At 36.1% G+C, this 66,705-nt stretch overlaps 4 protein-coding genes across 5 annotated transcripts; all 4 read left to right on the top strand.

The window, feature by feature from the left end:
• The first annotated feature begins 8,484 nt into the window (after nucleotides 1-8,484).
• LOC134847637 (uncharacterized) lies at nucleotides 8,485-17,244 on the top strand. The gene is made up of 4 exons (XM_063864791.1): nucleotides 8,485-11,937; nucleotides 12,341-13,216; nucleotides 15,849-16,526; nucleotides 16,869-17,244. The coding sequence occupies exons 1-4, from the start codon at nucleotides 11,577-11,579 to the stop codon at nucleotides 17,096-17,098; spliced, it is 2,145 nt and encodes a 714-aa protein (XP_063720861.1). The 5' UTR covers nucleotides 8,485-11,576; the 3' UTR covers nucleotides 17,099-17,244.
• Nucleotides 17,245-22,153: 4,909 nt separating this feature from the next.
• LOC134847657 (tRNA N6-adenosine threonylcarbamoyltransferase-like) lies at nucleotides 22,154-24,257 on the top strand. Of its 2 annotated transcripts, none has more exons than XM_063864814.1 (4): nucleotides 22,154-22,401; nucleotides 22,479-22,846; nucleotides 23,210-23,433; nucleotides 23,754-24,253. In XM_063864814.1, the coding sequence occupies exons 1-4, from the start codon at nucleotides 22,158-22,160 to the stop codon at nucleotides 24,211-24,213; spliced, it is 1,296 nt and encodes a 431-aa protein (XP_063720884.1). In that variant the 5' UTR covers nucleotides 22,154-22,157; the 3' UTR covers nucleotides 24,214-24,253. The 2 variants fall into 2 exon arrangements, with proteins under 2 accessions (XP_063720884.1, XP_063720894.1); XM_063864824.1 differs by having other exon boundaries at nucleotides 22,214-22,325; nucleotides 23,754-24,257.
• A 53-nt stretch (nucleotides 24,258-24,310) lies between these two features.
• Nucleotides 24,311-32,292, top strand: LOC134847647 (splicing factor 3A subunit 1-like). The gene is made up of 6 exons (XM_063864803.1): nucleotides 24,311-25,146; nucleotides 25,694-25,922; nucleotides 26,179-26,333; nucleotides 26,538-27,126; nucleotides 27,287-27,561; nucleotides 31,720-32,292. Exons 1-6 carry the CDS (start codon nucleotides 24,346-24,348, stop codon nucleotides 32,191-32,193), a joined length of 2,523 nt encoding a protein of 840 aa, XP_063720873.1. The 5' UTR covers nucleotides 24,311-24,345; the 3' UTR covers nucleotides 32,194-32,292.
• Nucleotides 32,293-32,786: 494 nt separating this feature from the next.
• On the top strand, nucleotides 32,787-53,084 carry LOC134847669 (uncharacterized). Its single transcript, XM_063864835.1, has 6 exons — nucleotides 32,787-32,852; nucleotides 33,600-34,449; nucleotides 44,226-44,534; nucleotides 45,412-45,657; nucleotides 52,405-52,584; nucleotides 52,835-53,084. Exons 2-6 carry the CDS (start codon nucleotides 34,368-34,370, stop codon nucleotides 52,975-52,977), a joined length of 960 nt encoding a protein of 319 aa, XP_063720905.1. The 5' UTR covers nucleotides 32,787-32,852; nucleotides 33,600-34,367; the 3' UTR covers nucleotides 52,978-53,084.
• The last annotated feature ends 13,621 nt before the right edge of the window (nucleotides 53,085-66,705 follow it).

The raw sequence follows: 66,705 nt of genomic DNA on the forward strand, positions 1-66,705 counted from the left end.
GTGCCATTCCGCCGGATGACACAGTATAACCTTCCCGCGACGGAAAGAAAAGTGACTAAAGGCCTTACGAACAGAAAAGTGTTGCGACGGAGGGTCAGAATGTTCTGGAATTTTTATTTTTAAAATTTCGATTTGAAGGAGAACATTTCTGAGAAATAGAAAAAAGACGGCCATTTTGAATAAAATAGAGAAAAATCAGAACGACGCCATATTTTGTGACAAACGGTTGTATCCGAGACGAGAAAATTACGGAGCCTCTTATCGTGGCAATAACACACGATAAGGACCTTAGTGACAGATATTTGTGGAGACGGAGGCTTCAGTGGGGGGAATAGAAATACCACGGAACCCTCCCGGGACACGAAATATAGGAGATAAGAGTGTTATCTCAAGAAAATCACGGGAGCGGAGGCTTGGTCCCCCAGAGACTGTTATATGTGAAGGGACTGTGTAAACTAGCCATAACAGTTGCTGTAATGTCCTAGATCTGAATTAAACACCGATATTGTTTGATATTTCAGGACATGAGTAGATAGAAAAAGGAAAGGGTCAATCCATCTCCAATGGATTTAATATAAAACTGTCACACAAAAACATATAAAAATAGGTTGTTCGAGCCGTGTTTTTAATGACAATCACGTAGTCTGAGGATCCGAGACTCAGCTATGTGGTTGTGTTCGCATGCAAACGAAAGCTGATCAAAAGTCGTTTGACTGATGGCCTAAAAATAGTAACTTTTTACTTTGCCCTAGACAGACCAGAAAATCAACTGGCAAGGTCGAGACGGTGAAAAACGAGTGGAATTAAGGTAACTGACGCCTGCCAGTCGTCAATAGGTACTTTTTCTACGCTCCGTCGCTGTGTGATATTTGGGCGAATGTTACATGGGAAATTACTTTCTCTTGATCAGAGCTTCAGCAGACTGGAACAACCTGCCACGAGAAGTAGAACTCGAAAACAATCAACTCATTCAAAACATGGACAGTTAGTGACAAAAAAGGTTTAATGTTTATGAGACGGGCAAAATTAAAAAGCAGACTCAAAGATATGATCAAAAGAGGTAGCACTATTGCCTTAAGATCAGAAACTTAATAACTAAATCCAATTAAGCGAAACAAGTATAGGAACTGGGTTGCGAAAATCACGCTCTAATAAAGTTTAAAACATCGACTTCAAAGAATACTAGAGTGTAACGCACCTCGATGCTAAAAGTTTGAAATTAAAAAAACATACATCCTAACTTCATAGCATGCAGCTAAATTGGTAAAATGTCTAAGACCACTGGGGGGTTCCAGATATTCGTATTTTACACTCAGAAAAAACCATACAACTGCGGTTAGCCGACAACTGGAATTTGAAAGTTTCTATTTTGAAAATATTCACTGGCAAAATGACTGAATTTATAAGTGAGACACTTTATTCAATATTAATAGATGTATTCTGCGTAATTTTTTCAAAAATTAGCAGACGTTCTTCTACCCTAATAAAATTTTTGAATATCAAAAGATTCAACAATTTGAGCAAAATCAGCGTGGAGCCCACATTTGAAACTGCTTGTATAAATTTGATTTTAACCCACCAAAGCATCGACAATTTCAGATTTATGAAAAATTTTTAATGGTATTCAAATGTTTTGATAATATCCGAAAAATCTGGATTTCGTCAAAACCGAGACCTTGAAATGCACTGAGCATTGATGTCATGATTCCATAAACAAGCTCCCTGCAAAACCTTGACAGCACCCCACCATAATGTTGAGCCATTCTATTTTTGGCAAATTTCCTTACACCCAACAGCGACCTCCTAATGCAAGGATACAGTGGAAATCTGTTTGGCAGTGGATTGATACCCGCCAGCCATGCGTCCTGGTGCTACCTCAAGTAAGTGTAGGTCTCCGGCCAGGCCGGGATCCTCACTGCGTCTGTGGTTCCTCTGATGATGGGTCGCAGCTTCCAAAGCTTGGGGTCGAACTGTACATTGGCAAGGTCCTCGCCTCCCATCCGACATTCGAAGCTGTTGTTCAGGTCCATTAACACTCAGCCAGGTTCGGATGTTTTCCCGAACAGTCGGTCGTCACTCGCCAGTCTTCTCAGCTCCCTTTGTTCTATCCAACTTAGCACAGATCAGTCCACCACTGACACAAGGTTCACATACAACTGAATTTCTGTACGCCTCCACTCGTATGTCGGGAACTGTAGGTCCAACGCACCTCGATGCTAAAAGTTTGAAATTAAAAAAACATACATCCTAACTTCATAGCATGCAGCTAAATTGGTAAAATGTCTAAGACTACTGGGGGGTTCCAGATATTCGTATCTTACACTCAGAAAAAACCATACAACTGCGGTTAGCCGCCAACTGGAATTTGAAAGTTTCTATTTTGAAAATATTCACTGGCAAAATCACTGAATTTATAAGTGAGACACTTGATTCAATATCAATAGATATATTCTGCGTAATTATTTCAAAAATTTGCAGACGTTCTTCTACCCTAATAAAATTTTTGAATATCAAAAGATTCAACGATTTGAGCAAAATCAGCGTGGAGCCCAAATTTGAAACTGCTTGTATAAATTTGATTTTAACCCACCAAAGCATCGACAATTTCAGATTTATGAAAACTTTTTAATGGTTTTCAAATGTTTTGATAATATCCAAAAAATCTTGATTTCGTCAAAACCGAGACCTTGAAATGCACTGAGCAGTGATGTCATGATTCCATAAACAAGCTCCCTGCAAAACCTTGACAGCACCCCACCATAATGTTGAGCCATTCTATTTTTGGCAATTTTCCTTACAAGTTTTTGAAAAACAACGCTCTGCTTCGCCTCTTTGTTTCAATTTAGTATAAGCTCAAAGGTCAAAATTTTACTTGCCCTTGTGCTTTGTAAGTTTTTTGCAACTGGAATATTGGCGTTTTTTCAACGTAAATAACTTTGCTCACAGAATGGTCAATTTAGTGATTTATTATTCACAGGCTCCTATTTCTGTACCACCTACATCTTATATGTAAAATTGTATAAGGGTTGCTAATTGTATTTTAAGTGATAAACTCAATTCTTGTGATTTTTTTGCGAAAACATTTCGAATTGTTTTCAGTTTTTTAGATGTCGGCCTTATTTCTGTCGGCTTATTCACCTTTCTTTTATTTTCAGAAAAGTTTTATCATGAAATTGACTCAAAATTGACATGTTGTGGTTAATAAGATTTCTTTTAAAAAACAGGTAGGCTTTCAGTGTCTTATCTGAAAAAAAGAATGTTCTCGGTTAGTTGTTTACAGAACAAAATTTGTTCAAAAGAAAACTCGCTTATTTTAAAACGGCCTGCTGTGTTCATAGATTTTTTCAATGAAGATAAATACGCTCTCAGTTTTTTGAAGGACCTCTGTTTTTTTTGTAAGGAAATTATTGTCCGAGCGGTGAAAGTTTTTGTCAGATTACTGTTTGTCTGCTTGTTTTTTGTTGTCTGCTCAGTTGCCGCAACAGGAAAATCGGAGCATTTTTTACTTGAATTAATAGAATCATTTAAATCAGTTCACCTCTGGTTCATATAAAATAAAATAAAAATATATTTTTTCTTGCTTTCATTTTTTTTCAGTTTGTGATATTTGCTTGTTATCATAATCAACCGTTTTGTATTGCAAGTGGTGCGAAGCTAAGCTTCGTCTCTGTTTTTTTTTTAAATTTTGTCCGATTATGTTAAAAACTTTAGAAGCTTTATTTATATACGATGGGGTTTTTTCTTGAGATTTGAGTTTCGTTGTTCATTAGGAATCAAATTATCAAGCGCAAAGATACATTTTTGTTCAGAAGCTTCTTATAAAAAGTTAATTTGGAGTTCTAAGTCATTTATTTTGTCCTTTTGTTCAATTAGAAATTGTACGAATCATTAAATAACGAGAAATATATATTTAGTTTACTTCTTCATAAACATCATAGTTGCGGATGAAGCACTAGTCGTACCTTAGAGTTGAACGTATTTGCAATAGCATTATCGATTTTTGTATTTTAAGATATCTCGAAAAATGAGTGCGAGCTCAGAACCACAATCTCTGCTGCCACTTGAATTGATTGATAAATGTATTCGATCGAAGCTATGGATTATCATGAAAAATGACAAGGAGCTGGTTGGGACGCTGTTGGGTTTCGATGAATTTGTGAACATGGTTCTTGAAGATGTAACCGAATTTGAGAATACATCCGAAGGACGGCGCTTCACGAAGCTAGACAAAATTCTTTTGAATGGAAATAACATAGCCATGCTTGTACCTGGAGGAGAGGGACCTGGATATTATTAAAAACTTTTTATTCCTTAGCTATCGCAGTTTAAGTTTGTGTTTGCCTGTTGTTTTTGATTCGAGAATGCTTTGGCAACATTGATGAAGCTATCAAATGTTTCAAGAAACAAATAGGATTTAGTAGAGTTGAAGGGAAGATTGGAAAGAAATATTGGTAGCTGTGCAAGTAGCACACATTGTTACGTAAGATGTCACATTTCCTTAAAACAGGAAAACTCATACTCTCAATTAACACTTTTCAAATCAGGTACAATATTTTTCCTGAAAACCACGTAGCAGAATTGTAATGATGCTGAATGTTGCTCAATTGAGTGTTCGTAGAAAATCTGCGGGAGCTCTTCTAACACCAGTAGGGGAGTCTTCCACAAGTCCACTAGGGTTGCTGTTATTGGATTGGCCGGGCAGTTGAATGGATATTGACAGTCTTCAATGCTGGTGTTGCGCTCAGTAACTTCAAAAAAAGTTCAATTAAAATGGGCCCTTCCGTCATGCGACGGTACTTGCACAGTTTGGATAGGGCCGTACCAACACTATATAAATACATCGGCAAAGTTCTATGAACAAATCAAGTCGATTTTAATGTATCCAGAGAATTGTCAATTAAAATCTACCCTCCTCGATTATAGCACAGATAGAATTGTCTGTTGGATGTGTTTTTTGCACCCCCTGAGGCAGAGGATTGCACTCCTCAGAAGTGCAAAACTTATTTTTGTTCTTGTAAACTTTATTGTGTCCAAGTATGATTCGTTTTTCGCTTAGTTTCTCTGCTAGTTTCTGGACGGTTTTGTAGAGCCTGGTGCTGCTCCTCCGGTACACGCAATAATTAGTGGAACAAAGCTGCTGTGTTCCACAGCCAGAATTCTTTGTTGGTATTTTAATGTTTGACACTCTCATGATATTTATAGTCGTCACATTAAGTTTTAGGGCAGGATTTAGCATGTGGGTTGAAAATCCTGGTTCAAACCCTGGGGCACTCCACAGTGTGCCATCTGGGCGTTGAGGATCGCATCTCTGAACAATGATCGAGCCATTCTACATCGGAGGTAGACTGCAAGCCGACCAGTCACGGCGGGGTTGAGCATAGACCGAAGCACGTGACCAAAAAGCTTGTCGATTTCACACGGTCAAAAGCTTGGCTGAGGCTCACTGCTGCGAGCAGTCCTCCTGCGAGCACAGTCCTGCCGGGAGTTCTCTTCCGGTCGATACTTATTGCGATATCAATGATGCTGAATCTATTTTCAATATTTTAAATGGTTTTTGATTACTTTCGCAGTTAGCAAAGGTATTGAAAACGTTTGCTAACTGTTCGCATTATTTATTTTGTTAAAATAGTTCATCGTTTTTTAAATTAGCAAATCGATTTCCTGCAACCAGTTTTGCTGCTGCAAGTTCAAATGAGTCAAACCCATCGTTAAACTAGAGATGTCTTTAAGCATGAACACATATTGAGTGCGGTGATTTTTTGGCTCAGGAGGGGTAAGTTTGTTGACAAAGAATTTTTCAGTTATTTTTGAAATAAGAATTATTTGTCTGTATTGTGAGAAGTCATTTTAGACATTTTTTTGAGTACTGATGTTATTTCACTGACTTTCCACGCCTTAGAAATATTTAATTTATACAGGTGTGATTATAGTTTCAGGTTTTTCGCCAAATAAGACAATTTGGTTGTTAATTATGATTTTGCCAATATTGTCTGGTAGAAAAAAAATTGAACTCTAACAGAATATTATTGCGAAAGAAATTTTGTAAAGTTTTCAGAGGGTGTTTTAACTGGGTACAAGACTTTTTTCCGTAAACAACTTTTCTACTTGCTGTAGAATAAATTCGAGGAGCATTTGGCGCAGTGGTAACATTCTGCTATAGACGACAAAGTATAGAGCTCGAATCCGATTGGAATCTGTTTTTTTTTACAAACAGAATATTTGACTACTTTAGACTCGACTGTCGGCTTAGATCTTTGTCGGCTTAGATCTCGCAGAAAGGAACTTTTTGGCGCTTTGACTTCCTTCTTGCATTGTAGTAGCTCCATAGAAAGTTTTAATGACTTAAGTGTTTTTTCCAAGAAATTTTTTTGGCTTCTAATTTGTTTAATATTTTCTGGCAAAAGAGATGTTTAAAGATTTTTTCAATTTTGATTTGACTTTTCATTTGTTTTAATCATAGTCAGTCAGTTTTCTATCACAAATGGTGTTAAGCTCATCTTCGCCTCTTGTGTTAAAAGTTCTTGCAATAATATATGTGCTCTGAGTCTTCTCGGCTTGTTGCACTTTCGTAATTCTTGAGACTTGTTTTACACATGTGAGCGTGGGTAATGTGTTATGTTACGATAACCTTTTTTCTTCGAATAAATTAATGTATGTTTTGAAAAACACTTTTAGTGCATAGAATTGGCAATTTAATAACATGTGATAATTCAGTCTGTTTCGATGTTAAATATCGTGTGTCGCGAATCAAAATCACTGAATCGATAATTTCAATGTTTTTTCGTATGTCTTATTTGCTGTAAGGATCATGACTGACTTCCTTGAGTGTTTAGGTGCAGTTGCGAGAAAGTAACCCTTTTCTCCAGTAAAATTTTGCTTACAAATCTGTAAACAACTTGCTTACATGCACGTGCAAATGCTGATATTAAATGTCATATGACAGCATTGATGACTTTTTTCATACTACATATACATTTGTACTACATATACCTTTGTTCATTTAATTTTGTTTGAATGAAAATTTACTGAAAAAATTCAGATTGGATGGCTTCGGTCGGTACAATTTCCGTTTTTTTTAAATTGCCATCTGTGAGAAGTTGAACTCACTTTATGATTCAATAAAAATTATTCCAGGCTCTTTTTCTTTTGGTATGGAGATCCCAGTCCCACGGGCTCGTTTTTGCCCTTGGGTTGGGTGGAATTCGAGTCCCTCTCGGCCTGGTTTTTTGTTCAGTGTATATGAAATTGATTTTTTTTTGGGAGAAATAAAATTATCAGGTTTTCTTTTTGGTTTTTGACAGCTTATTTCCCAAAGCATGGAGTTTTTATCATCCAAACAAATGTTGCTATTATTGACAGTTGTTCTGTTCTTTCGTCAGTTAACCAACTCGGATTCTGATTAAGTTCTGTTATTAATATTTTTTAATGATTTTAGCTGATGTTTCGTCAGCATATTTAAGTTGTTTTGTGTTTGTTTGAAAGGCATAGTTAACTGTGAATTTGAAAAAATGAGGATAGTTGTGGTGTATACGTTTTACGTTTTATAAACTTAATCACTCAACAATTTTTTGTGACGACAATTTCTTGTCTCTTTTTTTTTATTTTCGGCTCTGCGCGTTTTCCAAAGTATTGTCGGCTGCTCGGTAAATGTGAACGGTTTTTTCAACGCCGGTAGTTGTGCTTCTCGTTCTTTTTTGTTTCTGTAAGTGGATACTTCAATTTTTCGACTTATTTGCGTCTTATTTTCTATTCGCTAGCTTGCCATGATACTCTTGCGTTGTATCGCAAGTAGTGCAAAGCATTGCTTGGTCTATATGTAGTCGGAATTTTTTCCTGTTGAACTTTCTGCAAGTGTCTTGCAGAATAATATTCATTTCTTTACTGTTTTACGTGTGTTATTTTTGTGCCTGTCCGCTTTTTAGTTTAACTTTATAGTGCTAATAACTTTCGGCTCACGTTATTCCGCAAGTTTTTTTTAGTAAAAAATCTTTCGAAGCTTATTTGCTCAATTTAGTTTTTTCTTGCATCCTTAAGCTCGTTGGGCCTTTCGTCGCTTGTGTTTGCAAAGTGTAGGTTCGCCTCGGTGTTAACTTTTGCGACAGCAAGCGTCTGATTGGGCATCAAGCCTCTTAAAAGTTGATTTTAGATGTTTTTTTTTTTCAATCGAGTTTTCGCTAGCGTAGTGTTACACGGCCACCCCGCATTTATCCTACCTAGCTGGTCAAATTGTAAACATCATCTGCGAGCAGTTTTCGTAAAGTTTCGTTGTTTTGAAAGTAGTGAATATGCTGGACTAAGTTTAAACGACTTTTCTCCGAATTTCAAAGCGCTCGAATTATCATTGTTATTCGAATTGAGGTCTGCTGAGTAGCCCCAATGTGTTTCCTGGTCTGGGATATATTCGTTTCAGTACTCTAACTCTTTGAATTTGATTCAATTTTATTATTTTAGAGCATTATTTGGTGTTTTATTGCATTTTGTTTTTTCTTTTAGTTATTTTTTTTGTTGTTTTTAGCTGTTTGCGAACTGCACCTTCTCTTTTGATTTCAAACCCTGAAACTTCATTTTTTATGCTGAAGGTTAGAAGATTTTATGCTCTTAAAATTTCTGAAGCAAATGATAAATGGTTGCATTGGTGATGTTTACCCCTGCGATAAGCAAGACGATTGCAACCGGGTGCCAGACTTTTTGCCCGTAACTAGCTTGGTTCAAAGAATAGGCTAAATTGAGATTGTAATTTTTACTAATGTACCCTTTACATTTGCCATGTAAATGTAATATATCAATTTCTTATAGCAGGTATCTTATAATTGAGAATGAATATTTTTTATTCAAGTTTAAGTCACACCAAGTTCAAGCTACTAATTCTGAGAGTTGGGCGCAGAGGTATAGATTACGCTAAGGGTGTTGAGCTCATTAGGCCGAGTCCTGTTAGAACTTCAGTTTCATGCGTAGTCTGTTAGAACGCTATTTTTGTGTTGCATCGCAATTGTTGCGAAGCTTCGCTTTGCCTCTGTAAAAATTTTGTTTCTTATTTTAAGCATCTCATATTTTTAAATGCGTCTTCCACTATCTCCCTATGTTTAAGCTATACCATATGTTTCATGTTAATAATTTTCGAACAACTTTTGCTTGTCTAACAAAACGGACAAATTTTGCATGTCTAAGTTTTATCGTATACGTATATTGCAATGCTTAAAAATCATTTCAGAGCAGTTTGAGGAGCAGAGTGGCCACATGGTCATTATTTATGACCAGTCATTGTTTGTTAGTATTTGGTCATTTTTTTCTTTGACGGGTCATTATTTTTTAATGACTTCCTTTCTTTTTCCCTGTAATACTTTTTTGTGATAAAAATATTGCAAAGGGTTGCGTATTTTTTGAAGTCATACATTTTTCCATTCGCTCATTTATCAAGTCATCCACACATCCGTCACGCCATCCATCCATCAAACCATCCATTTATCCAGCCATCTATCTAGTCATCAATCTATCCAAGCATGCATGCAGGCATCCGTTCTTCCATCCAGCCTTCGATTCACCTATCTATCTAGCCATCCATTATCCATCCATCCACCTAGCCACTGATCTTTAAAACCATTAATCCATTCAATCATCCATCCATTCGTCAAATCATCCATCTAGCCATCTGTTCTTTCATCTAGCCATCCATTATCCATCAATCCACTTAGCCTTCTGTTCAGCCATCCATCACGTCATCTATCTAAACCGTCAGTCATGCATCCATACCGTCAGTCGTACATCCTTTCATCCACCTTTCCGTCCATCCAATAAGGCATCCGTCATCCATCCAACGAGCAAGCCATCTAGCCTTGTATCTATTTATTTACCCATCGCCCATCCAATCAGCTATTTATCTATCCAGTCATCCATCTGTTCAGGTATCCATATATCTAACCAGCCAACCTTAGACGTATGCTTCCAGTCGGCAATTCATTTATCAGCCATCAATCCAATCTTCTATCGGTACTTTTATTCATCCGTACGTCGATCTCTCCATTGTGCCATCCAACCTGCCATTTGGCCATCCATTCAGTCATCTGAATTTGCTGCTGCCGCCATCCCTCCCTGCAGCAAAACTTCGGTCCATCCATCTACCGATCCATTCAGCCGACTATGAATCCATCCATCCACCCATGCGACAATTCATCGTTCCTTCCAGCCAGCGATACTAACATTCATCCATCTAGCTATCGATTCATCCTTTAATCCAGCCATCCATCCAGTGTCAATCCAGCCATCTATCGAAACAACCATTCATACTTCCATCGCTCCTTCCATTCAGCCATCCAACCAGTGATCCATCCATTCAGACATCTGAGTTTGCTGATGCTACGATTATCTGAATTTGTTCCTGAACTTTTTTCCTTTCAAGACATACTCTGCCACTTTTCAGCAGCAGCTTTAGCTGCAGTGAGTCCGCTAGTCATTTTGTGATTTCAACCGAGTAGGTTGCTGACAAATAACAAGACTTAGCGTTGTGACTCTTTCATTTGTTCTTTTCTTGTCATTGTAAGCATGCAAAAGGTTTTTAAAGATTTTTGTGATGCTCATTTTCTGCAGGTTCATCGAAATAATTGAAAATACCAACCCCTTGAGCTCAAAGTTGATACAATGCACAATCTGTGACCATTTATCATAATGTTATTAGGGCTTGCAATTTTTAACTATGTTGGACTACTTTATGAGCCTTTTTATGCGCATATAATGCTCAGCGCGTCAGTAGCGGCTTATTTAAAGGCGGCGAAATAGTCAAACTTCCATTTGGCGCAAATAAATGTTATTCCAAATTCAGTTGAGACAAGCTTATTGGCTCAACTATTTTTTTCCTTCAAGACAAATTATATTTTTCAGATTTAATTATTTCGATCATCCGGGTGGGAAGCAGCGACGTTTTAGTTTGTTTTCAGCACAATTTTGACTACCTCAAAGAAAGCTTGTAGAGGTGTCAAATGTGGTATCATAATAAAGCCGCATTGTTCGCGAATCGGTTTCGTAAGAAATTTTCGCAAAGTTTTCACAGCATCAAGAAAAACTGGTTTGCACGTTTCTGTTCTTCAGACAAAAGGTTGAAGAAATGTTCAACAATTCCCAATCATTTTTTTTTTCAGTTTCCTTGTTTTACATTTTCCAACTGTCTGTTGGCTATTCCTCAGCAAATTATCAACCCATTTTTGCAGCGATACTTTTATTTGATTGCACTTATCTTAAAAACTTCGAATGATAAAAAGTTTTTCTGATGAAAATATATTGTTTGATAGTTTTGAAAACTCTGTGCGAACGATTTGAACTTTGAACTTCAAGTTTGTCTATGTTAAGTTCTGATTCGCAAGCAAACGTGGGACTGAGATTGAATTCCTTTAAAGAACTATCTAAGAAGTTGCAATTATTCCGATACCTTGAAAGAGGCCAGACTCGCCCCCTCCGCTAGAAAAATCTTCTGGAAGCTACTGACGTTTCTGGCATAAAACAAACCGAAAATTCTTTGAAAGCATTTCAGTACGTATGTATTTGGTAGAGTAGATCATCATTCTTTTTAGTGGAGTTGATTTGAGATGAGAATACAAGAGTTCAAGCAGACGGCTTTTCTCTTCCATGGAAGAGAGCGAATGTGTTTCTGGCGCCTGAAGATTTTATCTGTTTTGGAGGTATTCCCTAATGCCAATACCGATGAAGTGGCCGATTGTCTCTCCCCTATTCTGCGTGATCAATCACTCGAGGACAAGGAAGTGTTGGCGACTTTTCTGTCGGTGTACGATGTCCTAGAAAAGACAAAACCCCTGCTGATGGAGAGTATTATGAAATGCGTTTTCAGAAGCAAGAGCTTACTTTGTTTTGCCCTTTTTTGGATTGCTTGGGCGAAGTTGTCAGTGAAATTGGATAAAAAGACGGATGCACTTAAAATATGCCAAAAAGGTCAGCTATTCAGTATCAACAGAATTTGATCGATTGTGTGGCTTATTTTCTTTTTTTTGCAATAGTTTGCTAAAATTCTTTGATGCTCACATTTTCTATTTGCAAGAGTATTCAAATCAGTAAAATTTTCCGCGGACTTTTTCCGTGAAGAACTCCAAGAGAATTTGTGAGTCACATGCAAGTTGTTTATTAGTCATAACAATTTCAAATAATTTAGCGCTAAGGTAGGGTATATGCGCGGGCAGAAGAATGTGAATTGAAAAGTGTTAGGAAAAGCTAACATTAGATTAAATAGATTTAAGTACCCTATTAATATTAGTGGCTTTAGATTCCAAAGATTTCTTCAGCCAATTATCTACATGATGATGAGTAGTTACTTAGTGTTTAAGTTATAACCATTTAGGACTGAAGACAGAAAACCTGGACAACCCTGGAAAAATCGAGAAGGCCTTGAAAAATATAAATGCAAACGAACAAATAGTACTTGATGTGTTTAATGAATCTCGCAGTGGATCCGCCAGTCTTTTGTCCGTCATTCGGAGCCTTGAGCAACAAGACAAAATTGAGAAGGCATCTCTTAAGGAAGTTTCGCAACAACTTGGAGAATTACTTCATAGTAGCTCAGAATTGCGAAATGAGGTTGAAAACTTCAAACGGCAGACTTCGTTGTGCTTTAGAGAGTTGAAAGAAGAGATGGAAAAAAGTAAACGTGACATGTTACGAGCATCAGCACTCAACCACACCGAAGTTCTGTCGTCAATAGAAGATAAATTGAACAGTTTTCATTATCAATTGAACCTTAAAGACAACAGAAAGGGAGGCGAAGATTCGAACTTTGAAGAAACAAAAGTGCAAGAAGACAGTTTTATATCATTCATCTCGCAAAGTAGCTCTAAGCCGAAAGAAGAGGTGAGTCATAACACGAACAAGCAAGGTCGATCGAGTTTGATTTCATTTTCTCCCGACTTGGAGCAGAATCAGAAAAGTGGATCTAATAATAAAACTTCCAGTGATGATTTTTTGCAATGCTGTAGTATGTCTTTTGTTCAATTGCCCCAATCGAATAGAGCTGAGGTTGATTTGGATTTTTCGAAAACCAAGGCATTGAATGGGAGCGAGGAAGCCTTATTGACTCCCAGAAGCGAGCGATTAGGGGAACCACTGGAGTCAGCGCTAGTGCACGAAAAAATCGCTGGTGACAGGAAACAAGAAAACGCACATTGTAGCAAACCGGAAAGTGGATGTTCAGGACGTGTGTCGACGATTCAGAGATCTACAGGTAAAGCATTTTTCATGATTATTGAGATATATTTATCAATTTTGAGGCCTAGGTTGTTTTATCTGTTTTATTGTAACCCTTGCGATTGGCTACTCGCTTGTCTGCTTGCTTTACTACTTGTCTTTTTTCACTTCATTCGGCATTCTTGTCTTCGAAAAGTTCAGTGGGGGGTTTTTGACCCATTTTTTTCACCTTTGCGACAAGCAAGGGTATTGCAATCGGGTGCTAGACTTTTCCCCCGTAAACAACTTTAGTCACAGTATGATCTCCAATGTGAAGATATCCTTTTTCAGCACGTTGTACGTGTAATACCTGGAGTTGTTCTCCTGAGAGTTAACGCGTTACTGGATCTACTGGTAAAAATAATTCAGTAGTTGAATTTTTTTTCTTAATAAATTTTGGCCTAATTTTTGTCGGCTTATTTGCTGGGTGTTCTTTTTTGAAAATTCTATTCAATTGATTATTAAATTCAATTCGTAGAAAGTAACACAATGAAAGGGTGTTTTCATACTCGTTTTTTAACACGCTTTTGTTTACACGCGAAAGCTTTCAGTTTGAAACGAAAAAGCTTTCAAGCAATTATTATTTGATTTTTTTTTCATTAATTGCCCCTGCGATAAGAACGGGTTTTGCAATCGTGTGCTAGACTTTTTTTCACAGAATGGTTTTCCGCACTGAGGTTGTTCTGCTTGAAATCTGTCGGCTTATTTTCCGAATGTTTTCCTATTAGTTATTTGATTTTATAACGATTTATATCTAATAGCAAAATCTAAATCACCCTCTTAATTCTTTCGTAGTACAATTAGAGTTAAAATCAAACATAATAAACTGTCAATTTTGAAAAAAATTTTGTTGATTTTTTCAAAATCAATTTAAGACTTTTTGTTCATTTATTATTATAATATTCAATTCAATCTATTATCCAGTGCATCTGGCATAGAGGTAACACATATGCTTGAAGAAAAATGCTTGTGGTTCGAATTTTTAACTAGAAATTTAGTGCTTGTTCATGCAATCGTCTATCTCTATACTTTAACGCTTAGTTCCCATTGTACAGACACTTCTTGAAGATTCGGCTGTTTTCAGATCCATTGAAGACCACTAGTGGACGTATTAATCTATATATTTTTTGCAAAATTCTTGCTGGATTTTGAAAACTTTTTAATATAAATTTTACAGTTTATTGTTTTTGAAAACTTTTCAGAAAATTTGCTTTGTCGGTCAATGAGCACGGAATTATCAAGCATGCGGATAATATTCTATCTATTAGCATTTATCATATTCTAGCAATCATCATTTTTTTTTCACATCAACAATCATCAACAACTTTTTTTTAATATAGCGGCTTTCGTCTCACTTTCTGTCTGCCATTTCGTTGTGCAATGTTTGTGTGGTATTCCAAAATTTGTCCCTCACGGTTTTCTTTCGACTTAAACCCTGTCGGTATAGGTTCCGAATTGGGTCTTGTATTCACTACATATAAAGCACTCGCGGCACTTTATAAGCAGTATATTTCAGTTGATTTTCAGCTTATTGGCTATCTGTTGTAATTTTGCGGGCTTTTCTAGCCAAATATTGTTTCCTCTAAATTTCTTGTTTTATTTTAAAGATCGACAAGATTCTGGCTCTATAGTTCCGAATGCTCAATATCAACCTCAGAAGGTCCTTCTGAAAAAATGTAGATATATTTATTCATAAACAAAAACCATCTTTTTTCATTTTTGAAGTTTTTTTTCTAAATCTTTTTTCAGTTTTTTTCTCCGCTCGAAGTCTTCTTTATTACTTCTCCAGCCCCATGCTGTATTAATCTTACTTTTTGTATCGCAAGTGGTGCGATGCTCAGCTTCGGCTCTGTGTTTTCAGTTTTCGATTGAAATCATGGTTTCTGATTATAACTTAAAGTTCTGCCAAACATCCGGAGCATGTTTTGTACTGTTACACTTGCTTGAGACTCAAAGGCCGGTGGCTGGAATCCGACCGAAACCAGTTTTTTTGCAAACTTGATTTTTTTTGTGATTTTTCGGGCTATCGTCCGTCTGCCTATTTTTGTCGGCGTGATTCCCTTAGCCCAATTTTTTGAAGTTTCATCTTTTTTCTAAGTTACTGTTACACCCATGCTTGAAACGACAGAGTCCAATTGTTCGATTCCAGTCGAGACCTGTTTTTATTTTTTGCAAATTAAAACTCGTGTAATTTGTATTTGTGTCTGCTTATTTTTGCTGACTTAGTTCGCGTTTTTTGAAAATTCGACTTCTTTCTAGCATTCGGAAAGCTCTTTGTAAAGTTTTTAATAGTGCAGGTCATTTTCTGGATATACTAAGCTTTTTAGCAATTTTTTTTGATCAAAACAATTTTTTTTTATTTCAAACAGTCATCATTTTTGAATCGTAAGTGGCGCTAAGCTCAGCTTGGCCTCTGTGTCAATAATGTTGTTGAGTCTCATTTGAAGCTCATCAAAACCTCGGAGCTCAATCTATTAAAATTGTTAAAGGAAAGATTGATTTTGAGTGCGGCAAAAAAGAAATTTCTCTAGCAGTATCGATCTTTCGATCAGCTTAAACAGCGTTCTACTCAGCTTAAGCTAACTTTTTCATCATCGAGTTTGAAAAATGTGTTATTGTTTTCCCTGAAGGGCGGCAACTATCTCTGAACGCAAGCTTTAATGCTTTCGACGAGCTAGATAAAGAAATGAAAGATCCTACATATAGTGTTATTCGACCCCGAAACTCGTTAGCCGCTCCGGAAATTGACAGAAAAGAAGTGAATAGGTTAATGGAAGAAATGCTCGATTGGCGTTGTCTTACAACTGTCTCACGATCGACAAGGGCAAGATCAGTTGGGTCATCTGGAAATCAAGATTATCAATCGGAAACCGAAAATGATAATGGAGCCAAAACAGAAAACAGAGATACCAAAAGCTGTGCGCCAATGGCTCCAATAGTTATCTCTGCTCAACTCGATAGTTTGCTGTTAGACTCCCCCAAAACTTCGCAATTTATGAAGAAGAAATTGAGTAATGGCAACCAGAGACGAGTTTCGCTGATCGAGTACACGCAGGTTGAGGACAACGACGAGTTTATAGCAAGTGATACATTTGAAGGATATACTCAATTCGAAAACACTCAGAATACAAATTCGCTCGCAACAACAGACTTGGACGAAAATGCAATGATTTTGAAAGACAACGAAAACGAAGATAGTTTACTTGAGAACAAGTTTGCGCGCAAGATTGTTCGTGACAGTTTTGGCTGCAGAGCTAGTGTCAATAGTAGAACAAGTAGTGACTCAAGGATGCCGCTAGACATCATAGGTTAGCGATATTCTTTGTCTTAGCGATATTCTTGGTTTTAACGCGATAACTACTCGCAACTAGGTTTAAGGTACTCATATAAGGTATTTGTTTCTAGAAACTAATTCAGTATAAATTGTAATTACTTGCTGTTAGAAGATTCTCAAAACTAGTGAACTGAAAACTTTATTGCCTGAATTTTGCTAGTAATCTATAGGAGTTTTTAGCAACTAGGCAGGTCGCGAGAGGGGACAGGTCGGTGATATAGTGGGAGAAGCATTTTGACATTTGATAACTTACTTGGAATAAAAAAAACTCTAAATAAATTGAATAAAAAAATTGGCTTTATACTTGCACTTTTAGGCAACGAAGAGAACATTAAGCCTCAATCGAGTGCTGGTGGAAAAAATTGCAGCACTCCCTCCAATCAGCGCACACAGAATCCGAGGAAATCAATGCTCCGAGGACTGTCTGTGCTCTCTCCAATCGAAGATGAAGGATCTTCTTTTGAGTCGTCGTCCCACAAGTCATCTATGAGTAGTTGTAATATGTCCGATCAGAGTGCAAATTGTACTGACTATTCGGCCAAGTGAAATGTTTTAACAAAATAGGCGAGTCTCACAGTTTTTGGGCCAAATATATTAAATAGTGATGGGACAAGACAGAAACAGGAGAGCGGTTACTTAAGACACGCAATACTAAATTATCTCATTTTAATCTTTTGGTTCCAATCCGACCACAGAAGCACAGAAGGTGAAGCGAATATTGAATTCGGATGATTTTTTATGCAAAAGCATCTACTACGTAGAAAAATTATAGGCAATGATTGGTTTATCTTTTTGATACCCAATGATTCGTGATTTGAATTAAAAATTGAAGAAAAATTCAACAAAATGAGAAAACACGGTTTGAAAATATCGCTTTTCATTCATTAAAACTGTGGTTGGAATATTTTTTGCTAGGTGGATAGTGACAGGACATTCTTCTTCGTATGTAATTGTGCGCTAGCTGACCCTGATTTGTCCTTAAAAACTCGTTTGATTTTGATTTCGCTTTGATTTTGGATTTAATTGTGATTATTGTGTGTTGTTCATTGCGTTTTGAGCTAGATAATTTAAATGAGTTAGAGCATTAAGTTTTACCTTTAATTTGTAGTATTTCCCAATAAGAACTTGGTATTGGATGAAGTGAGGCCCCAATTGTTTGAAAAGCCGAATGTCATAAAATTATAACTAACCAATCAGAACTGAGTATTCGTTTAAATAAACAAATCCAGGAGATAAAAATCACTTTTAGTCAATAAAATGAGCAGATAATGCAAGCGGGCTGATACATATTGCTTGATTGTCAGTTTCGAGACCCGGGATGGTAATAGCACAAGCTAATTTTTCCATTTTAACTCATAAATTTGTGCTCAAATTATTTGACGAGCGAATCAGTTGCATATGTTTCATCTGCTATATTAAGCACCTTGTTTTTACATTTACATTTGTAAACTCTGAACCAGCTAGGACAGGCAAGAATTAGAAGTCTTCCTATCCGGAGTTCTGCGGTTGGAATCCCATAGTCGGCATTTCTTATTATTTTAAAGCTCAGTTTTGCTCTTTTTGTTTTTTTTGCCAATTGTATTCTCGCCTCTGTGGAAACGCCCACCAGTATTCACATCGGCACAAACTCTTCAGCGAATAGAAACACAGGCACTCAGTCCTTCTATCATTGGAATAGCCACTGTCGCTAGACATAACGAGCTGCATACTGCAAACGCTAGAAAAAACCTCGAACAGGGTTCTTTTCGGTTGATTTTTTCACTGACTCTTAAGTAATCATAAATTAAAGTAACTTTCAGATAAAAATTCCGGGTTAGGCGCATAAATAGAGCTTTCCAATTAAATCATGCTTAAGACCCAGCAAGCGTTGTGTTTTTACCTTTTTTCGACTTCATCGGAAACACCGTGTTTTCTTCAGAAATCGAGTTCTGATTGTTTTCATTATCTACATGTGCTACAAAGACTTCGGAAACGTCCTTTATTTCTTCTACAGACCGCGAAGCTTATGAGCGACTCGATTTTATTCAAAAACATTTCAGCTATTTGAATTTGACTTTTTGTTTTGCTATCTTGAATTGATTCGTTCAACTCTGTTTTCGATTTTCAATCGGAGTTATCTGGATGTCCTTCATTAGTTTTGTGTTTTTTAGCCATTTTTTCAAGCTGCGGATGAATAGCGGCTGCAAAATCTTCGCTTTTTTCTAAATAAGTTTCTGAGCTGTTATAAATTGCTTCCTCCTGGCGCGCATAGCTGTTTAGATTGAGCGAATTTTGAATAATCAGCAGATAGTAGTGTACTTTCATTAATTAAACACATTATGGAAAACAAACGCAACGCGGCCATCCGCACCTAGCACAACATATACAATGCGATTCCCTATCAAATGGTCTTCAGAAGAGTACTTTCTAACCAGATACGATAGCTCTTGAGAAGCTGCGAACGTTTTTTTTTGATCCGCGACTAGTTTTCTTTCAGGACTCAACTTCGACGTAGTCTTGTCTTGATTTATATAGGCAGAATAGTGTGATCTGCCTTTCTTTTAACATGCGTGACTCTCGTAGCGCTGGCTAGCAGATTGCCTCGTGTTTTTCCAGATTCACCGGCATTAACGGATTTTTCCAATTACAATCTGCATTGGGAAGAAGTCCGAAAAACTATTCCAGACATGTATCGCTCCCGGATACTCGTTACTTTTCTTCCTATAAAATGTGAGATAAAGTACCATTGAGACTCTTACAGACGCTTAACTGAAAAGCTTTTTAATATTTTTTTCTTTGTAATCCGAGATAAGATGAAAGTTTTTTATCATGTATCGAGCCGCCATCATGGACTTTTTGATATGCCTTATTATGCTTGCGATTAGTAAGCGTTAGCAAATCCGAATAAATTTTTTTCTAGGTAAACAACTTGTCTAACACAATCATTGAATAGTTTTCTGAAATCTGTGTTTTTGTAAAACAACACATGTTTTGAAATATGCCTGGATTTTAATCAGCCGTTCTATTCAAAATCTTTTTACGCTTGTTGTATACTCATCAAAGTTTTTTTGTTCACTCGGCTCAAAATTTTTCGACTTGTACTATATTGACTTATTTATCTCATTTTGCGTCGTTGATTGAGCGAAAGAATTTTCTCATGCGTGTGTTTCTTTTGAGAGGGACTTGAAATCCCTTTTTTAGTTTCTAAGCTTTTTTCGGCTCAAGTTGTGTGCAGATGAATTGTCGGTTTTGATGCTTTTTTCACATTCAGATTCTTGCTTGGTTCATTTTTCCTTAAACGAACGTAATGAAGGACAGATCAAGATGGATATAAAATATCTGAAATATCTAGTTTTTTTTCGACATCTTGAAAAAGTTTTGACTTATAGTCGCTTTCAATTCATTTTAGTTGGTTATTTTTCATGCTATAATTGTGTTGAACCACCGGCTTCTGTGCTGGCATCACAAAATTTGACCTTCGTTGACAGCGGCTCAAAAATATCATTTTTGTAAAACATTTGTTTAGTTATTTCAAACACATTCTGTAATTTAACCGTTTTCGCGGAGAGGCTGTTGGATGTTAAATCGGTGATATTTTACAATAGGTGGTAGTTTCAATTTCAATAGCTGGATCAATTTTTGTTATACTTCGCACATTATTTATAATTTATTTCAAAAGCCACATTTTTTGGCAAAAGAAGTGTGAAGTTTGAACTTTTTGAATAGCTTTTCATATATCAGAGTGAACTATTTACAAAAGCTATCTTATAGCATGTACAATTGATTGAAAATGAATTGACTATTTTATGCATTATAGTTCTCAAATTTAATACATGCACTATATCACCTTCAAATCTAGTTTATTTAGGGTCTGATAGTATTTTTCCGTTAAAAATTAATTCTCCAATTACAAATGTGTCGCAAACATAGAATACCAATTTCTGAGACTTGGAGAGGACAGACAACGGGTCTGCCCAAGTGTCTGCCCCAATACGATGAATAATTATAAAAATTAAAAAAATAATAATCATAAAAAAAATTCTTAAAGAATTAATTTACAGAAATCTTAATCGTCTTTAATCAGAATTCTGATATAAGAGGAAAGAGAGCAACATTATAGAGGTAACAAGTTTCACTACCTATTTAATGAATTTAGCTAATACTGAAAAAAAAAACTTGGCGTTTTGATATAGTTAAGTATACAAAAGGTATTTTTTCATATTATCATTACATCTCGACGATGAGTGCTTCTACTTTTGACGCGAAACTGATTATAACCACTCAATAACCAACTCTCAGTTTCGTCATTTTCTGTTAACCACGTTTCAGTTGACATTATATCGAGTGGAGACTTATGACTTAGTGTAAGTGCTTCCAATTGTTCGTAGTGAATTTTGTGATCTAATATTCAAATAAAAATTGGTTGTTTTTTGCTCTTTGTTATAAAACTAAGCACCATTGGGTAGCACCAGTTAAGTAACTTAAACTAGGTATTCGATAAAATCCGGAAGAAAACGGTCGCTGTTTGAATTGTTTGCTTCTTCTTGTAGTTGTTCGTTGTCATGTCCACCACTTCATCGCCCAATTGATTTGTTGGTGTTTTAGTATAAAGCTCTTCCACAACTACTGGTAGAAGCGCCGTTAATTTCGAAATACTTTCACTTAATTGATTATAAGGATTCAATTCTTGGACTCGCGATAAATTCAGTTTCGTTTTTTTTTACACTAGGCAATTTAATCGTTAAAGTTGAAATGCCCAATCGTCTCGCTTCCGTTTTTAAGGCTTGAAGCCAAACATTCCTCTATCATAATTGGATGACCGACACGATTAACCATATCCTTGAGCCAACTGTGTCGCCGCCAGATGGTGTCACGATCTGCATGATAAACAAATTTAACTATTATCGGGGCATTCCTTGTGGTCCAAGTGGGTGGCAAGCTGCAACATTTGACGGATTGATGTTTGTTAATAGACGCTGGGATAGAAGGGCTAAATTACTCGTTAGTGGCTCTCTGTCAATTTACGTTATTAAAGATCAAACATAGCTTTCTTGAATACTACTCGAGTTTAGTTTTCTTTCGCTCATCTCAAAGATTCCATTCGTGTTGGCAATGATTCGATTGTCCATCTGAATTTGGCTTTCCGTTAAAGCTTTGATTTACTTTCCGTGTAGCATAATTGTATCGATCATGGATAACATCAGCTTCTTCATTGTTCCAGGATCTTCATCTCCAATTGCATTTCGATTCTCTGCTACTGTTTAATAAGTTAATCACAGCAATTAGGTTGATAATTATTTGTTGTTATGCTCAGCACTGCAGTTCGAAAACCCATCCCAATTTTCGTGATCGGAACGTTTGGTTTTTTGGTATTCAGGCCCAGTAATGGACACGGATCGTTGAAGCAAGACCCGAAGATCGCTCAGTTTTTATGAAAAACTGGACGCTAAAAAATGGACGGTAAGCTGAATCAGCGTGTTTAAATCAGACAACAAATGAAATCGAACATGAATTGCAGCGCAAGCATTGCGAATTGTGCGTGCGTCCATACCTGTGTTCGTATTTGATTTTCCCTACTTTCAGTGTACTTTCACATGCTGTCAGTGTATTTTTTTCAGGATCAGTCATGACACTGCATCACTTGAAGTATTTTTTGCCCAAACAGTTTTGTTTTGGAGCGGTCACAAGAAATTTGTCGAAAACAACATTGGCGATTGAAACCAGTTTTGATAACACTGCAGTTGCAGTCATTTCGAGCGATAATCGGATCTTGGCCGACGAGATTTTTGATCAGGTAAAGTATCACAACATGACAGGTGGGACAGACCCGCGATTTGCCAAAAGTCTACATAAACGACATTTACCAAAAAGTTTAGTTTGATCTGCACAGTAATTGTCTTTGAATTGTTTAACGATGTTAATTTAAAAACATATTTTTAATTTACAGTAACTGAGAAGTGCTTGCTCAAAATTGGTGCTACCAATATTGATTCAGTTGCAGTTACAACAATGCCTGGAAGAGCAATTTGCCTTGAAATTGGGTTGCAATATGCGAAAGACTTGTGTCGTCGCCTCGAAGTTCCGATGATTCCTGTGCATCATATGAGAGCTCATGCAGTAGTTGCAAGAATGTACCACTCTGATATATGCTACCCATTCTTGACGCTTTTGATCTCTGGTGGGCACTGTTTACTGGCTTTGGTTGAAAGTGTTGACCAGTTTTGGTTACTGGGCGAAAGCTTAGACATTGCTCCGGGGCATTTTCTTGACTGTGTTGCCAACGTGATGGGCTTAAATGAAATGGAACAGTTCAAGGTTAGTTGTGCATTTACTTGATACTTGGGGGAGCGGTGGTGAATTGGTTTTTGTCTCGGCCTCTCAATCGAAAGGTCGGATGTTTGAGGCCCACCTTGATCCGTGCTCGTTGCTTAAGGGTGAGGCAACATTACCCAGCCCAGAAAAATAGCCAAAAAACTATAACATAACCAGGGGCACTACAGCGGTTCTTTTTGAACAGCTAAACAGCTCGTATGTTGGTCTTTTCTTTTGTGGGTAAATCGACTTTATCTTTTTGATCGAAGTTTAATTTGGTGTTCTTATTTGTCCGAGGTTTTGAAAGGTCGTTTGTTGCCTGGGTCTCATTTATTGTGGTTCGTCATTTGATTTCGTTTGTTTCAGTCGAAAAGTGGCGGCGCTGTTTTGGACTCTTTGGCTATTTGTGGTGACCCGGATCTGTTCCCAATTAATTACCGTGGAATTAGGATGTGTGGCGGAACCCCTTTAAACTTTTCCTTCAGTGGCGTGTTGGCAGCAACCAAGCGTGCTGTTGTGAAGTTCAAACAAGTTAATAGTGAAGAATATTTCGAAGAGATGTTACCGCACATTGCAGCCGCTGCGATGCGGTGAGCAACATTCGAACGTTTCGTATAATTTATTATTCATCTTATCCAGCTACGCAGTCAGTGATGAACGAATAAAAGAAAGAAATAAAGAAAATTTGTCGACTACTATGGTAGTCGACCAAATCAAGCTTTTCGAGCTCTCTTGAAACTCTGGGCTCTTCGTTTTTTAAAATGAATCTTCGTTTTTAAAGCGGCTCTGTCTGTAAAGCGACACTCCGTCTTTGAGGCGAGTCTGTGCGTAAAAAAGTAACTCTCCGTATCTAAAGCGACCCTTTTTTGTTAGATATCATATTAATTGTTTTCATTTGACCCCGTTTTAGAGTTGTGAGCAAACATTTGTTGCACAAATTGACCCGATGTATGTACTTTCTTCACGACAAGTCCATTGATGACAACCGCACTCTGGTGGTGTCAGGTGGGTGTGCCTCGAGCAGAGTTCTGACAGAAGATTTGAATAAGTTATGCCGGCTGAGAAATTACAAATTGTTCATCCCTCCGCCTAATGTGTGCATAGATAATGCTGTTATGATTGGGTACACAGCTCATGAAATGGTTGAATCAGGATTTGAACCAATCAGATGTGAGGATTTAGAAACTGTTGAAGTCGATGGATTTGCGAAAATTGGAAATGATGCCACTCGGAGTGTAAACATATCAAAGCACATCACAAGTAACTTTCGAAGACTAACAATGTCTGAATTTTCAATTGCGAATGAAATTAATGGCTTCGAGAGAAGTTCAAACTCGTTTGGAAGTTTCGAACGTATTTTGAAACACTAATAAATCATATTAGTTATTTTTACTGGTTAATATTCAGGTCAATGGTCTGAATTGACTGAATTCACATAGGTAGTATGGTACACTCACAGATATTATATAGATATGAGTTGATGCTTTCAGATTTTGATTGAAATGACTCTTGACCCGGCAAGCAACAGGGAAGCTGTGATAGGCAATCCGGCTCCGAATCAACAACAGCAGCATAATATGCAAAACAGACCACCACAAGCTCCACCAAATAAAGAAAGTGCCCAGGATGAAAATATTGAGGCTGCTACCAAGCCAATAGTTGGTATAATCTATCCGCCACCTGAACATCGAAACATCATTGATAAGACTGCTATGTTCGTGGCTAGAAATGGACCTGATTTCGAAGACAAAGTCCGACAGAATGAAGTGGCGAATTCGAAATTCAATTTCTTCAACGCTACCGATCCTTACCATGCTTATTACCAACACAAAATCAAAGAGTTCAGAGAGGGAAGGGCAACGGAAGTCACGCCTGCAAAGCCAACGCCTTCAAGTGCAGTTTTAGCGCAGCAGGAGAAAATTAAGCAACAAGTTGTGGCTGAAATGGCGGTTCCAAAAGAAGCACCACCTGAGTTTGAATTCATTGCGGATCCTCCTACTATTTCGAGTCAGGAGTTGGACGTGGTTAAACTGACTGCTCAATTTGTAGCGAGAAACGGAAGGCATTTTCTGACGCAGTTGATGAACAGAGAGCAAAGGAACCCACAGTTTGATTTTTTGAGGCCGCAACATGGAATGTTTCAGTACTTTACGAAGCTGGTGGAACAGTATACAAAAGTGTTGATCCCGCCGAAAGACTTGATTGAGACTCTGGAGTTTCAGTCTCTCAGTATCCAACCTATGGTTGACGAAGTGAAAAGAAGGAGCGATTGGAAGAAGCACATCGAAAAGCAGAAACAGAAGGTATAGAGTTCACGTTTTAATTGATAGTTTCTTCCACTCGAGACCTTTATTTTTAGTAGGTCCCGGAGTGTACATTTAACTGGGAAGTCATCGCTAGTTTTATTCATTGGTAACATTTTTCGCTTTTTTGTATCATCGCATTCATTAAGCATCATGTCTGGTCATTTTACTAAGAGTCGATGAACATGGTGAAGTATTTTTTTTAGACTCCAAAGAGCCTTAAGGCCAAAGAGCTGGACTTATTTGAAATCCAAAGAGCCTTAAGGCCATATATATTTTCTTTGAAATTCGAAAGTTGACGTTTTTTTGAAAATAAGTCAATTTTTTTTTGTTGCCGCGCGTTCATTGGCTCTTTCCAACGGTCTGTTGGCTATGTTTACTACTTTTAATTGAAGGCCTCGAGAAATCGACGGACCGACGTGCTCGTGATATTTAAATTCATAAATAACAAAATGCCAAAAAACAGAAGTGGGATTATATGAACATTACCGATAAGAGATTTGAGACCTGCTGGGATGAGATACTAGGAGCATGTGTTTGGTTATAGGAAGCGGATGAGCTGGAGAAAGAACGTGTCGCATATGCTCAGATCGACTGGCACGACTTTGTGATAGTGGAGACGGTGGACTTCCAGCCACATGAGACGCTGGGTCTGCCTCCTCCTGTGACCCCAGCCACGGTGGGTGCCAGAGTGATACACCAACAGAGGACAGACGAGAAGAAACGGCTTGGCATCGAGGAAGAAAATGTCCCAGAACCAACTGAGTCGGCTAACGGTAAGTTGCTTGCCCATAAAGAATTGATTTGGAAACGGTTGCATAAGTTAAAAAATGTTCTACCAATGTTACTATCGTATTATAGTGTTTTGAGTAATATTATATAAAAGTATCAACTAACGGATGGTTTGCTGACTTTATCTTATTGTGCATTTCGCCAGAGCTCTTTTTAAGTAAAGAAATGTCAAGCATAATCTGCAGCATGTTTTGTATAGATAAAGTGAGTTATTCATTGACTGTGCTTGTTTCATATCAGCCGGCAAGGGTGGCAAAGACGGAGTGGGCGAGCAGGAGGCAGGGGGTGGGGGAGGTGCAGACATGGATCTGGAGGACATGGAGGAGTCAGATGAGGAGGGGGGCGAGGAGGAGGAGGAACCCGAGGAAGAGGATGAGAGTGAGACAATGAACCAGGTCAGTTTCAGTGAAAACGGTGAAAGGGTTCGGCTTTCGAGGTTTTTTTTGTTATTGGTTCGCAAGTCTCTGGTCAAATTTTATGGGAATAAGTTATCCGCAGTTGTATTCATTTCGTTTATTTGGGTTTGCTGAATAATGAGTGCATTGATGAATTTCAAATTGAACTTAATTTACGATGTTTGAATAAGTTAATGCTTTTAGAACAACCAACCCCAGATCCAGCCTATGCCCGTTGGTGGCGAGGATCTGCTGATCAGGAAAGACTACGACCCCAAAATGAAGCCGTCGACTTCTGCAAACCCGGCCTCGAAAGTGCAAAATTACGTCATAAACGAGATCACAGGAGAGAAAGTTCCAATTGACAAGATGAACCAGCACGTGAAATACAATCTACTGGATCCGCGATGGCTTGAAGAAAAGGAACGGCAACAGAGAGAGAAGCAGCAGCAAGAAGAAGTGTTTGCGATCGGAAATCAAATCGGAAACAGTCTTAAACAGTTGGCCGAGAGGCGTACGGATATCTTTGGAGCGGGAGACGAGGAGACCGTGATTGGTCGACGACTTGGCGAAGAAGAGGAAGAAAAACGAGACGAGAGAGCAATCTGGGACGGGCATTCCGGTAGTGTGGATAGTACAACTAAACGCATCCAGGCAAACATAACTATCCAAGACCAGATCGAAGCCATTCATAAAGCAAAGGGACTGTCGGAGGATAGCACCAAGGAGAAAATTGGACCTCATAAAGGATCAGGAGACAAAATTCCCGCTTCATCATCCTCAACAAGTGCGGGTGAGTTGGACTGTCTTTATTTTGAGCTTGCGTTTTTAAAAATAATTTGTGATTATAGGAATTTTTTGAGAACATTTGCATTAATGTGCAATGAATGTTTTCCAAAACTTGAATGTTGAGTGAACATAAATTTTCAATGATATTTATGAATGTGTTTTAGCACAGCATATGAATCCAGCGATGAGCCATGTGCAGCCGAGGCCCCAACTCACTCCTACGACGCCAATGATAGTGCCGATGGTACCTGTTGTGCAGAGACCACCAATGGTGCCAGTATTCAATACCAACCCAGCTGCTGCAATGCTGGGAGCCCAGACTATGTTGAGACCGTCAATGGCGGGACTGGCGATCCATAACCAGAACCTAGCCGTGGCTGCTCTGGCCGCACAAGCGCAGCAAGGACTGGCGGCAGCTGTAGCTGAGAAAAACGCACAGGTAAGCATAACTTTTCAAATTGCATTTCCTCTTCGAAAAGTTATTGGTCTGATTTTGATACGTCCACATGTGACATTTAAGTATTTGTTGCTGCCAACTGAGTTAAATTCCGTTGTGAATTGGTTTCCTTGTTTGAGTTTGAATCATTTGCCAAGACTCTATCACAGAATACTGGTTGGAGTGACTCTTGAATTACTGATTGAGTAATTAATGCTATTAAACCAAGAGATCTTATGTTGAGATTAAAAACAACTAAAAATTCAGCTAATTTTAATTAAAAGAATTAATTAAACAAAAATCTTCACAAAAACTTTGAAAATTTTTTATCCCTATAAAATTTATCTGGAATTAAAATTGAAACCGTCAACTATTCCCCCTCCTAGTCGAAGTAAATTGTAGTTTTAGTGCACTTCGTTAATAAAAGAATGCATTTTGGACTGTATCTTATTCTGCGATTTCGATTTCTATCTAAATCAACCCGACAGCTGACGTCGAATGTTTCTAAAGGTTTCTGAACATTTCTTTGGAAACCTCTCCAATAGAAAGATCATTAATTGTCTGAATTTGCGTATCTTTCACAATTGTAATAACAGTATTATACTTCCTTTTTACACAAGCAAAGCTCGTGTTTGCTTATGCGGATTGTAGTGTCTTATTGCAGTATCCACTTTTTCCCTATCTAAGTCATAAATGAAATGCTCATAATTGTGTTATTTGGTTTTTTGTTATTTTTGAGTTGCTTTGGAAATTTTAGCTCTTTTTGCATTGTTTTCTCGAACTACTTTGTGTTTGCACATAGAAATGGTAGCAAGAACGACTGCCTACTCACTTGTCTGTCTGCTTTTTCTACTAGTCTTTTTAACTTTAATCAGCGTTCCATATTCTTCGAAAAATTCAGTGGGGGGATTTTTGACCCATTTTTTGGATTTTTTACAGCTGGTTTTACAGCACATCCATTTTTGTCCAAGTTAGACTTCCAACAGTTGTATTTCAACAGCTGGTTTAGCTACTGAAGTGATACTTGTTTTTTTAGTTAAAAAATTTTTATTTATAAATTGATTTTATCGTCGGTTTTTTTTATTTTGACCAAGTTTTAAATGACCCAAATTTTGCTTTTATTTTTCAGCTTTTCTCCGGATGCATGGTTTCTGATTGTTTTTTGTTCTAAAAGTGCCTTCCTTGTGGCGGCATTTTTTTCCGCGAAATTCAGGAGTGTGGTTCTTTCTGGTTTGTAATGTTAACTTTTTTGTTGTGATCCAACTCTTATCGTTACGCATAAACTTCATATTCGATAGGTTTTGAAGTAATTGGGTTCTTTTCATAGGCTTTCCGGGTGTTAGAGTTTTTCTGCTACTTCTGTTTCGTGGCAATTGTTTGCAATTTTTGCAATCATTTTTTCTCTCATTTTCGTCGTATATATAGCAAATAGCGGATAGGGCATGTAGGTTGTTTGGTTGAAGATTAAAGGAACACTCTCTGAGTACTTTTAGTATTTTTCGTATCTCAATTTTTTGACCGAATTTTTTAAATCGTTTTCATCTATTGGCTATCAGAAAGAAATGAATGGAGTTAAGCCCAAATCCTTTTTTTGCTAGTCGTCGAATGTTTCTAAAGGTTTCTGAACATCTAAAGGTTTCTAAAGGTTTTGAAAACCTCTCCAATAGAAAGATCATTAATTGTCTGAATTTGCGTATCTTTCACAATTGTAATAACAGTATCATACTTCCTTTTTACACAAGCAAAGCTTGTGTTTACGCATGCGGATTGTAGAGTCTTATTGCAGTATCCACTTTTTCTTTATTTATTTCATAAATTAAAGGAACACTTTTGAGTACATTTAGTAATTTTCGCATCTCAATTTTTTGACCGAATTTTTTAAATCGCTTTCATCTATTGGCTATCAGAAAGAAATGAATGGAATTAAGCCCAAGTCCTTTTTTTGCTTCAGGCAATGGACTTCTTTAACAACTGCAATAAGTTTTTGTTTTTTTAGCCTGCGATTTCTTCTACTAAACTCCATCAAATTTTTCGATTGAGACACATTATCTTTTTTGGCGCTTTATTGTATATCGCACGTAGTGCAAAACTCAACATCGTCTCTGTGTTTATTTTCTCGAAAACTACCCTACCAAGTCTGAGATGAATCAAAAGGAAATGTTATGGGGATTACATATGCATAAGCTGCTACGCCCTGCTACATCAGCTTTCTTATTCATGTAGAAAAGGATTTACTGCTTAGAAAATGTCCAAATTATGAAATTTTTCAGATTTCTCTGCACAATTATGTTGCCCTATTGTTTTATGTTAAATTGTAAAATGTTATCGATTATAAAATGCGCAATTTTTGAAATTTGCCCGTGTTTGGAAACTTTTTGAATTTTCTCGAAAATTACACCGCCTAATCTAAGATTGAGGGTTCAAGCGAAAGACCATGGGCTAGGAATTGCGGCTACGCCCTAATAGTTGTATAAAAGCAATGTTTTTAAAAGGTTTTCAAACAGGTACCTCCAGCTTTAGCTGGGCCACTAGTATTTAACTATTGTGAAGCGGGAATGGTGCAGATGCTTGGACGGGTGATGCTGAATGTTTCCGCACATCAGAATTTTAGTTTAACCTTTTTCACCATGCTTTTATTTTTGGCCCTTTAAGAGCTACTTTTTGCCGAACCTAAAGTCAGGGTTACCGCTTGGTCAGATTTGGATAATTTTTTGACCCGTGGTCAGAAAAAGTCAGAAATCATTTAATTGACGTTTTACTTGCCAGAAAATTTGTTTTTCCTTGGTTTCAGTGGTCTTACATTGAGAAGTTGATTTAATTGCACAACTTCTGTTTGTTTTTCAGAAAGATGGGATTGTTCTGACAAGAGCAGGTTTTGAATAGTGTCATTTCTTCAATGTTCAAATGAATAATTCATTGGAATTCAACGTTTGACGTTCAAGCGTTTTTTTAATGTTCTAGTTTTGTCTGAAAAATGTCAGCAAAATAGTCAGTTTTCTGATGATTTGTTTGGTCAGATTTTTGATCTGAACAAAGTGGTAACCCTGCCTAAAGGACTTTTTATAGATTTGGATGAATTTAGTATTTTCTATAAATGGCTTCGGGAAAGCTTTTTATAACTCGGTTATTAAATGCGTTGAATTAAGTCCTCTGAATTAAAACCTCATGGGTGACTGATTTTGTGTTATAGTCTTGGTAATATAACACAAATTGTCGATTAGCTCTACAAAATGTAAAATTTTACCTTATGGTAAACCTTGTCTTGAGAACACTGGGAGGTGAAAATGTTAGTTTTACTAAATGTTCCAAATATTTAGGTGTTCAAATTGATCATCAACTTAGATTTAACGAGCATGTAAATATTGTCTGCAAAAAATTAGCAAGATTTAATGGGATCATGTACAAAGGCCGGTGTGTATTTTCAAAAAAAAATGTTATCAAGGTTTTATTTAGCTTATGTGGTACCAACACATAATATCATATGGTCTTCTGGTATGTGGTAGTACTAGCAAAACAAATCTGGAAAAAGTTTATTTATTTCAGAAAAGGATACTGCGAACAATTTTCTTTAAACGAAAATTTGAACATATTACTTCGAAATTTAATGAACTTGGTTTAGAAACAGTTCATGAAATCTATTTAAATCAATTTGTCAAAGAGACAATTTTCCAATACCTAAAACGTTCTCCATTAGACTATCTGAATATTAATAAATTTAGTTATCGAAGAAGTACACGTTCTACCTCAAATGGAATGATTCCCTTTTACCGCTGCAAAACAAAAATGATGGAAAATTCTCTCTTATAAAATTGTGAAATGCTTCAACTTTTTGATTTCAAATTGGCTTCTTCCAGATAACATTGAAACCTACTCTGATGAGAAACTTTCAAACTTTTTAAAAACTCACAAGGAAAAGTACATTACTGATAATGTACAGCTGATCGACAATTTTTTCTAATTAGCATGAACTGATCTTTGTCGTGGCTTAATTGTAATAGTTATCCCGGGGGTAGCTACTTGTTAGGCTGAACAGACTGTGCTAGCTACCCTGATTCAGTGAATGATTTTGCAGATTGTACTTTCTTCACTGTATCGAATAAACGGTTTGATTTGACATAAACTTATGATTTAAAAACGAAAACTTTGATGCGCTGTTTTTAGGCACAAGCTGCAGTTGCAGCTGCGAACTCACTGAATGCGAGCACAGTTAAACACTCCTCAGTTCCAACTTCCTCGGGACAATCTTCGTCGTCGTCCGCAATAATCAACGAAGACCTCAGTGGTCCATCGGCTGCTAAAAGACAGAAGGGAGAAGCAGATCTCATTCCAGAAGACACCTTCCTGCAATCCAGATCCTCCTCCAATGTCACAATCAAAGTCACAGTTCCGACAGACTACTCGAAACCAGAATGGAAGCTCAATGGCCAGACTATCTCTATAACTCTCCCATACAAGGATCCAGTGTCTGTTATTAAAGAGAGGGTGTCAGAGCAACTCACGTTGCCGGCAGGAAAACAGAAGTTGGTCTATGACGGCATGTTTATAAAAGACTCGAACTCGCTGGCATTCTATAATATGAATGAAAACTGTCAAGTGTTGCTTCAACTTAAGGAGCGTGGTGGTCGTAAAAAGTAAACTCTGTTGTTTCCATAAATTTATTTTCGTTGTTTTCGTAATTAACTTTCAGGTTATTGTTCATTTTTTACCGTTGAAAAAAGAGCATTCAGTCCAAATATAAAAATACGTGTTTAAAGACTTCGTGGGGATTTTGTTTTGATTTTTTTTCTAAATTTATCAATTCAAATTAAAACATCCCAGCAGACATTAATCAACTATATTTACAGCAATTTTTGCATAATCAGAAATGTTGTCTGTCTAGGACCCACGCTAGGCTCAAGGACCTTAAGATACTGGCCCTTGTGTTCAGTATCGCCCTTTCAACATTCGTTTGACAGTGTTTTGGAGTTTCCATTCCTACTTCACTACAAAATGTAACACTTCTGTCTAATGAATAACTTGAGCTTAAATATAGGATCTGTCGCTTTAATTTGATCCGCAGCATCTGCGCCTCATCTACGCGGAAAAATAACACTGCTCTTCATTGAATAAAAAGCAGTACGCCTAACTTCTGGAATGAAATACATTTTCTTCGTTTTTACTGTCCCCAGAGATTGGAAACTAATTTAAATTGCATCTTCATTGGAGAAATACTGGACTGACAGTTAACACTACAATCAGACATCCATTTATTGCTACACCTGATGTTCATGTTCAGGGAAAGATTTACCGCAAATGTGTTTCTGATCCCTTGCTGTGCCAAAGGCTCCTTTAGTGTAATTTGTCTAAACATAAATAGATTAATCAAATCTTTCTGAGTGTTGACACGATAGTTGACCGTGATTGATGAGATAATGCAATTTACTGCTTGCGAGTAATTAACTCGCTACTTTCTGGCCCAAGCGGCGCAACTTTCACAGCAAGCGGTACAGACTTTTTGATGCCAATTTAAACCTTGAATTCAAATCGTGCATTTCATAAACCATCTTGATCACTGTCAGGATACATTATTAATAGTTAAAAAAACTGCACCGAGTTTAAGCAGACCGGATATACACGGCTAATCAGAATTTGCCCCCACGTTTAGAAGTTTTTTGGACTATTAACGTTTTGTTTCTTCATGCGCATAATTTGCACTAGATTAAAATTCATCGGCGGGACGATTAGGGAAATTTTTGAGGGAAAGGAATACTCTTCGCTATATCAGATTTCACTCACTTTTTCTGACTGATTCTTAAATCTCAAACAAACATTTAGTCATTTCAAAGTTTCACACCGATGCATTGAAACGAGCTAACAGGACTGAGTGTCGATTTCAATTCATTACCACAGGATCTAAAAATTCAGCGAAATTTAGCCGCAAGTCAGTAAATTAATCGAAAGTAGTCAAAACTTGGAACCAAAACTCCAAAAATTGAGCTGAAAAGACCAATAGGCACCGCATTGAGCACAGGATTAGAATAACTTACTTTGTAACTGATAAGTTCAATTGAGCCCCCCGTTGAAACTTAAGCGATCCATTGTTTTGACTCCACTCCCAAAACTGGATACCATTCAAAACCAAAACGAAGCCAGAGATCTGCAATACCTGATTTGGTGCTTTTGATGTTGAATGAGAAATATGCACTGAAAACTATTATCATTTCCTTCAAATCAGGCTGAAGAATACTATTAAATTAACCGAGTTTACTAACTTGGGATTAGCCTGATCTGATAGACTCCCGATTTGTTTACCCTGTACCATTTTTGTGGTCCAGAATCAACCTGGTTGGTCTCTCTCAGTCTTGAAAAGCTCCGGACTCTTAATTTGTGACCGGGACAGGATTCGCGTCGCCAGTCCAGTCCGCCAAATCTGACAAGTTGCAAGTCACAATTACTTTAATAGTGTAGTCTATTGTCTCGCAAATACCTGTAATCATACAATCATAAAATTGTTTCTTTTAGCCATTGTAAGAGCTAGTCAACCCTGTTATTATCTAAGGCCGATAATCTTCTAATTACAACTCCCCAGTTCTAATTCAACGGCTCCCAAATTTATTTCATGAACTTCATTATTTTCCACTGATTTCCATTGTACTGTCGAATATAGACAGTTTCTCACGATTTTTCATTCACTGACAATTTTCAAATTGAGTTAATTTTGTGGTTAATACTCGTAATACATAAGACATTGCTCGCTAGTCTTATTAATTTCGTCCACCCCTTTTGCAGCATCCTTAACTATTTGTGACCCATCGAATTCGGGTCAAGTTATGGACTCAATTACTACAAAAATGTTGCTCAGCGCCATTTTATTGTCACAACTTATTGCACTGACATTGTCATTAGCCTCGCGTAAGTAATAACCCAAGCAGTTTTAATGCAATGAATTATTTAAAACATCTACAGAAAGTTTTTAACGGCAGATATTTATTTATAACAGATGATCATGGTAAGTCCTGTCATGCGACACCGATTGAATTAAAAATTACTAACGGACGGATACTAGAACTTGTGATCATTTGAATAATAGTTCTGCTAATACAGTTTTGATTAATGTATCTAACTGAGTAACCTTAACTATTTATGATTAATTTACATTCAGGTTGATTATTCAGGATAGTTAAGAGAAAAAACTATAATTCGGTTTTTTCTGAGGCTCTGCAAACATGGGCTCAACAAAAATTTTTCATAACAATTTGTACTGTCTGAGACTTATGATATCTGTCATGTTTTCGGGTACAGTAAGTTTTATTCTATGTATACCTGCCACCAGAAATAGCGATGGCATATTTTATCTTGCCATAGCAAGTGTTTTGTAATCGGGTATTAGATTTTTCTCTTTACACTTGCGATCAGCTTAGTGTGTTACTAAGAACCTTCTTTTTTTCTAACCTAGATCGCAATTAAAAGCGTTGATTAAAAGTGTTCACTTATTTGGAACTTTCAATGTATCATTGGAAATTGCATAGCATCTGTTCCCTGCTTTATTTGGGACTGAGTGGTTAATGGTACCTATTAAGCTGCCATCATTTAATTTTAAATTGATATGGGTTTTGGTTGCTGTCAGCGTGGATGGGTTGGCAAAGCGAGGCACTTTTAGGAGTCGATGAACATAGTTCAGACTCTAAAATAGGTCGAGATGATTTTTTGCTTCTTTTTTTTCCAGGAAAAGTCTTTATATTTGTTCAGGCCCCAATTTTATTTTTTGGTTGTTTGACTTTTGATTTCTTTTAACGTGCAGTTGGCTTCCTTTGTTAAAAGGAAGACAAACTCCGCAATTGAACAGCGAAAATATCAAGACAAGAAAAACTTGATCAACTTCAGGTTCCGAAAATGGAATTTAATTTTCAGATTTCCCAACGAATAAAAATTTCACGTATAGATCCAGTTTTCTGAAGTTGTGTTAATTTTATCAAAAAAGTTTCAGTCATGAATTGTTCAGGAAATGCAAAGAGTTTTAAGTAAGGGCATGTATTTTTTTTAATTTGAAAGCTGAGTTTTTTTTTCAGAAAACAAGACAGTAGTTTTTTGTTTACTTGAGTTCATTAACTTTTTTCCAACCGCCTGTTGGCTATCTTTCATTGTAATAAAGCGTTCGTTTTGATATTATCAGATCTTGTATTTAATCCCCTGCCATGGCAATAATTGTTTAAGAGGAAGAGCTCTCACTTGACCCTCTAGCTTCATATCTACCACAGCTTGATCAATATGTATCTGAAATTTCTCGACTACAAAAAAAAGCTATCTCAATTTGTAAAAAAAGATCTTACGAACAAAATATTGGAATATGTGGAGGTACTGATTTTCCTTAGATTGGCTTAAAGACTTTCTTAAATTCCTCTGCATTTTACAGAAACCGAAATTTTCACCTTTGCGATAAGCATGTATTAAAATCTTGGTTTCTGCAAATCGCAGACCAATTTACACTCTTGTACTAGACTTTTGTTTTACCTGCACACAACTTATCACTAAATGACTGAAATTTGGTAATTTTGTAATCCTGTATGTAGCCGAGTTCTTACTAATGTGAGGCTTATTTCTTTTTTTTGCATTTTATAGAGCTGCTTTTTGTCGTGTTCTTGCTAGTTTTTGCGAAGTTCAGCTTTGGCTTTTGTTGATATTTTTGTTTCAATGCCAAATTAACGCCAAAGAACGTCATTCGAGACAAACGTATGAAAAACTGGGTTAGATATAATTTTTTTTGAATCTTGGCACAATTTTTTTGACTGAGTGATTTCGTGTTCGTTTTTATTGGCAAGTTTCACATGCTATTTTGTAATGAAGCGCATGCCACGTGAATCTTTGCTTCGACTCTGTGCAAAAGTTTATAAATAAAAAAAATTGTGTAAATTTTTGAAATACTTTATTTACTGTTGCAATCAGGTACTAATTTTTTCCCCTAAACAACATTAATCACAGGAACTTCATTTTAGAAGATCTCCCGTTTCCCCCATTTTAAAGTCGCATTTTCAACTTCAAGTTTTCTTGGTATAGATTTAGTGTGTCTAGAGATAATGGATCCACAGCTGAAAAATGTTCAGATGCGCATTGATTTTGTAGTCTTAATTGATTTTGCCCGTATTTTTGTCGTGCTATTTTCCGGTTTTTTTGTTTCAAAAACATTCTATTCAATTCAATTGTTGTATTCAATTATATTTTAAAAATAATTTAACTATAATCTAGAAATAAATTTTTTCATACACGGTAAAGCTTCCATGTTGAAAAAAAACGAGCTAATTTTTTTTCAAAACATGTTTATTTGATTCTTTTTTATAAATCTGAAAGTGGGTGCAGCTAGCTTGAAGCTACGTATAGTCAAAAATACTTATGAGCGATTTCCTTTTTGTATCCATTCAGGGTGATGGCACAGCGTATTGTTTTGATGTTCGGAAACTTCCAAAAGATTTTGATTTGCAGTTTTGTCTCGACTGTTTTGTCAACAGTAAAGCCGGCCAGTGTTGCACGAGGTTCAAAATTGAGATTTTTGGCAGCAAAAATTTTCAAAATATGTTCTTTTTGTGCATTAAGTTTATTAACTGGCGTCTTTTTTAAATATTTTTTGTTGTCGTGGTTCAGCTCTGCTACCATTCCGTTTAAATTCATATTTGACAAGATTGACGTAACTGTATTGGCTAACTTTCAGAGTTCAATAGTTTTTTGGACTTTTTGCAGTAATTAAAGCAAGCAATCAAAGTGCTTTCTGTGACCCTCAAACTTTTTGTTGAAATGCAGTTTGTTCGGCGGCAAGGTTTTCAGTGAAGTTTAATGGAAGTTATAGAGTTATTGGATTGTAAGTTTTGTACAATCTTCACTTTTCTCTTCTCTTTTCCATGTAAAACTTATCAAAAAGAATTGAAGAATTGAATGAAGTTTGTGTCGTCTGAGTCCTATCATATTTTAGGTGTTTGATTTCTATTACAAAAAACTGTTTTTCGAATTTTGGCATTTCTGTATCGCAAGTAGTGCGAAGCTCTGCTTCGCTTCTGTCTCAGGTTTTTTTTTGCAATATACACTTTTTGCATTAGAAACAATGTACCCAACTTTACAAAAACATGACTAAATGAATGAAATTTGTGTCGTCTGAGTCCTGTCATATTTTAGTTGTTTGATTTCTACTACAAAAAACTCTTTTTCGAGTTTTGGCATTTCTGTATCGCAAGTAGTGCGAAGATCTGCTTCGCTTCTGTGTCAGGTTTTTTTTGCAATAGATATTTTTTTCATTAGAAACATTGTACACAACTTTACAAAAACAAAAAAAAAACAGATTCTGTGCTGGTGCTTCAAAAAATTATTTTTGATTTTAATGATTTAATAACAGAAATTCGAAAAAAATTGGAAGACGCCGAAAAGTGTGAAAAAACAATATTAAAACGTTTCAAGTTTTTTTTTCAAATTTTCTTTTTTGGACAGCTTTTTCTCGTCATGGACAATTTTTTCATGGAATCCGAATCATGACTAAAATATTGAAAAGTAGCATCACTTGACCCCATGAGTTTTTAACGTAGCCTCATACAAGGGAGAATGTAGATTGTTTTTGAGAAGGGACGGATTTTCCAAAAATTTTCGATAATTTTGTCGGTTTTTTTGTCGAGCGCTCTTAGCTATAAGAATGCCGTTTTTGGGCACTTTTTTGAAAATTTTGAACAAAAAATTGCGTTTTTTGGCGCGCGCTTTCCCTAAAGGCGCCTTTAGAAAACTTCAGGGTTGGTCAGCCGAAAATGCTTGTCATAAAAAAATACCAAAGGGGGATCCGTTTGGTTGATGATGGGTCGACTCCCTGAGGAAGGTTGAGAAAAAGAGCGTCCCCCCCCTAAATTCGCCCCTGTAGCCATCGTTACGTAAGATAACTCATCCTAAATCATAAATTCTTCCAGTCACGTGGTGACCTTTTCAGAACAAAATGTTGTTAAGTTTTTAGATTTCATGAATTAGTTTATAATAGTCGTTTTTCATGCAAATCTAAACAATTTCAGCCATTTGACTTTACGCATGAATTTGGTTTAATTATTTTTTCAATTAATAATTAATTGATAACTAGTGGGAAGGAACTTTGCCGTAGGGTGAGGTGTTTCGGCGAGCTCTTAGTTACCTGAACTGGGGTCGGGTCGACCATTAAGATCAATGGTTTGTGGGTCGACCATTAAGATCTTAGAGCACTCCGAAAGCATCTCGGAAAGTTTTCTCAATGTCTGCAAAAACTCGTGTCTGTTTTTAGTAACCGGACTCAATTTTGAATTTACCAGTGGGATGAAAGAGTTGAGAAAAACAAAATTTAGGAAACAAATGGAAAAAGTTTAGTACTCACTTTTACTCATTCAATTATCCATGCGAGGTGCAGTGCAGACGATTATGATGATTTATTATGATTCATTATAATCCATGACAATTATTATGATCCAGTCTGCTGTTATGGTTTCTGCTAGCGATTTGATTGTCTTTTCTCGATAAGGAAATAATATTCAATTTCTTTTTGTAATGTTGCTTTGAATATTGGATTGATTTTTGGTAACAGCTCTCCCAAATTATGCTAATGGTGACAGATTTTGACACTCCTTGTAATCTAACCAAAAAAGGAAGCCTTAATCTTTTTTTGTTTCATTTTTTAAATGGCAAATTGTGGATAAGACTGTAAGCGAAATCCACGAAAAGAGTTTCAATGAATAGAATTTCCCAGTAAATATTCGAATAACAAGTTTTAGTAGCAGGATATAAACGTAAATAGGAAAACAAGACTACTGGCTGCCTTATGACGAAATAAGTCAGATAGTGCAAACAGTGGCGGATTTAAGGGGGCGGGGGGGACGCTTCCCTCCCTGAGGGGTTCGACCCCCTGCCGACCCAAAGGGGTCACCCCCATGTACCAATTTGAAATATTTATTTTTGGCGACGGACCCTAAAAATTTGTTTAAAGGTGCCTTCGGTGCCAATAAATATTAATTTCGAATGGGGAGCGCGCGCCGAAAAAACGCGATTTTTTGGTCAAAATGTTCCAAAAAGTCCCTAAAAACGTTTTTTGCCCTGTTTATTGAACTGGGGTCTTTATAGTGATTTCGGAGAGCTCAGCAAATTTGGTCTTCCTAAAAAAAAGTCCACAAAATTTTCGAGGTTTTGTCAACCTTTTCTCGAGAAAACCCTAGATCCGCCCCTGGTGGACTTGTTAACTTTTTTTGAGCAATCCATTCAGATCTGGCAATTCAAATACTTTCGGCTCAAAGTAGAAAACAACCGTAAAACAAAGTAGAAAATTCAAAAATTCACAAGAAGCAAAAAATTGTTTGAAAATAGACCTGGAATGACGCAAGTTTATCAGAGATTTAAAGGTCAAGAAAAGACTTTCCTCTAATGTTACCTCCTTTTTCCTTTGACAGATCCTTTTTTAGAGTCATATTTTCATCATGAAAATGATTTATGTCGGGATATATGACCATTTTCGAGAACTTTGATGATGGTTTTAAAAGCAAAACAAATACAAAATCATATTGCTTTTTAAAAAGCGCCCAATTTTTGAACAATTAATTGCCATAATTCATGCAAAACTTAGTTTTACGTTTAAAAAAAGATTTTTAGTTTTTTGCTTCCAACCTATATGCAATCATTCATTACGCTTGCAATTGGCAAGCGTTATCCAATTGAAGCATAGACGTTTCTTAAGTTTAATAGCGATTTGAGTAAAGTCACTGATCGATTCAAGAACAGACATATTTGGTCAACATAAATGTTTTTGTTGGTAGTAAAGCAATTCTGACGGTTTTTTTGTTCCGATTTTTGATACGAAAGTAACGGAATATTTGTGCTCGGGGTGGGTTTTTTTTCTTCAGACAAATTTCGACTTTTTAACTAGCCATTTTGACGGAATCTTTTTTATATCATTCGAAAGCTATTGTTGTCTTGAGCTTAAATTTGAAAAAATATTTCACTTGTGATCATTTTTTGTGAAGTTACGAGGGTTTAAAGATTGCCATTTTGGCCGTTTTGACCAATTTGGGACAATTAACGCGCGATATATTTCGCGCTATTAACGCATTAGCGGAGATTTAATCCGTCTTAGAAATTGTTCCAAATTGGTTGAAAGAAGCTTATTTGCCATAATTGGTTTGTTTCAATGAACGAAATCTATCCTTTTGTACTTTATATGGCGTGTGGGGGGATGATTTTCATAAAAATTTCAAATTTTTATAAAAAAAAAAATTTCATTTTTTTTTTATTTTTTTTTATAGGTTATTACTGCTCCTTAAACATTAAAAGGCAGTCGGAACATTCAGGGCTTCGCCCTAATACGAGCAGTTTTGTTGTTCCGACTTTCGATACGAAAGTAACGGAATATTTGTGCTCGGGGTGGGTTTTTTTTTTCTTCAGACAAATTTCGACTTTTTAACTAGCCATTTTTGACGGAATTTTTTTATATCATTCAAAAGTTATTGTTGTCTTGAGCTTAAATTTGAAAAGATATTTCACCTGTGATCATTTTTCGTAAAGTTATGAGGGTTTAAAGATTGCCATTTTGACCAATTTGGGACAATTAACGCGCGATATAGTTCGCGCTATTAACGCGTAAGCGGAGAGTTAATCCGTCTTAGAAATCGTTCCAAATTGGTTGAACGAAGCTTATTTGCCATATATAATTTGTTACAAGGAACAAAATCTCTTTTTTTTGTACTTTATATGGCGTGTGGGGGGATGATTTTCATAAAAAATTTCAATTTTTAGAAGAAAAAAAATTTTCATTTTATTTTATTTCATTTATTTTTTTTATGTTATTACTGCTGCTCCATAAACCTTAAAAGGCAGTCGGAACATTCAGGGCTTCGCCCTGATATGAGCAGTCTTGTTTGATTTTATAATCAGCCTGAAAATTTTCGGATAATCTTTTATTGAATTAGTTGCTTCATATTGCGTCCTCTGAATGGCGATGGCAAGTTTTAATTTTTGCGTGTGCTGGAGGTACGCCAAAACCAGTTTTAAAATTTTGTGGTTGAAAAATTTTCTTTCCAAGTTTTTTCCGGTTCAAAAGGCCTCTGCCGAAATTACCTATTATTCAACTTTATTTTAATGTTAGTTTATTGATGACAAAGTTTCTATTTTTCTTATGCTTTTATTCGAACTTGATTTACTTAAAACATACCAATGCAAATTTGGTAGAATTAGTTCAATTTTTTTTCGAACAATTTCTCGACTAACAACTTTGCCCTTGTTTTCACGCCGGCAATGTGTATGCTATTTTGTGATGTATATCATGTGGTTTGAAGATGCACTGCGTCTCTGTGTTGATTGACAGAAATTGAAGATATGATGCATTTAGTGTAACCACAGAGTTTTCCTTACGTTGAATTTAAGGCGCCATGAATTTCAGTAGTAACTTCTGACCGAAACTATTTATTCGATCTGTGAAATTGGTTTGTGAAAAAAAAACCTTGCATATCAATTTTTAATACAGAACAAAACGTTTCTATAAACAGAATTAACTTTATTAAAACAAACTACGTTGCAATTTTTTGTATTAGAGCGTTCTTATTGAAATAGAAAAGGTTCGAAGCATGGTCGGATCTGGTATTTTCTCGAAGGGGGAATTTTCAACAACATTTCGAAAAATTTGTCGATTTTTTTTTTGTTTTAGATCGACCGAATTGGTTTTCTGAGCTCTCCCAAAGCACTAAAATGACCCTGTTTTGGCTAAAATTTTCGACCCGCAGGCAAAATTTTGAAAAAATAAAAAAAGAGTGTTTTTAGGCACTTTTTGGAAAATTTTGACAAAAAATTCGCCTTTTTTGGCAAATTTTTAGGGTCCGTCACCAAATATGGCTACCTCAAAAAAGTACAAAAGGAGGACCTTTTGAGTCGGCAGGGGGTCGAATCCCTGAAAGCAGGGGGTCGAATCCCCGGCAGGGGGTCGACAAGGGGTCGACTCTAATTGACAGCTTAGTATATTGGCCCATTTTTTGGTTGACCGAAGTAAAAAGGGTGCTAGCGGTTTTAGCAGAACGATTTTTAGCAGACCAATCTTTTGGCAAACGCAGAACAATTAGCAAGTCAGAACGCTAGCTTCAAAAGCAGCATTGGCGGTTAGCGACAGCTTGCTTCGCTGCGCTTCCATTCGGCACGAGTGTTATAGTGCGCGTAAAGGATTATTTTGCTGCTAATTTAGATTGTGGTGTTTTTGCTTACATAGTACAAAGTAGACACTTACTATATTAACCAATCAAAATCGAGAACAAGAAGCAAACTTAGGAAATAAATAAATGTTAGTTAATTATTTCCTGAGTTTTCTTTCTGTTCTTAATTCTGATTGGTTAAAATAGTATTTGTCTACTTTTTGACCGGTATGAAATAAAGCTTGTCTACTTTTTGACCGCACTCCTGAGTGTTTGAAATTGAGTTTTTTGTTGACAAATTGTGAGATAATTGTTTTAATTGGGGAAGTTTGACCCAAGATTGATTGTCTTTTTGCACCTCTCAATCAATCATGCATCAGTTCACTACGTTGGTCTGCTAAAAAAAACTCACTTTTCACTTTTTATGCTCAAAGAATGGTCTGCAAAACTATCGGTTCTAGTGAAAACGAATCACCACACGGTTTTCAGCAGATTCAACTTTCCGCAGATTCGACCCCCTGGCTACCCAAAGTGTCCCCATTCGGTACTAATTTAAGACCTCCATTTTCGGCTGACTGACCCTAAAATATACTAACTTTGAAGAACACGCGGAAAAACCGAAATTTTTGGTTAAAACTTAATTTTTCGGAATTTTTTTTGTCAAAACAGGGTCTTTTTAGTGCTTTGGGGGAGCTTGGAAAACAAATTTGGTCGAGGAAAAAAAGTTTGACTACTAAATTGTTGAAATTTTTTTGAAGTTCGAAATGATTAGTTTTTCCGCCCCGTCAATCATTGTTCTGATTGACAAACACTGATCTGCTTGAATCGTAATTTTGTGCATTATAAATGGTAGCTCAATAATAATACAGCACTCTCACAATGCCATTTTGTTTTGAATGACAATACAAAAGTTTTATTTTCCCGTTAACCCAGGCGAGTCACAAATAAATTTTTTCAAACAAAGCCAGTTTGGCAGCGTAATTTATTTGAGTGGGATCTAGCTACATATTAAGGACACGATTATCATACTTGTACCTGAAAACCAAGAGTCTGATTGCAGTAGTAGTTTACATCTCGGATGTCAATTTTGAACTATGTTTTATTTCCGCTAAAAACGTTTGTTAAAAATGATGCTTAGAGCGATGTGAGAACTGCGATATTATCAAAAATTTTGTTTAGGTCCACCAGAGCTTTGAGTGTTTTTTTTTCAAGGCGAAAATACTGTTTGGGGATCATCGTCATAACTCGCGTCGGAAAATATTTTTTTGCGTATCTTATGTTCGACAAGTATAAACATTAACACAATTGCCATGTACATTTTCTAATATGAGAATTCAAATTCATCTTATACTAAAAAAGTTGAAGACGCTTCGTTGCGTGCGAATTTTTCTTGGTAATTTTGAGCGAATGAGAAATGACTAATCATCTAACGCTTTCGTTTAACCAAAATCATGAATTTGATCATGCTAAATTCACTTGCATTCGCCAACATTTTCACTCTTTGTTCAAATCATCCTCCAAACAACTCTTCTTCTTCAGTCGAAGACGACTGTACTGACGACTGGGTGTGGGGAGACTGTGTTCCATGGAACCTTGACAAAGCAACTGGCTGCGGCACTGAAGGACGTCAGGAGGCCAAACGGGAGGGGACGGGGTGTCAGATCATCGCGTTCCAAATCAAGTGTATCCCCGAGTGCAATAAGAAAGGCAAATCTGGGGATAAGAATGACAATGCTGGCAAGCAAACGCCGGATCAAGACAGAGACGAGGTCGACAGTTTTGAAGACAATGGAATTGGTCTTTGGGGTGTTGACAACGAACCTGATGAAGAATCGAATGGGAAAAAAGGTTCAATTTTATCTCCTCAAATTTTAATTTTTGGTTCGCGTGCGAAATAATTCGTATCTTGTGAGGGACGTAACAATAAGTTGCAAAATAAGAGGATTTTTTAACACTATTTCAAAAAAACTTGGTAATTGAATATAAGGGTTGTTTTTCGAAGACTCATCGACCTCTTTGCGTATTTGCTTGCAAAAATGAGAATTTTTTTCGGAAAAAATTTCTTGGATTTTTTATAAGAAAAGTTATTAGGCTTGTTGGACAAACTTTTTTCTCGCTAAAAACTAATTTGAAGCATTGTTTTATAATTATTTTCCTCAAAAACTTTCGAAAATCTTGCTGAACATTGTAAAATAGGGGAAGTTTCCTACCGTTTTTTTAAGATGAGCAATCCGGATTGATTTTTTTCACAATGAACACTTTTGATCGCCTTTTGGAGCACTCATTTTTTCTCATATGTTTCTTATCTGTTATCTTTTGACAGATTTCATTGCGATAAGCGATTTAAGTGGTTAGATCACATGAAAAATAGCACAAAATTTATCTAAACAAACCCTGAACAGCACCTGCTGAATAATCATTTTAGTATTTGAGGAGAGGTTTAGATGCCGAGTCTGCAGAAGTACTTGGCTTTTTTTCAGGAAGGTTTCAAATATATTCATATAAGGACAAAATCTGAGCCATAAATTGACATGCTAACTGTTCAACTCTCCGCGGCAACTGTTCTGTTTTGTCGGCTGATTAAGATCTACATGCATTTTGGTTATTTCTCGGGGATGAGACATTTTACTTGGAACTTCTCAAGCAACGAACACGAATGTGAGTCCAATACAATGAATACGATCTGTTTCAAACTCTCGTACGACTAACATTATTTAATTTGCAGGTGGATGTCAGTACAAAGTAAAGACGGAGTGGAGCAAATGTGACAGGAACGGACACCAGTTCAGAAGCAAAGAGCTCCTCACTGGATCCCCCAAGTTCTGCTCCAAAGTGGTGGACGAGGTGCAGCAGTGTGCGGGGGCTGGGACTGGATGGCAAGCGGAGCCAGAGGGAATATCGGATGCCGGGAGTCCAGGAGGATGGCTTCCTATCCCTCCGAGTGGCGGCGAGACTCCCAGTATGCCAAGTGGTGAGTTAGCTAATTTCACGTTGACTAATTGCCATTTGCTTTTTTATAATCAATAATCATTAATGGGTAAAGCATTTTAAGATGCTTAGTTGTCTAATAAACAGCAGAAAGAATCTATTGGACTTTTGATAATTTAGTCTCAACGTGATTTCTTTACATAAAGGATACGAATTTTTGTGCTTTGGCTAAGTAACTTTGTGCTGCGGCGAACTATATCATATTGACGAAAGTGCTTGTCATTAACAAAGGTCATAATTTATTGTCACTGCGTATAAATACTTCTCCTTTCCTTCTGAACATTACGTTCTTATCTTATTCTCTCCTCTTTCTACGGAAAGTTTTTTCCTCAAGTTTGTTTCAGTTTTCATTCCGACCCTGAATCTCGTCAGAAGGCCCCCTTTTAAGTGGTAAATCAAATAAAAGTCATTTCATTTGTAAAAAGGTGGATTTTAACAAGAAACCGTTTTAATACTTCGACTTTTGGACAAATTAATGGTCAAAAACCGTTCGTCACATTGATTCAATTTAAGCTCAGATTGAGATAAATATGAATAAATTAGTTTCTTTTTCAACAAAAAAAATTGAATAATTTTGGTGATGACATTCAAAATTGAAGTTGGAAGCTTTTGAGTTCGAAGTCAAAATTTGCATTCCTCGTCACAAATACATACATTGTAACACTCTTGTAACCTCGTCAATGTATTCTCTACGCAGACGATACAGCAATATTAAAAGATGGTTACAGGGAAACAAGGATAGCCGGTTACTGTGCAAGTAGCACAGAGTGTTCCAACCATAGATAGTCTTTAGAAAACTACGGTTTAGACATATTTTTTTCCAAACTAGTGTAGTTTTTTTCAGCTTGGTGTGATATTGGTAACAGGATCTGACGTAAAAATACAATTAAAGCATATTAAACGGTCAGTAATATAGGCAAAATGGACAAAATTTTTGTAAAAAATGACTAGAAAAATTATTTAAAAAATTATTGGTTCCCAAAATGAAATTAAAAAAGTCCAAAAACAATACTTGCTTAAAATATAGTTTGAAGGTCTTAATTTAGGCATAAATCAGCTGTAAGCCTGCTCGCTTGCTTTATTCGTTCGAATTAAGACGAAAAGTGGAAAAACTCAAACCTATTTTTCTCGACACTGGGTAAAAAATTTTGAAATTTTTTTATGTTTTTCGAATCATGACTGAAAGACCTTTACTATGATATATCACACGACCCAGTCCGATGATTATTTGTGGTGCCTGTTTTTACGAGGAAAACAAAAAGCAAAAAAAAAGAATCTAAAACACACCCGAACACAAAGTTTCTCCCCATTTTTCAAAAGATCGGAATAATAATAGAAACTATTTTCAGAACTGCAGCAGAAAAACCTTTGATTGGCTGGTTAAAAAATATTAGCAAGAGTAATGAACGTATCCGGGTTGACCTTTATACAACGAAAATTCTTAATACACAATCCCATACACCAAAAAATGTTTATCATACAATTCCATGCATCAAGTGTGTGGAAAAAATGCTTATCATACAGTTTCCAAAAATTTTAATTGTATGATGAGCAGTTTTTTCATCAATATTTTTCATCAAAGGAGTTTTCAAAAATCTAAGAATGAACTTAAAGGTGTAAAAATAAAACAAACAGTGTTGATGAACTTCGAAAAATTGATAGCAACAAATTTTGAACATTTTTTGGAAAAATTTTTTGACATATTATTCTTTCATATGAAAATTACATGATAGGCAAAAAAACCGAAAAATTTTTTTTGTTTTTTGTAAACGAAAAATGGATTTAGTACTCAAACATTTTCCAATTTTTTTTTGGCTTGCAAAAATTTAACTTTTTTGTGTGCAGAACGTAGTCATGGATACATGAATGTCAGATTTTTTCGTTTTTGCTGGATAATTTAAAAAAACTCAAAACGCCTATTTTTTTTATGGCAAGTTTATTTATGCCGTGATCAATGCCCAATTAATTTAAGTTTGAAAAATAAAACTAATTAATCGTTGAAAAAGCTTGCCAAATTTAAAAAATTCTTTTGTTATTTCATTTATGTAAAACATTCTTTACGACGATTCAAGTCGTTCCCTATGCATTGTAATTGACAGAAGGTCCATCCTTTGGGTTTACTAGATTTGATTTCTGTGTCTTTGTCACTTTGTCACAAAAATTTTTGAAAAATTAGACTTTATAATCTGAAATTTTTTTGGTTTATGGAAAAATACTGTCATACAATTTTCATATATGGAAAAATACTTGTCAAAGAAATTTTTTTACAGTTTTCTGACTGTATGGAATATTATGGAATGCTTTGACTAGAAATTTTTCATTTTTGAAAATTGTATGATAAGAATTTTTGGTAGACCCGGTTAGTGAGTAGTTTAGTATAGATTTTAGTGTTTTCTGCGTATATTTTTCTGGGAAAACTCTAAAATTTGTTCACGCTCAATTTTGATTTTTCGCGGTTTGAATTTGGATTTTTTAGTAAATTTTTTTCAATCGAGCAGCGAAAGTGTAAAAGGCACAAAAAACGTGATTGATTGCTAATTTCGAAAATGGAATTTAATTATCCGAAAGAAATAAAAAATTTGGAGTATTTAATCAAGTTAAATTTTAACTCTATTTAATCAAAAACTTGCTTCTACATAACAGTTTAAAGCTTACAGCCAAACCAAGTGCTGGGAGAAAAACAAAAAGTTCAAAAAAGAACGTTTCGTTAACATTGAGGATTTAGATAGACTCGTTAATAGTGGGAAAAAGCGAAGCGGGAGAGACCAATATTTTTTCAAAAAATTAGACCTGGTTTTTGATATTTGTTCACAAAAATTTAAAACCAGGTTACATTTTTCGACAAAATTTGGTCTCTCCTGCTTAGCAATTCCATGAACAACATTGTTTAAACAAAGTATTAGGATTTTTAAAATATGTATATCACCTTAAAATTGTATGAAAAATTGGACTCTTTAACGAATTGTAATCAACTGTTTTGGGACGCGAGAAATGGTGTTTTATCTTAAAAAAAATCTATAAAGCTCCAAAATAACTAATTCTGATAAGAAAAAAATCGTGCTTTATATCTGTTCTGCTTTCTAAGGCTACATTTAGCTGAAGATCGTTAGAATGACTTCTCGAAAAAATATCAATCGTATGATCTTTTTGGTTTGCTTAACTATAAACATTTGGTTTGTTCAAAACTTATCATTATGATTTTTGAAATTCGTTTAAAAAGTTTGTAGGAAAAAAATTGTAATTTAGGCTGTTTTGGTTCTGATCATTGGTTTTAACTCAGGCGAAAGGAACTGTCGAAAATGTTTTTGATGCTACTTGCACAGCAACCGCTTATTTTATCTGATTTAACTATTTGAAAATCGAGACAATGCATCTCTTTGATGTTTGTCTCAAGGGTTCGTATATTCGAGAAGCTTGTTTTGACCCAAGTGCCGCTGTTTTGTCCAACTTGATGATATACCGCTAACAGTGCAAATTTGAAGCCGTCCAGTTTTTCAAATAACGTCTGTCTTAATGTGTAAACCTTTTTCGGGTAAATATTTTTGGTTTGGTCTCTGCAACAAAAAAGATAACGGTTAAATTGGTCTGCTTTGTGAAAAAATGGTCTGCTTTCTGTCATTTTCATTCGTTTGTTTGAGTTTGGTTGATTATGTTTGCATTGTCTTGATGGCTCTTGGCAATAACGGAGCGTTTTGAGAGACACATCTCTTGACAGTTCTATCAGGAAAAACAAAACAGATATCGAACTACAAGTTTTTTGTATCGGCTTGTATGTTGTTGTTTCAGTTCGTTTTTTCCGAAAATTACTTTGTTCATTTGTCACATGATGTTTTCCAAAAAAAAGCTTTACTCATTTGCCTAATGATGCTTTGTTTTGAAGGTTTAGTTTTCCTGGCCATTTGAAGAGATAAAACTCATGTGGTAGCATGCAATATGTTATGTTTCAATTTAATTTTCAATTCCTCGAATTCTTTTTTTTTATTGATATTGAAAAAAGAGTAATATTTTTAATAGCAGTTTAATTGTCGTGAACTAAAGGATCAGTACATTACAAATATTTTAAATATCAATTTAAGATCTTTATTTTTTTTCTCAAAATCTTCCGAAGGCTTTCAAGAAGCTTGTTCTCTCATCTTTGTAAATATGTTGGAAAAATATCACGAGACTTTTATCATTTTTTTTTTCGAAAACCAGCTCATCCTATCCAAGTGGCTGGATTGAAATAATGCAATATCATCTGCCGATGTTAAAATAACATACAATCGTATTTGCTCAGATAGTTTTAATTAGCAAAAACAAATATTTCAAAACGATGTAATGTCGTAATTTATGAGAGCTGACCATGACTTGTGGCTTCTTTGAAAATCTTTTTTCAGTGCAAAAAAAACGAAGTGATTTTCATTTATATAGGTCTTTTCAAACGTTCAAATTTTTCACGCTCAAATTTAATTTTAAGCTTAATTCATTTCCTTTGTTAAAACGAAGGCAAACTCCATTCGGTTTGGAGTTTGCCTCCGGCTTATCCCTTTTAAAAATTGGTCTCATTCAGCCCCAAACTGAAAATTGGGGACCAAAAATTAAATTAATTTTTTTTTTGAAATTTACATACATACATACATACATACATACTTACATACATACATACATACATACATACATACATACATATTTACATGCACACAAACATACATAAACACAAACATGAAAAAATGTTTAGAAAAGTCTTTAAAACTCCCCAAGTCGATCAATGAAGGTATTTTTGCAAGATGTTGCAAAATTCTTGCAAATGAGGATTATCTTGGAAGATCTTGCAAGACGGAGGTTATACTACAAGACCATACTAGAAAAAAATTATCTTGCAAGATAATCTACTTTCAAAATGTTTGGAAAATCTTATTTTGAGCGCCAGAAAGTTGCCATGGAGATCAAAATTGACTACGGTCGCAAAGAATTCTGAGTTTAATATCGGACTAAACAATTAAGTTGGCCATATTTTTTAAATGTTAATTTATATGCGCGTTTTTCCGATTTCATAATGTAAAATATTTTAGTTTCTGCCCATGTTTTTATGCATTTTGAATTGAAATTTTTGAAAACATATTTTTAAATTTTTTTTGGAATAAATCATCCAGTTTTGCTGAAATCTATAACTTTCTTTATTTTTGTCGACAGTTTGATGAAAAGAGTCAATTAGCTCGAAATATTTTGTATGTTGTGTTCACATAAATACGATAAACAAGTATACTCACATATAATGCGGTTATAGTTTTCTTTTTTTTTTCTCGTTTGTTGATTTGTTCAAATTTTACCACTGCACTTCCTACACAGACGCAATAGGTTGTCTCCGCGTGTGAGGCTTTTTTTAATATCTATTAAATTCATATCGTTAAAGATCTTGCTTAAAAAAAGATTATCTTTGAAAGAAACTATCTTGTTATATTTTGCATCACGAAGATTTTGCAAAGAGATGCGTCCTCTTTACAAGAATCATGCAAGATTCGTAGAAGATCTTGCAAGATAACCTCCCCTGATCGACTAGGGTCCTGGATTAAACTCAGTTGAAACGCTTCTCGTTGGTCGTACACACTCGAAATGACTTTTTCTGGTCAAAACGCTTCCCTGTTGAGAAAAATCTTGCGTCGAACACAGTCGAAATTTTTTTTTTCTCGGTCGAATTCTAAAGAAATGTGTTTATTCGGTCAATTTTTGCCAAAATAGTTTTGCTCGGTCAAACATAGTCAAAACATAGACAACTTGGGTCGGGTAGGTCGCAACATATCAAGCCTGGGTCGAGTCGGTCAAAACATGAATTGCAAACCTCTAGCCGGGTATCGCAAAATCGCAAAATTTTGTGTTTGGATTGCACAAACTTGCAAAATGTTTTTTTTTTGGGGTCGGGCATAGTCGCGTATACATTGCGGTCGCGCAAATTTGCTACATATCTGTTTTGGGTCGCGCAAAGTCACAAAAAATACGGTCGCACAAAGTTGCAGGATACCCTTTTTGAGTTGCAATAGTCGCAACATACCTTTTGTGGGTCGCACAAAGTCGCAAAATTTATTGGTCACGCAACGTCACAATGGTCGCAACAAACCCATTTTGAGTCGCAATGGGCGCAGCATAAGTCCTCAACCTCGACCCGGGTTGTATATTTGATGCCAAATTTTGGCAAATATCTTTTCGTTCAATAAATCTGAATGAAACTAATCAACTTAAAACTGCTCATTTCAACATTTTAGTTTTTTTTTACACGCGTAAAAACTGTTCACAAAAAACTAGTTAGCCTAAAATGCTATTGCTTTTGACCAATTAAAATGCTCAAAGTTGTCGATTTGGCCACCAATTTGGCATTAACTATAATATCAACTCCATTTCACTGTCTCCAGGTCAGATTTATTTCAGAAACTCAAGAGTTTGTCCAAAAAATTTGTTAAAGCTATAAAGGTCAAAAAAATGTGAATTAATTCTAGTTTCAAAATGAAATTGAGCTTTCTTGTTGCAAGCGAAAGAAAAAAACCACGTGTTGATCCAGTTATCTCTTAATGGGATTTTAACAAGAAAAGTGCAAATCATAAACAATTCTCGAAATTCAAAATGCCGTAGAGTGATATATTTTTCTCCAAAACTCGACGGTTTCAAGCTATTTTTTTTTCGACTTCCTTGTTGTTCACCTTTTTCCAACTGTTTGTTGGCTATGTTTCTTTCATTCTTGTGATGATGTTTTCATAAGATGAGCCCCGTGACGAGGAGAAGGAGATGAAGAAGGAGGAGTGTCGCTACAGTAAGTTTGGGGCATGGAGCAAGTGTGTGGGGGGCCAGAAGTACAGGACTCAGAACCTGAAAAGGGGCCACGAGAAGTGTGTCTCCCAGAACACACAGTATCGCAGCTGCACCAGCGAACGCAAAACTGGTACGTACTCCTCAGTCACGAGATAGAAATAATAACTTTGACTTTCTTCTAAGAGGTTAACTTGTCTAACCATAATCCGTGATCAAAATTACCAAGATTCAAGTGTCGCCTAAATCAAACCTGGTTCTCTGCTTTTCAATCCGACCACCGAAAATTTCAAGATTCGGTGCTTCTGCGCACATCAAAATACACATCAATCAGTTCCTCCTGATCTTTTAAACAATTTTGAAGTTTAAATTTTGCATTTCAGGCTGCCAGTACTTGAGAAGCGAGAAGAAGTGTGGCAAATGCAACAAGGAGATCCCACGAAAGAAGGTGTGTCACGCCCCTCTGAACCAGGAGGAGTCCTCTTCCTCCTGCAACAAATCCCTCCGAATTGAAAAGCCCTGCTGAGGGGGACTAGGGACTAGCAGCACTGATAATAACTTAATTGAATTTATGGCGATGGGTTACAATCAATATAGAAGGTCCTTATTGAACTATGCTCACCAGGGGTTAATATACATTGAAAAAAAAGTTTTTTTTTAAATGAGTGCTGCAAACGTGATTCTTGAACCAATTATTAGGAAAATGACAATTTAGTGAAATTAAAACTTCAATCGAATTGTATAACCCAACCAAAAGATTGTAGAAACCAGCGAAAGCTTAAAGTTTGCATGGTTTTTGCAACGGTTATGCAATTAATATGAAAGCGCCAATTATTTTCGTGGTGGCTGATCTATAGTTTGCCTGGGCTTATACTACCTATGCTTTTTGATGACTTTGAGCATAAACTCTTAAAGACTTATTATGTTGTTCGAATTGGTATCTCATACGCACAACCATTGAGTTATTTCTTCATAGGGGTGGCAATTTGTTACCATCAGGTACCATACGGGGATAGTTAAAGAGATCCAACCTTTGCTTAGTTGATGCCATTTGGTGAAATTGGTGACAGTTCTTTAGTGAAATAGTCAACCCCTCGCAACTCGCAGGGAGACATTTTCGCAAAATGTTTCACATTGTAGCCCATCGCCAATGTTGCTTGGTTTCTTTTGAAAGCAGAGAATGTAATGCACGATTTAGAAGATTGAAAAAATAATATTCTTAAAGAATGTTGTTGAAATTTAGTAGAGTAATGCGTAGTTTGGTATGAAAATTGATAAATGTGGCGTTTTCTGAGTTTTTTTCTGTAAGCAATGGTTTGAGAACATGTTCAAGGAATAAACACCTATCAAAACCCGTTTCACGTGTTTTGATAACCACCTAGGTGATAGTAGGGGCCGAAGAATCTCGGAGGCATTTAATGCAATTTTCGTAATTAGAGCGAAACTTATGAAACATTTTTCAAGTAGGGATATCGGATTTTTTTTGAGCTCTGCCGAAACCCAAGCTGACCATAATTGACAAAACTTTATAGATTACTGCAGGCAATTTATGCAAAAAAAAACACCGGTTCTTATAATATTTGTAAGTTTATGGCCAAAAATTTGCGTTTTTTTTTGGCGCGCGCTTCCCCTCAAAATCAGTTCATGCTAACGCCAAAGGTGCCTTTCGAAGACTTTTAAGTTTGGTCCACCACAAAACTGCCGCTCATGCCACTGAATTAATAGCGTTGTATTAACTAGATCTTGATTAGAAATCTGAAAAGTTCGCGTTAAGAAACTTGTCTATTTTTTCCTGAGCATTTATATATACTAAAATTTGGACTTACATCAAATTTACTTCAATTAGCAATTGGTATTTTTATAGTATGTCTATGACTACTCTTGTTGTTCAATTGAGCTCTAGGGAAATGGGCGTTTGTTTCTTTTGTCTTCTTGGGTGATAGCAGATTTGAACTCTGTGGTCTAGGGGTCGTAGTAGGGGTTAAGTAGCTGATGTTCTGGTCAATCCAACTATTGCATTTTCTCACCGCTCTCGCCGCCTCCTTTTTACTCACACTGCTATAAACGGATACAGTGAACTCAAAGTTGGGGTGTTGCTGGCCGTCAAAGCTATCCAAATTGTTCTAAAAAATAGTTACGAGTTTTTCACTTAGTCGACTAAAACATTATAACTGCAGAACTGCAGTCGCAAAAAGTGCTGAGCGTTTTTTGAAGTCGAAATAATTTTCGAAAGCATGTATTGTTGCATTGTTGCCACTTTTAAAGAAAGTGACGGAATATTTGTGCTCGGGTGGTTTTCATCTTCAGACAAACTTCGATTATTTAACTAGCCATTTTTGACGAATTTTTGAACCATTTGAAAGGAATTATTCTCTTGAGCTCAAACTTAAAAAATTACTTCACTTGTGATTTGGTAAAGCAAAAGAGGTTTAAAAATTGCCATTTTGGCCGACTAGAGGCAATTAACGCGCGATACTTTTCGCGCTGTTAACGCGTAAGTGGAAATTTATTCCGTCTTAGAAATTGTTTCAAATTGGTTGAAGTAGGCTATTTGTCAGAATTGTTAAGTTACTACGAGCCAAATCTATCACTTTATAATTTATATCTCGTGTGATTTTTATATTAATCTCAAATTAAAGAAAAATTCAGTTTTTTTTTAGACATACATCAATTGTTATAAAGCGAACACTGGTTCATAGAACTTATAAGGCAGTCAAAGTATTAAGGCCTTCGTCCTGATCTAGGCAGTCTCGTTTTGTTTTTGAAATTGTTAGTCACTTATTACTTCAAAATCGTAGTGCTGGGAGACGTAAGAGCTTTGTACAGATTGCCAAACTCAAAACGTTCAGAACACTAAAAGATCAAAATTCAACAAACCAGCTCAAATCTAGACGAATCAAGAAATACTCCGACTGGCGTTTAACACGCATGAAGTACTTTATTACACACAAAAAAGTATATCAATTTTTCTTACCATCAGTGACATGCGTTGAAATTTTTTCAGTGGGCGCGGTTTTTCGAGAAAAATATTGAAAATTTGGTCGACCTTTTTGTGTAGGTCGACCAATTTGTTTTTCTAAGTTCTTCGAAAATAGTATAACTACCATGTTCTGACAAAAAAAATCTGCGCTGCCTTCAAATTGTTGAAAAAACGGCTAAAAATAACGTGTTGAGCTTTTTCAAAAACTCATTTACCAAAAATTACATTTTTTTGGCTTGGGCTTCCCCCTTAAATTTAGTTATTTTGGTACCTAAGGCGCCTCCTGAAACTTTTTGATATTGGTCCACCAAAAACGGATCTCGTATAATATACTTTGGAAAATTATGGGAACCGGAATTGAGGGGAGGTCGCATGTATCTCAGTTAAAATGACGCTTTGCAAAATACTTGAGATTGTTATTGACAAGATTGTAATTTTTTTTTTCGATCAGATGATTCACTTAACAATTATTAGTAAGAAATGAACTTTTTCTGCTAATTCATAACAATTTGACGTAATTTTCTAACAAATACAAAATTTTGACGGCCATTTTGTGCTTCACTCAAGTTGTAACCAATTGCAATCACTAAAAACATATTATGGTTGGGTCTTTCGAATTCATAGTTTCAACTATAAGCAAAAGAGTTCTTATTGCGTAGAGTCACGAATTTTATTTGGAGTAAAATACTTTTACCGAAAATTGGCTTCACTCAAACTACAAATCACAAACTTGTCGAGTATCTGCCAAAACAGAAACAAAAAGAATTGATCGAGACGCCTAAAGCGAATAATTATGACTTTTCAGTGGAAAAATTGGATGCCCGAAAGTTGATAAAAATTTAAAAGAACTAAGCGAGAGATATACTTTGTCGCAGTTGCCAGTGCGGTTATGCCAGTAACAAACGATTAGGATACTCAGTTTGCCTTCTCAACTAGAGACAAGATGATTTGAACGGCTGCGTGTCCATGTAAGCAGCTAGATGTCAACATGCCAGCCATCACCGTTGCGCAAAATTTCGTAATTCCAGAAGATTTTGAAAAACTTATCCGACAAGGCAGAAGATCAAAATTGTTGTCAGCGATATTCAATTCATAATAGTGTATCTGGCGTTGCACCAGCTTGCATATACGCCTTCCTTCCCAACAAAACCGATAAAACTATATGAATGATTTTCGATAGTTTTAATTGATCTAGCACCAAACTGCCACCCGAAATTTTTTTCTTAGATCGTGAGCAAGGTGCTCTTCACTCCTTTCAAAAAAGTCCCCGGAGCATTATCTAGCTTGCGCCAAGCCAGTGTATATTTTGCTTATTTTTGTGTTCAATTCATTTGTATTTTAAAACTCAGATTTTCAATACTACCCATTTTCCGGTCAGTTTTTTTGTAGAAACGTTTCCTTGCAAACTCCCGGAAAACGTAATCAACGCAACCACTTGAATTGTGTGCAAGGATGTCAACCCCAGGACAATCTCTCTTTTTTGGAATTTGAGATTGGGACTAGGGGCTGGAAAACTCTTCAGCTTTGTAGTGATGTATTAAAAATTCAAAAAAGCTGAACAAAACGATCGTGTTATAAATGTAAGCTCGAGAAATATTCCAAAACTGAAACTTTTTTAAAAGCTTTTTGGAGTTAGTGTGGAACCTTTTTAATTTCTGTATTGGACGAAAATGTCGGGAACATCACGCCAATTTTATTCAATGAACATTTATGTAATTTTGGACAGTGGAATTCGTTGAAGGTTTGCTCGTTTTTGATTCGGAAGTTTTTTTAACAATCCGAATTTTTGTTAGATCAATTCTGTTCAGAACTTACGCAAATTAACTAGCGCAAAACTGTCTGGCTTTAAGTTGCGAATATTTTCTGTCTTTATTCTTCTATGTTTACCGAAGTGCCCTATGATGTAAGTTCTTTTTTCATTTTTGAACAAAATGATACTAAGTTTTATAAAAAGTCTTACAATAAAGTGGTTTTAAATTACTGAGGCAAGAAAAGAGATAGAAAAAAAGTATGGCTCTATTGGTTGGCTTTTTTGTATGGCATTTTTTTTACCTCGCAGAGTTTTTTTGTTCAATTAATTCAAAAATCAAGCACCAGGTTAGATGTAATCAAATTTCAAAATCAGTTCATTATTAAACGGTCCGAATAATGAACCCTTTCAGGCTACCGTTTCTTCTTTGAAAAATCCAAAAAACATAATATGCGTGAAGTTCCCCGTTGAGTCGGATTCTTTTTTGCTGAGTTTTCCAGAGAATTAATTAGGCTTGCGATTAGGAAGCTTTATCCCCCTGGAATAAAAACTTTTTTGGATTAACAACTTGTTTTACAGAATCACTTGAATCACTTCTATCTTAGTTCATAATGAATTCAAACTTATATGCCTTCACGGCTAACTCAGTCTACAGGTTACGATTTTGCCTGGAACAGCAAAAGTTTTGGGTTTGTGACCAGGACCTAATTTTTTTCAAACTGAAAGTCTTTGTCTGCTTATCTCTTGTTGGCTTAGTTGTCACATCTTGGAATCGTTTTTTTCGCTGTATTTTTTTAAATCGGCTTAATGACCTAATTGTGGGTCGTTTATAATAAAAATCAACTTTAACAGTCTTTTTGTAATTTTCAAACGTTTAATAATCGGTTGGTTGATTTCTCTTTTTTTTCATAATAAAACTTTTTTCCAAATTGTTTAGAAAAATTTTAATTTTTCTCAGAAATTGCAACTGATTTTCAAAAAATGGGTATCAGTTAAAAGACTAAAAGACCATCTACTCCTCTGTGTGGCTGTATACTCCCATAGAGTATCTCTCTATTTCACCCCTCTGTCTATAGCCTTCGAAAACATTCGTGGGGGAGTACTTTTGGATTTTTTGTTTTCTCGAAAACACCCCTATCAAATCTAAAAACCTGCTTTCAATGCAACGAACGGTTTTGAAAATCTCCCTGTATGAGCGACTTCGCTCAATTGTTTTAACACATAAAATTGTAGCCATCGAAAAACTCAAAATTTTGCTTTTTTGACTGTTTTGTGAAACTAATATTGCAGGAACAAAAAGGGGTTTAAAAAACTATATATTACAAAACCTAATAGCATATAGTTGGCATTGAACCCCAGTCAGTGTGATAAGGAGATTGTAATGGCGTCAACCAACGCGTTCATATTCAACCTCATCTTAAACAACCTGGCCAATGAGAAGCGCGCACCAAGTCAGCTGATCAAAAAGCGCACGGAAACGAAAAACGCTAACAGGGCAACTGAAAATTGAAGTGCACTTCAAACATTCAATACTTTTCAAAAACGGTCATACAAATATTCATTCAGGCATTTGCTCCAATATTCATCAGGATATAAACTGACTGCGAAGAAACGAACATAGGAAAAGTTTAAACTCTTGATTTTGACCCATGTTCCAATTCAATCCGGAAACTAACAGACTGCGAAGAAACAAGTGTCAGTCGAATTCAAATTTATCGAAAAAGAGAACACGATAAAACGATGCAATGATCCAAAGGCGAATTTTATTTCGAATAATGCGAGAGAGCAAGGGGAGGGAAGAAAACAAAAATAGAATTCAACAAGCAAGAATCCCGGTCGGCATTAAATCGGAAAACACAGAATCTGGTGATCTGAAAGGGAGTTTATCAGACGGAAAACCACAACTACAGCATACGTCGTCTTACGGTGGACCTCGTCGAATTAAAACAATATCAACGGGCTGTCAACAGCAACAACCAATTAACGCTACCCAACCAGAAATTCAGGATGCAAGCCTTTTTTTTTTAAAAAACAACTCAAAGAAGTCAACATTTCCGAAATTTAATTTTCACCAAAGAGACAGCGCAATTCACACAACCCCAAACGTTAATGAGAAAATGAAGACAACAACTGATAATAAAACCAAGAGAAAAACCGAAAAAATTAGCCGAGTCTGCTTCATAGACAAAAACAGAAACAGCCGCGATTCATGAGTTCAAAGCCCAAACGCAGTTAACAGTGGAGGTTAAAAATTTTTAAGAATATTGCATAAGCAGAGTGTATTCAATATAAACTTGCAACAAAAGACTGACCCCAAATGAAGAATCAACAATGAAAATCAAAAACTCAATGGATAACCACCAACAGAAACAACTCGAGATGAATCATGATATAATCTCAACAAACATAGTGGCCAAGATGGATCGAAAAACGGAAATGAAAGCAGAACAAGAACCCATCTCTGGAAAGAAGCAACTTTTGTCCGCAAGAGAGACAGGGAAGCACTCAAGTGCTCCTACGGACAATATTAATTTAACAATTGAAGTCAGTTGAATTGTGAGGGAGGATTGTCTGCTGATTGACAAAAAAACTGTGTTGCTCACGCAGCAATGCCATACGGTGCTAGATATTTTTCAATTGACAAACCCTGAATCTGCCGCGAAGCTTGATTTATGCGAAACCCTAAAGTTATCCCATGTTCATCGCTGAATAGTGCCAATGTGCTGAGCAAGGTCAACATTTGAAATCAGTAGTAAGAAAAGTGCATTCCTTCCAAATGGTATCAATTGTTGAGCCTCATGAAAAAGTTATAATAGATTTTGCCAAACCGCTCTAGAATTTACTCAAAAGAGACGAGAGCAAGCAAAATTGTTCAGAGCGAAAGTTTCAAGTTTTTTTTTTGTAAATCAAACAACATAAAGTTACGATTTGCACCAGTAGATGACCACAGCTGAGCGGGCGTAGTTGAATGCATGCATGATCCGACCAATAAAGCGTAGCTTAAGAGTACTGAAAAAAACACACTTTTTCAACTAGCATCAGATAAAGCTGAAACTACAAAAGTACTCAGAATAACTCCGCATGGAGTTACAAAAATAACTCTTTTTAATCCCATGTGGGATGAAATCACGAAAATTATTTACTCAACATAACAGCAAGAAGTTCGCCAAACAACTTCAACTGGTAAGACGCAGAACACACATGCTCAATAAAAAAACTGAAGCACCCGCCACTGCCCACGGAGTTGATGTGATACCTTCAAGAATGGCCAGAGGATTAATTCGTGAGATAATTTAAACGCCGCTCCATGCAGTTTCCAAACCTGACACGTCGACGGAACCTCAACAAGGAACAGTTGTGATAAATAAAACTGAATTTAGATAAGGAAGGGGAATCATTAAACTTAAGATACAAAGGGGGTTCAGACTCAAGTGGAGAAAAACATAAAAAAGCGTGAAGAACAGGTTGCAATACCCTTTTCAGCAAAATTAGAATAATCCAAACACAATCGATTGAAATACAAAACAACAGATGAAAAAATCTTGGCATACACTCCTCAGACAGCTTGGGTACAATCATTGGGTAGACAACCTATGCTTTTAAGAAACTTCGGATTCCCTTTTATTTCAAAGCCAAAGATTTTTGGACCTTGCAGGCCATCGCAATGAGGTGATTATGTTGCATAAAAATCCTTCAAGAGAACAGGACCAAAATTGCGTTTTTTAGACATCGATCAAACAATTGCGCTGAAACATGCGATCTTTTAAAAAAAAACAGGTCTGCCCACAAAATTATCAAAAAAAAAAACCTAATGAATTACAAGAATCACGCAGTAAATAATTGCGAATGCACCCACTAGCAAAAAGAAAGGAGGGAAATCAACTTGAAAAACATCAGCAAGGGGTATGCAATTACTCCCCTTAAACTTTTAATCAAGCCATCAGCTTCAGCATAAATTAGATTTAGCGCGGTCAGCTTCGTCAAGTGATGACTGGTCATTGATGTCTTCGAGAACACGCCGCCATCTCCGAAAAAGACGGACACTAAAAAGATAACAAAGAGCTCGATAGAAGGTCTTTGGCATCTTTTACGATAACAAAGACCTGGATAAAAACGACAAGGAAGTCGCTAAGAAACCAATGCAATCAAGTACAGCGAACAAAAGACAAAGAAAAACTTGTTTTTGAATCTCCAGTAAGAAAACAAAGAAGAAAAAATTCGAATGTTAAGAGCTTTGTACATGAACTGGAATTCAAGGTAAAATCGCCAGAAATTCCACGATGCATTGAAACCAACGAAACAGAATAGGAAATTGATGTAGTTGACCTAACGTCGCCAAATAATAGCCCGAATCGGGACGTTTCCTCTAGAGATCAGCACACGGAATAAAAGTGAAATGCGACACGAAGAACCAAATAGGACAGATGCAGTTAACAAGGACAAAAAGGAAGAAATTTACAACCAGAGAACACGAAAAAGCCAGGAGAAACAAGAAGGCGCAAAGCAACAGATGAAGCCTGAAGCCAACTAACAGAACAAGGAGAGAATTAAAAATTATTTCCAGGGGAAGATAAACTGAAAAGTTAAGCTAGCAGCCCCACTGGGACTATAAAAGTCAAGTCCAAAGGGGACTATATCATTCCAGCTCTAAAGGTACTTCAAAACTCATAACTGAAATTCTTTTTTGAAAAAACTAATTTGACTAAGATGCACCCCAAGTTTGATGGCAGAATACTGAAATACAATTGAAAAATGAATACGAAAGTGTTTTTAAAAAGAACAAGACTACTCGTATCAGGGCGAAGCCCTGAAAGTTCCGACTGCCTTTTAAGTTTTATGGGGCAGTAATAACATTAAAAAGTTAAATGTGAAAAAAACAAAATGAAATTTTTTTTTTGAAATTTGAATTTTTTTTGTGAAAATCATACCCCCACACGCCATAAAAAGTACAAAAGGATAAATTTCGCTCCTTGTAACAAATCAATTATGGCAAATAAGCTTCCTCCAACCAATTTGGAACTATTTCTAAGACGGATTAACTCTCCGCTTACGCGTTAATAGCGCGAAATATATCGCGCGTTAATTGTCCCAAATTGGCCAAAATGGCAATCTTTAAACCCTCATAACTTTACGAAAAATGGTGACAGGTAAAATATCTTTTCAAATTTAAGCTCAGGACAACAATAGCTTTCGAATGATATAAAAAAAATCAATCAAAAATGGCTAGTTAAACAGTCGAAATTTGTCTGAAGAAAAAAAAAACCCACCCCGAGCACAAATATTCCGTTACTTTCGTATCGAAAGTCGGAACAACAAGACTGCTCGTATCAGGGCAAAGCCCTGAATGTTCCGACTGCCTTTTAAGGTTTATGGAGTAGTAATAACATTAAAAAATTAAATGTAAGAAAACAAAATGAAAAAAAGATTTTTTCTAAAATTTGAATTTTTTTTTGTGAAAATCATACCCCCACACGCCATAAAAAGTACAAAAGGATAAATTTCGCTCCTTGTAACAAATCAATTATGGCAAATAAGCTTCCTCCAACCAATTTGGAACTATTTCTAGGACGGTTTAAATCTCCGCTAACGCGTTTATAGCGCGAAATATATCGCGCGTTAATTGTCCCAAATTGGCCAAAATGGCAATTTTTAAGCCCCCATAACTTTACGAAAAAAAATCACAGGTGAAATATCTTTGAAATTTGAATTCAAGACAACAATACCCTTCGAATGGTATAAATTAAATTCCGTCAAAAATGGCTAGGTAAAAAGTCGAATTTTGTCTGAAGAAAAAAAACCCACCCCGAGCACAAATATTCCGTTACTTTCGTATCGAAAGTCGGAACAAAAAGAAGTGGACTTACTCACTTCAAATTTAAGTTTTACCGACGTTTTTTTAAAAGATAGTAATCCTACTAAGTGTTTTAGAAACAGATCAATGTTTTTCATGGACATCAATGTATGCGAAGAATAACTTAAGAACACGGACTAACCCTATCCTCAATATAACCCTGTTTGGTATTGCCAAATTTCACATTTGAGCGGCATCCATTTCTGTTGGTCTGATTATTACTATTCACAGCTGGGTATGCATTTTTCTCTAATGTGATCCAATTCGTAACAGCCGACTCCGAATTGTGTCCGATTCCTCTCTCATGCAAATCTAATAAATAGTTCCTATATTGTGACACACTCATAGGAGCAGCTGGAACGTTTGCCACGTTATAGTACTTTGCCAACATTGACTGTGGACGACTACTTTGCTGGGACGGTGAAAAGATTGGATACTTCTGATTGGTCGATAAAGGTCGAGCGAATGTAACCGAAGGCGTGTCGGCAATTAATGGTGTGAAAGTATCGTTTGCAGTAGTCGGAACTTTGTCAAACTTTAGCGTGTTTAACTTAAGAACGGTAAGCTGAGAAAAAGGTAATAAAGATGACCTTATTAAAGGTTTCGAAGAGTTTGGCAAATTGCTTGTCGATGTTCGGTTGCTTATGCCAATGTTCATGTAAGATTCGGCGCTGACTATTTGGGGCTTAATGTAGCCTGTCTCATTGTCATTGTAATAAAACATGGACTTTTCGGTCGGAAGGACGGATTGAGGTCTAGAAAGTTTCATTTCTGGGTTCTTCGAAGCCCTCGTAGCGTAAAATTCACTGTCGTTTGAAGCTTCGCTTTGCCTCGAGTTTCTGTTAATTCTGCTAGAAGCACTTTTAGCTCTCTTCTTGCTCGAAGTGCCATTAAAAAAGTCGTTGACCATCTTTAAATCACGTCAAACTAATCAAATTGCAACTCAAAAATCTACAAATCTTTCAATAAAATGTAAATTGAAGGCATATGCATCATGAGACGCCGAAAATTGTGTATAAAAAGAAAAGGAGAGAATTGTGATTTTTGAGATATTTTAGCAAAATCGTGAGGGATTTCAAAGAGCGCTTTATCATATATGATGCGTCTCTTTGATGTTATTAACAACTGGATGTCATATCACACTGGTTATGAATTTTAAAAAGATAATATAATAACTAGCTATAGTTTGAGTTATCAGATGACAGATAATATGAGCAAAATTGCGACGAACACAAGTTGAGATAAAATTTACAAACCTTTCAAAAACTGCTTGAGTGTACTTTAATGTTAAAGTACTTTGATATAATTAACCATTCAAAAATTGATCACTCGAGATTTAAAAATTTATTGCAGCACGTTTCTTACGTTTTGATTTAAAACCACCAATTGGCCATCAGCTGCGGTTCATTTTGCGGCAAAATTGTTGTCAGCCCGTTTAATTTTTTGTTCAAAGCACTAATAAATTTGATTCAAACGTTTGTAAACTTCTATAAGTCAATCTTCTGGCCAGTTCAACTCCCTTAAAACATAATAACAAAAGGTATTCTATTTTTACATATCGTATTAACATATGAATCGGCGTTTTTTAGCATCCTAAGCCCTGTGTATTTATAGACAGCCCTGAATGTTCCGACTGCCTTTTAAGGTTTATGGAGTAGTAATAACATTAAAAAATTAAATGTAAGAAAACAAAATGAAAAAAAGATTTTTTCTAAAATTTGAAATTTTTTATGAAAATCATCCCCCCACACGCCATTTAAAGTACAAAAAGATAGATTTAGCTCCTTGTACCCAATCGATTATGGCAAATAAGCTTCTTTTAACCAATTTGGAACTATTTCTAGGACGGTTTAAATCTCCGCTAACGCGTTTATAGCGCGAAATATATCGCGCGTTAATTGTCCCAAATTGGCCAAAATGGCAATCTTTAAGCCCCCATAACTTTACGAAAAAAAATCACAGGTGAAATATCTTTGAAATTTGAATTCAAGACAACAATACCCTTCGAATGGTATAAATTAAATTCCGTCAAAAATGGCTAGGTAAAAAGTCGAATTTTGTCTTAAGAAAAAAAACCCACTCCGAGCACAAATATTCCGTTACTTTCGTATCGAAAGTCGGAACAAAAAGAAGTGGACTTACTCACTTCAAATTTAAGTTTTACCGACGTTTTTTTAAAAGATAGTAATCCTACTAAGTGTTTTAGAAACAGATCAATGTTTTTCATGGACATCAATGTATGCGAAGAATAACTTAAGAACACGGACTAACCCTATCCTCAATATAACCCTGTTTGGTATTGCCAAATTTCACATTTGAGCGGCATCCATTTCTGTTGGTCTGATTATTACTATTCACAGCTGGGTATGCATTTTTCTCTAATGTGATCCAATTCGTAACAGCCGACTCCGAATTGTGTCCGATTCCTCTCTCATGCAAATCTAATAAATAGTTCCTATATTGTGACACACTCATAGGAGCAGCTGGAACGTTTGCCACGTTATAGTACTTCGCCAACATTGACTGTGGACGACTACTTTGCTGGGACGGTGAAAAGATTGGATACTTCTGATTGGTCGATAAAGGTCGAGCGAATGTAACAGAAGGCGTGTCGGCAATTAATGGTGTGAAAGTATCGTTTGCACTAGTAGGAACTTTGTCAAACTTTAGCGCGTTTAACTTAAGAACTGTAAGCTGAGAAAAAGGTAATAAAGATGACCTTATTAAAGGTTTCGAAGAGTTTGGCAAATTGCTTGTCGATGTTCGGTTGCTTATGCCAATGTTCATGTAAGATTCGGCGCTGACTATTTGGGGTTTAATGTAGCCTGTCTCATTGTCATTGTAATAAAACATGGACTTTTCGGTCGGAAGGACGGATTGAGGTCTAGAAAGTTTCATTTCTGGGTTCTTCGAAGCCCTCGTAGCGTAAAATTCACTGTCGTTTGAAGCTTCGCTTTGCCTCGAGTTTCTGTTAATTCTGCTAGAAGCACTTTTAGCTCTCTTCTTGCTCGAAGTGCCATTAAAAAAGTCGTTGACCATCTTTAAATCACGTCAAACTAATCAAATTGCAACTCAAAAATCTACAAATCTTTCAATAAAATGTAAATTGAAGGCATATGCATCATGAGACGCCGAAAATTGTGTATAAAAAGAAAAGGAGAGAATTGTGATTTTTGAGATATTTTAGCAAAATCGTGAGGGATTTCAAAGAGCGCTTTATCATATATGATGCGTCTCTTTGATGTTATTAACAACTGGATGTCATATCACACTGGTTATGAATTTTAAAAAGATAATATAATAACTAGCTATAGTTTGAGTTATCAGATGACAGATAATATGAGCAAAATTGCGACGAACACAAGTTGAGATAAAATTTACAAACCTTTCAAAAACTGCTTGAGTGTACTTTAATGTTAAAGTACTTTGGTATAATTAACCATTCAAAAATTGATCACTCGAGATTTAAAAATTTATTGCAGCACGTTTCTTACGTTTTGATTTAAAACCACCAATTGGCCATCAGCTGCGGTTCATTTTGCGGCAAAATTGTTGTCAGCCCGTTTAATTTTTTGTTCAAAGCACTAATAAATTTGATTCAAACGTTTGTAAACTTCTATAAGTCAATCTTCTGGCCAGTTCAACTCCCTTAAAACATAATAACAAAAGGTAT

Source organism: Symsagittifera roscoffensis, chromosome 1 (genome assembly GCF_963678635.1).
Source record: "Symsagittifera roscoffensis chromosome 1, txSymRosc1.1, whole genome shotgun sequence".
NCBI lineage: Eukaryota > Metazoa > Xenacoelomorpha > Acoela > Convolutidae > Symsagittifera > Symsagittifera roscoffensis.

Excerpts from the sequence above, each read along its gene's own strand:
- LOC134847637 (XM_063864791.1), top strand. The coding sequence starts at position 11,577 with ATGAGAATACAAGAGTTCAAGCAGACGGCTTTTCTCTTCCATGGAAGA. Across the intron at positions 11,938-12,340 it reads ACTTAAAATATGCCAAAAAG|GACTGAAGACAGAAAACCTG; the intron begins GTCAGCTATTCA and ends ATAACCATTTAG. Across the intron at positions 13,217-15,848 it reads GACGATTCAGAGATCTACAG|GGCGGCAACTATCTCTGAAC; the intron begins GTAAAGCATTTT and ends TTTTCCCTGAAG.
- LOC134847647 (XM_063864803.1), top strand. The coding sequence starts at position 24,346 with ATGACTCTTGACCCGGCAAGCAACAGGGAAGCTGTGATAGGCAATCCG. Across the intron at positions 25,147-25,693 it reads TCGAAAAGCAGAAACAGAAG|GAAGCGGATGAGCTGGAGAA; the intron begins GTATAGAGTTCA and ends GTTTGGTTATAG. Across the intron at positions 27,127-27,286 it reads ATCATCCTCAACAAGTGCGG|CACAGCATATGAATCCAGCG; the intron begins GTGAGTTGGACT and ends AATGTGTTTTAG.
- LOC134847657 (XM_063864814.1), top strand. The coding sequence starts at position 22,158 with ATGACACTGCATCACTTGAAGTATTTTTTGCCCAAACAGTTTTGTTTT. Across the intron at positions 22,402-22,478 it reads TAAACGACATTTACCAAAAA|TAACTGAGAAGTGCTTGCTC; the intron begins GTTTAGTTTGAT and ends TTTAATTTACAG. Across the intron at positions 22,847-23,209 it reads ATGAAATGGAACAGTTCAAG|TCGAAAAGTGGCGGCGCTGT; the intron begins GTTAGTTGTGCA and ends CGTTTGTTTCAG.
- LOC134847669 (XM_063864835.1), top strand. The coding sequence starts at position 34,368 with ATGGACTCAATTACTACAAAAATGTTGCTCAGCGCCATTTTATTGTCA. Across the intron at positions 34,450-44,225 it reads GACATTGTCATTAGCCTCGC|TCGAAGACGACTGTACTGAC; the intron begins GTAAGTAATAAC and ends CTTCTTCTTCAG. Across the intron at positions 44,535-45,411 it reads AGAATCGAATGGGAAAAAAG|GTGGATGTCAGTACAAAGTA; the intron begins GTTCAATTTTAT and ends TTTAATTTGCAG.